This window comes from Physcomitrium patens, chromosome 5 (genome assembly GCF_059467195.1).
Source record: "Physcomitrium patens ecotype Gransden chromosome 5, ASM5946719v1, whole genome shotgun sequence".
In the NCBI taxonomy this organism is placed as follows: Eukaryota; Viridiplantae; Streptophyta; class Bryopsida; order Funariales; family Funariaceae; genus Physcomitrium; species Physcomitrium patens.
In genome coordinates, this window is record NC_143414.1 from 6,620,129 (window position 1) to 6,692,217 (window position 72,089).

A 72,089-nucleotide genomic window follows, 5' to 3' on the forward strand; every position below is an offset into this window, starting at 1 on the left:
GAAAGGTTGCACACAAAGAGAATATGGAGTAAGATGTCTCTCACTTCAAACATCCAATACTTATAGATTGTAGCTGTTGCCCTACAAGACAACTTCCACTCTTTGACATTTACACTTATGATACTAAGTCTTAGAATCTTTTGGCATCTAACATACCTCGAAGGTATCCTATGGTCTTTGGATCCTTTAGCATCTTACTAACCACAAAGGTATCATATGTCAAACATTAATTACTCTTACTTAGTCTTTGGATATTTTCTAGTTCATACTTTAACCTCTTGAGTTTGACTCTTGGTCCTTGACCTCATCCTATATCCATAGAATATCCTTTCCATACACCAAGAATCAATTCTTTAATCATTAACAACTTACCTAAGGTAATATCTTTTATTATATAACTTATTCTATTTTTATTTACTTACTTCAATACTTTCACTTTAGTACTGGTCAAAGGACTTTCAATTCTAAAGCCTTTGTCAATATGTGATGTCTATCCTTTACTAATACATTTGGCAAGAAATGAAGAAGCATATCTTTTGTTGCACAATACTTCATATCAATTTCTCTCATTTCAATCTTCTCTCGTATAAAGTGACATTGAATGTCAATGTGCTTGATTCTTGAATGATACTTTGAATTCTTTGTAAAAGTAAGACATCCTTAATTATCACACTTCATTGGAATTTCTTCCATTTACACTACTCCAATGTCCTCCAAAAGTTGTTAGCCATATTGCTTCTATTACACTATGGCTTGCTCCCTTGTACTCTGCTTCCATTGTTAACCTTAAAATTGTTGGTTGTTTTTTGTAATTCCATGAAATTGCTCCCACTCCAACAAAGAATACATATTCTATTGTTAACCTTCTATCATTTGTATTTTCAGCCCAATATGCATTATAATAACCATGCATAATAATGTTATCACTTATAAGACATAATTTGAAGTTCAAAGTACCTTTTAAATATCTCATGATTTCTTTGATGGTTGTCCAATATATTGATTCAGCCTTTGAAATGTATTGGCTCACAACACTCACTGCATATGTAAGATCCACCTTTATACTAACTATTGCATACATTAATGACTCTTTTGCTGCTTTGTATGGAACACCTTACATTTGTCTTTCAACTTAAGCAAATTCTTCTTCTGTGAGCTTCATCAACTTCAAATTAGTCTCCAAAGATGTTTCAATAGGCTTACACTCTTCAATGTTGAATTGTTTCAACACCTCTTCAATGTACTTACTTTGGCTAATTATAATAGTCTTCTTAGCATGATCTTTCACAAATTCCAATCCTAAACAATAATGAAGCTCTCTCAAATCACTCATCTCATACTCTTTTTCTAACTTTGTATTCAATCAATCCATCATCTTCATAGTATTGGTTGAGATAATGAAATCATCAACAGAGAGGATGACAATCAATATGAACTCATTTGATTGTATCACATATAAAGAATGATTAGCTTTACTCCTTTTAAATCCTTCATTTACAAAGAATGTATCAATATGTTGGTACCATGCCCTTGGAGATTGCTTGAGTCTATACAAGGATTTCTTCAACTTACAAACAAGGTCTTATTTGCCATCTTCAACAAATCCTTGAAGTTGATCCATGTAGATGTTTTCTTCTAACTTTTCATTCAAGAAATCCATCTTTACATCTATTTGATGTATCTCCAAGTCTATTGCTGCCCCAATTGCCACAATGGTTCTAATGGTGGTGAATTTGGCCACAAGAGCAAATGTCTCATTGAAATCAATTTTAGTAACTTATAAATATCTTTTGGCAACCAACCTAGCCTTGTATCTTACAACATTATCCATTGCATCCTTTTTGGTTCTAAATACTCACTTACAACCAATTGAAGATTGATTTGGTAGAAGTTGAATTAATTTCCATGTTCCATTTTTCATGAGTGATTTGTACTCTTTTTCTATGGCATTTTCCAACTTCGTAGCATCCATGGATTTCATTGCATCATACAAACTCAATGGATCAACAACGAATGCAACATTGGCATATTCTTCACTTACTTGAGGAAAGATGTGGTTCTTTTACTATACACTAAGTTGTTTTCAATCTCTTTAAGTATATCTCATTTTACTTCATAAAGATTCACCTTCATACACTCCTATAGCTCTTACAATCTTCTTTTCTTAAAACTTATCTCTTCACACTTAAATATTAGTACTCTTTATTACCATCATCATCTTCAACATCTTGATTTGTCTTCATTGCTAGTTTTAGCAATTGTAGGCACCTCATGATCTACTTTCTTTGATTCTTCATCTTAATTTGAAATTCTACCATCTTCACGACCATCATCTTCTTCTTCTTTTTCTTCTTCTTTTATTATTGGATTTAAAGATGAGTCTACAAATACATCATTATTCCTACTTGGACATATCTCCAAGTGCTCATAAGCACTCTTGTGTTTCAAAAACTCTACATCACGACTTTTAATGATTTTCTTGGTTTCTAAACACATGAACCTATATGCTTTGGTTCCTTCACAATACTCAACAAATACACATTTTGTTCTTTTTATATTAAGTTTGGATCTCATGCAATCTGGTTTCTTTGCATAAGCAATGCATCCAAAGATCCTCATCTATGAAATATAAGGTTTTTTGTCACATCAAGCTTCTTGTGGAGTCATTGATGTGAATGCACTTATTGGACATCTATTCCTTGTATACATTGTATTGGCCATAGCTTCTATCCAATATTCATGCCTAAGATTTTGTGCATGAAGCATACTTCTTGACATCTCCATAATGGTACGATTTTCTCTTTCAGCAACTTCATTTTATTGTAGGATGTAAGGAATAGAGGTTTGTCTTATAATACCTTGATTTTTTAAAAATTCATCAAAATAATTTGACATGTACTCACTTCCATTATTAGTATATAATATTTTCATCTTGTACTCACATTGCTTCTCTACAAGTGCCTTGAATTCTTTAAATCTTGAGAAACACTCACTCTTCACTTTAATGATGTATATCTACACCTTTTTTAAAAAATCATCAATAAATGTGATAAAGTACCTTGTTCTTCCAATTGATGGTGTGTTCATTGGTCCACAAATATTAGAATGAACCATCTCCAATAATTTTCTTGCATATATTGTAATTCTACTTGAAAATGAAGCCTTTTGTTATTTACCTTGGATACAACTTTTACAAGCAAATATCATAGCATTGTCACTGAATTGACCATGATCTAAGCTACTTACCAAAGATTGGAGCTCTTTCATGCTTTTAGCATTCAAATGACTAAATCATTGATGTCAAATGCCAAATTTATCATAATTTTGTGAAAAATCAGCATATGTTGTCACTTCAACTCCATTCACCTTTATACAATTGATGAAGTAGAGGTTGCCATCTCTAAGGCCTTTGGCAATATATTGTCCATTCAATGTCTTCATAAAATATTCATCTATATCAAATTGAACTTTATAACCATGTGATATGAGTTTGCTCACCAAAAAAAGGTTCTTCTTCATCTTTGCCACATGTAAGATTTCTTTCAATTTGATCCTCTTGATTTAGTCCTTTACTACAATCTCTACCACAATGAAGCCAATTCCAATAGCTTGTACTATGCCATTATCTCCTAACTATATTTTTATTGCTGAAATTGCTTCATAAGTGTCAAATGAACTCTTATATGGTATCATGTGCTTAGTAGCATCCGAATCTATAATCCATTTAGACATAGTAGCTGTAGAAGCTCTTTCACTTACTATGAAAGTATAATCATTTCTACCAAAACTATTATTAGTATTATTTCTATTTTTTCTAATTCTTCTCTTAGCCTTGTAGTAATTCTTAGAAAAATGATATGATTTTTATAAATATAGTAATTTTTTATATTATTTTTTAAATTATCATCTTAGTGTGTAAAGCTACTTTTGCCTTGTCTTGAAAATAGAGCCAAATCATCACTTTGAAGCTCATTTTCTTTCTTCTTGGTTACTTCATATGTAAGTCTTGATGTAACATAATTCATGGTAAGCTCTTTCATGTTGATAGACTCCAATACCATAATGAGGTAGTTATAGGATTCGAGAAGGTTCATGAGCAATGTCAACATAATTTCTCTATTATCAACTAGCGTGTCAACAACTACTAGTTGGTTTCCAAGTGCTTTTACCTTGTTGACATGAGTCATGAAGTCATTTCCTTCTTCCAGCTTTACTATTAAGAACTTCATCCTTGTCTATAGAATATTGGCAAGGTTTCTACTCTCATAGATATTGTAAAGAGTCTTCCATGCTTCCATTGTTCCATTGCAAGCAATTACATGTGAAAAGTTGGCATCATCAAAATTTATTACAATCATGCCAAAAATCTTCTTTTTATATCGTTTGTACTCTTTCTTTACCTTAACACCAGCATCATCACTAGGAGATTCTTCACTTTCATCAACAATGTTCCAAATATCCAATGAAGCCAATAAAAGCCCTATTTTCTTCTTCTAATAGTAGAAGTTGTCACCTCTAAACTTCTCAACCACTTTCAAATCCTCACCTTTACTTGAAGCCATGTCTAAAAAAGGGATGTATTAAAGAAAATTAAGAAAAGAAAAGATAGAACTTTAAAAATCAATAAGAAGATGTTGCTACCTTATAATCCCAAAATGCCCTCTTTGTAAGCAAATTAATCATTTCACTCTTTAGTCACTCTCAACTTCACTTATAAGACTTCTGACAAGACTTATACACTATCTTAACATCTCTTGGAAGCTTTGCCACTTTCTTATCACCTCTAATGTCTCATAATACCTCTTTTCACTATAAGAATATCTATTAAAAACTTAAGGACATGAAAGTTCAATGTTAGTATATCAATGACATAGGTCAGCAAAAAAACATACCACTATTGCTCTAAAACAACATTTTAAAATATATAACAATCTCCAAGACCATGAATGCACTTAACAACAAGTAAGAACATAACTACATCAACAACTAGATGCAAAAAGAGATTCAAAAGATACCAAATCCTAACATCAACAACAATCATAAGATTTACTCCTCATAAAAATAAAGACTTCAAAGAACTTCAAAACTCATAAGTAAAGGTGAGTGGGCTCATAACCTATTGAAAAAATAGAACTTTGAAGTCACAACACATAGCATTAGCAAGATTGCACACAAAGAGAATATGGAGTAAGATGTCTCTCACTTCCAACACCTAATACTTATAGGTTGTGGTTGCTACTCTACAAGACAACTTCCACTCTTTCACTTTTATACACATGCTCTTAGGTTATAGGATCCTTTGGCATCAAACATACCTTGAAGGTATCTTATGGTCCTTGGATCCTTTGGCATCTTATTAACTACAAGGATATCCTATACCAAACACTAATTACTCTTACTTAGTCTTTGGATATTTTTTAGTTCATACTTTATCCTCTTGAGTTTGATTCTTGGTCCTTGACCTCATTCTATATCTATAGGATGCCCTTTCCGTATATCAAGAATCAACCCTTTGACCATTAACAACTTATCTAAGGTGATACCTTTTACTATATAACTTATTCTACTTTTACTTACTTACTTCAACAAGTGGCACTTGAGCTTGGAATTCTTCACCTTGGCAAAACATTAAAACAAATAAGCTCCATTGTGTGGAATATAATTACCTCAGCATGGAAGGCCCTACTTCCTAACATTTTGTATGTGCCTCCCTCAAACTATGAAGAACGGATGAACTGTAACCTGTGGCTTCAGCTAGATAGCATAGGGATTGGGCTTGAATTTACAAAATCGAGAGTAACCGAGCTTTACAATAGAGGCCTTCAGAAATACAAAGATATTTGGCAAAATGGCACTTAGAAGAACTTCGAAGTAACACATCAACGAATTGGATTAACAACTAGAAGAAGAAAGCCCTTGGTCGGAACTAATTGATAAATGGAACCAAGAGTGGTGTCATTTTCTGGCAGGTCCAGCTATCCGACTAAAAGTAAATGAGTGTACAGGCTTCTTCTCTTTTGAAGAGGTGTAGCCCACTGTAATATGGCAAACAAGCCATGCATTCCAGGTTGACTCGAACCGGAAAGAGTTCTAGTTTCCAGCACTAGTCAAACTGCACACGGTTAATACCAAACCAACAGCCTGGATATTCCAGAACCAAGGTCCAGGGGGGGAAAAACAAGAATCGTCATATTACCGTGGCATTCTTAAAAGGTTGTGGGTCATACCCCTGGGGAAAGAAGTGAACAAGACGCTTACACTGCTATACTACGGAAGAATTGATTCCCTAGTCTGGGACCCAGGTATATCCAGTGGCCAGGAGAGGTCCCATTTATGCAGTATTCAGCAAAAATTGGCAGGGCTCTGTTGCAAGAGCGGCATGTGGTGCAAGATGTCGTAACAAGGAAGTGGGGTGGTATACTCCTTGCCAACGTCAAGATGAAGTGGACAAATACTTGGAACTCAGAACGGGTAAGAAAAGAAGCGGGGCTTTTGTGGCTCTCGTGGCATAGAGCCGTAGCAGTCAACCCGTAGGGGGGCCGAGTGTGCAACAATATTGCTCAGTGTTGCCCAATATGCTTGACGGGTGCGAGGGAAACGGTCTTACACAAATTTTGGGAATGTGTGTCCGCGGTAAAAGCGTGGAGATGGGAAGTGTTTATCATAAAGCTTCTTACCCAACAAGCAGTAATACGAGGGGAGAGGAGATAAGTGAATAGTAACAGCACCGCTTTAGTTAGTGGCCATCTAAGGCAACAAAGGCAACAAATAAACATTAGAAACGAACACAGGCAAAACACACTCTCCGCACTTTGCCCCGTCGTGGAAGCATTGCATCTTTGCGTACCGGATCCCTCGCAGATTTAGAAAAGTGAGCTGAGTGTGGTTATTGCTGAGGGGAGTAGTCTCTTGGGTACTATGGTTAGAGAGAAATGACTCCGCGTTCAATGGCATCCGCTGGCCGTTAGAGAAATTATGTCCTAAAATGTGGCTTCACCTGATCAATTATGGAAGGAATACGTGGTCTAAAACCCAGCTGCGAATACAAAGTTCACCTGAAAGTGCAGGGGAACTGGCTCAGGAATTTCGCCATCATTGGTGTGCGAACAATACCTTGGTGTCTTGGCAACATCACAAGCCAGTTTGGAAACTCATCGGTACTAGTTTTAGCAGTGTCATTGATATTGAACCTTAACTCACCCCCTGGCCGGACCTGGCTGGGGTCTGTATTCTAACCTTCCTGCAGTAAAGTTATCTTTATTTGCGTCAAAAAAAATAATAATAATAATAAATAAAATAATTTGAAAAGTATCCAGATACAAAATTATGGAACACACACAGGTAACTAGCAATTGAAGGGTTCATTTTCACAGGGAAACCTATTCGCCAATGTCTGCAAATACCGATGCCGATGCCGGTTCATACCGCTAACTTTGTCATGTCAGCAACAGAATGCCGTGACCAGCACTGTAATGCCGATGTTTTGCTGGAAACGACAAACCGACAAATCTGTCTGGATCACAGACTGAGCTGAATCGCTATTAACTGCTCATTTTGGGTGGACCCATCTGACTAGAAAAAACTGTTCCGGGCTTCCTTGATTGCCGATCAGTTGTGTTGGTGATGTGATGCTCGCTCTTGGAATTTGAGGTTGTGAAACTCTAGGTCTTAGAGCCTCTTTAGCTGTCAGTGAGATTTGTGAACAACTACGAACTTTTTGTAGTCTGGAAGTGGTTGTCGGCAGGATGAGGTCTGTGTAGCTTGCTACGGCTTAAGATGTTTTGAACTTACTCGAAAGTAGGTTCCAGTAGGCTGGTATTATCGATAAAAGTAGTCAATTGCAGAGGCAGTTTGAGGTATAGTCTGAATGTATGAAGATTAGATTACTCCTTTTTCTTGATAAGACATAAGTGTATTAGAAGTTGCAGATTACCTTCTTCTAAACTAATATTGTTCCTAGTATTTTCTTTGTTCTCAAGTCCTCTCTTCTATTTGTCTTGAGTAATATTAGACATCTTCTCTTTTCTAAGTGTTATTATAGCAGAACTTGCTGAAATGAAGACTCCAATGGTACAAATGTAAGAACAATTGAGAGAGTTAATGCTTGTGATGCATCAACTCAATTTTCCACTACAAGGAGCAACAAGATTGGCAAGAAGTGAAGCTATAGAAATGATTGGAGTTGCTTCAATATCTGCACCAAATCATGTCCTTTCTCCTATAATAGAACATCCTTCCAATACTAGAGAACCAAAAATTGCCCTATTCGAGAAGTTTGATGGCACCAAATCAAAGTTTAGAAGATTTATCAATCAAATACAACTTGTGATTGAACTTCAATCCGAAAGCTATCCAACTCTAGGATTGTAAGTTAGATTCATTAATACACTTCTTTCAGATTCAGCATTATCATGGTTTTCAACTTTTCTTAAATTACAAGATCTAATATTAGATAAACTAGAGGCTTTTTTGGCAAAGTTTTGATCCATGTATAGAGAATATGATGTAATTTGTGTTGCAATCAACAAGATTCATATTTTAAGACAAGGTAATTGATCAATAACATTGTATGCTTCACAATTTCGACAACCTGCAACAGTTATCAAGTAGGATAATGCTACACTTGTTAGCCAATTCTTCTACAAATTACAACATAAAGTAAAAAAATTAATACTCAATTTATTTGATCCTCAAACAGTGAGTCAAGTAATTGACTTTGCTATGAAGTGTGAATATAGTCTTTTTGAATTTTGATTTGAGAACTGTACAAGTCGACCTCAACATTACTATAATTCAATGGCAACATCAACATCTCTTCAATACATATATTTGGAAGTAGATGATATGTAAATTGATATGGTACATTTCAAACCTCTTATTGACCAAGAAAAGACTTATCGTCATTAGGAAGGATTATGCTTATATTGTCGAGAACCTAAGCACACTACTCAACATTGCCTAAAGGAGTGATGCAACCATAAAATGAGGAATACAGCTATCAAAGAAGATAGTATGTTGAAGAATGAGTTTGTCCAGCTACAATAGGGATCATGTAGCTCGAACCTTGTATAATATCTACTGAAGGTTCTATTCTCTCCTTAGAACCCTCTCCTTGTTTTACAATAAATCTTATTTTAGGACCTAAACATTACAAAGCCTTTCCCTTGTTAGATTCAAGAGCCTCAGCATGTTTCTTAATGAAGAATTTGCTAAAAGATATAGCATATTTTTAGTAAAGAAAACTAAACCTGTTCATGTAGAAGTCATAGATGGTCATCTATTGTCTTCAAGAAATGTTACTCTTGAAATCTTTCCTATAGAAGTACCAATTAATTATCATAGTAGCTTTGTAATATTTAATATCATTAGATCTTTTTATAATCTAATCATTTTAAGTTTATCATGGCTAGAAAAATATAATCCTAAAATAGATTCGACTTCTTGTAGTCTTGACTTTTCTGAAAGTGTAGTTATTCAAGTGGAAAGTCATAAGTCTAGTACAATCAAACCTATATTTGTAGATACAAGAGCTTTCTTGCATGCTACAAAAGAGAGATCACCTTGTATCTTTTATGCCGCACTTGTTTCTACTATTAAAAAGACTTCAAGTAGCATTCCAAGCCAATATCAAGATTTTTAAGATGTATTTGAGAAAAAGAATGTGGATACTCTTCCAGAACATCGTTCCTATAATTGCTCAATTGACCTTCAAGAAGGAGCACAACCGCCATTTGGATCAATCTATAATTTATCACAAAATGAGTTGGCTGAACTCAAGGAATATATTGAAGAGAATTTGGCCAAAAACTTCATATACCATTCTAAAATCTCCAGCGGGAGTTCCAATTTTATTTGTGAAGAAAAAAGATAGATCATTGCAGATGTGTGTTGATTATTTAGGACTCAACAAAATCACCATAAAGAATAGGTACCTGCTACTTTTGATATCTAGACTCTTTGATCAGTTGAATGAAGCTAAGATCTATATAAAAATAGATCTATGAAGAGCATACAATTTGGTACGCATCAAAGAAATAGATGAATAGAAGACTACGTTTTGAACAAGGTATGGATACTTTAAATACAATGTCATGCCTTTTGGACTTATAAATGTATCAACAACATTCTAATATTTAATGAATGATGTCTTTTGGAAGTTTTTAGATGATTTTATTGTCTATTATCTGAACGACATCTTAATCTATTTTAAAAACACAAAAGAATATGAACTCCATGTTCATCATATGTTATAAAAACTAAGAGATGTTGGACTCTATGTTAAGATAGAAAAGTATGTATTTCACACTACTCAAGTCGACTTCTTGGGACACATCATTTCAAATGATGGACTTATGATGGATCCTAAAAAAATTTAAACTATTATCGCTTGGAAGATCCAAAAAATGATAAGAGATATCCAATGTTTTTTTAGATTTGCCAACTACTATCGGATCTTCATCAAAGACTTCTCTCAAGTTGTAACTCCACTTACATGTTTGACTTATAAAGACAAACTTCAATGGAATCAAGAAACGAGAACAAAATTTGAAGCTTTGAAAACAACCTTTGTTTCTGCACCAATCTTGTATCGTGTTGATTTTTTTAAACCATTTTTTATGGAAACAGATACATCAAACTTTGCTTTGGGTGCCATATTGTTATAAATGGGAACAGATGATAAACTTCACCCAATAGCTTTTCATTCCAAAAATATTTTTACAGCCGAGATCAACTACAAGATCTACGACAAAAAACTTTTTGTAATCCTGGATTTATTTCAAGAATAGCACCATTATTTAGAATGTGCTCCTAGTCCAATCATTATGTATACGGATCATAAGAACTTTGAATATTTTATATCAATACATATTTTGAATCGTCGCCAAGCCTATTGGAGTATGTCTTTATCAAGATTCAAATTCAAGATCACTTATTGATTAGAAAAATAACAAAATTTGTTAGATGCACTCTCTAGATGATCTTACCTTGAATCAAAGAAAAGAAATGCTACTTTTGATTAGCAACGAAAAATTCTCTTGAAGTTAAAGCATTTTCATCTTTGAGCAATGAAATCAATACTAATTATTGATTCAACTTTCATTAAGCAAGTTTAGTCAAGTATATCTTTTGTTCTTCTTATTCATCATATTAAGGAAAATCCTTCAAAGTCTCATTATACTTTCAAGTTTGAATTCAAGAATAATCCACTATATTTTGAGGGACGCCTATATATTCCAAAAGATGCAGTTCGATTATGTATTCTTCAAGCTCGTCATGACTTTCTAACAGCAAGACATTTTGTGTAAAATAAAACTTTGGAACTAATATCTATAGATTTTTGATGGCCCCATATGTAAAAAGTAGTCAAAGATTTTGTACAATCTTGTAATGTTTGCTCAAGATCAAAAACTCCTCATCATCAACCTTATGGACTTCTTCAACCATTATCTATTCTAGAACAACCATGGTCTTCTATTTTTATGGATTTCATCACAGATCCTCCAATCTTAGATGCCTATGACTCTATATTCGTGATAGTAGATCGTTTTACCAAGATGGCATATTTTATACTATATAAAAAATCTATCACTTGTGAAGAAATAGCTAAGCTTTCTTGATAATATCTATCACTATCATAGATTATCCAAGGATATTATATTAGATAGAGGAACTCAATTTGTATCAAAATTTTGGTGAACTCTTTTCAATCTTTGACATTCCATTTTCAAATTGATGGATAAATAGAGCGTATTAATTAAGTTTTGGAGCAATATTTAAGATGTACCATCAACTACCAACAAAATGATTAAACAAGTCTTTTGCCATACGTAGAGTTTACTTATAATAACACGGTACATTCTTCTACAAAACAAACACCTTTCTTTGCCAATTATGGTTATTATTCAGAACTTGATACTTTTGACTTTTTAAAAGCTGATAAACTTACAACAAATATTTTGGCAAATCATTTATTACAGCTACATGCAACAATGAAGGCGTAGTTAAAAGAAGTTCAAGAATAACTAAAGATTAATGTAGATGTCTATCAAAAAGAACAACCACTATTCGACACGAGTGATAAGATATGGTTACTTCATCATAATATCAAGACTACTTGTTCTTGTGATAAGTTGGACTATCAAAGGCTTAGACCATTTTCTATTTCTGCACAAATCAATCCAATTGCATATCGTTTATACCTACAGGAGTCAATAAAAATTCATCCAATATTCCACGTATCTCTTCTTAAATCATACAAGACAATAGACATATTAAGAAAAAAATAAACTCTACCTCTTCCTATAAAAGTAGACAATAATGAAGAGTTTGAAGTAGAAGCAGTCATAGATTCAAGGCGATGCCAAAATAAATTAGAATATCTTGTCCATTGGCATAGATAAGATATTAGTGAACGCACGTAGAAGCCAGTAAAGAATCTTGCAAATGTAACAAAGGCAATGGAGGGTTTTCATCGACAACATCCATCAAAATTAAGATGAAAACTTTTCTTATAAAAAAAAAAGATCTAAGCAAGTTAACATTCTAATTTCAATCCTTGTTTGTAGCTTCTTTGTAGTTGTAATGCTAAGGAGATGGAGAACCAACAACGAGTGGATTCGACTCAAGAACCTTTCTTTGCTGACTTATCGGATGAGATAATACGATTTTCACAATCTTCAAGATGATGCAATCAAGATGAAGATCCTTATGAACAATATATTCTTCCTCAAATAAATGGCGAGATACAACGCTGTCGTATTACGTGCTATCTTGCTTGAGAACGCACCAAGCATCAAGCTGTGGAAGATAAAATGATGTTTTGCAAGAATTTGAGTATTCTAGTGGGTTTCAACCATCTAAATACAAACTATTTCGGATTTCAATATAGAAACTTACTTCCAATACAAAGTACTTAGAAACACTATTTTTAATAACTTGGAGATATTGTAAGCACAAATTCTTCTATTATTTGTTAGTTTTATTTTATTTTATTTTTATTAGTATTATTATTATTATTTTATATATATATTTTTATTTTTTTATTTTTATTTTTTATTTTATTTATTTATTATTTTTTTAATTTTTTAATTTTTAATTTTTAAACCCTAACACTAGACAGCGAGCTTCGGCAAGCTGTAATTCTCAATCTGACCATTCAATTCTTGTAAAACTTCTACCGCTAGTGTCTTTGCAAATCTTCTAAATGCTCAAGAAGTTTCAATCCAATCTAACTTACAGATTGCAAGAAAACGTTGTAAATCCACACTAATGTCCCTTGACCGCCACCTAGAAAGTTGATGACGAACCTTGACTTGCAATTTTTCCTTCTCCAACTGTTAATTCTCATTCAAACCTTGTGTGCAGCTCCGCCTTTAAGTCATCGACTTACTACGTCAAAATTCACCTTATTCCAACCGATAGATCTCTACATATTATAAAAACCCTAAATGATCCCAATATGCCGACTTCTGATACCTCTTTATACAAATGATCAAATATCCTCTATCTGTACTGTTAGATTAATACAAATTTTTACAAGCACTTGACATACTCAATAATCTAGATACCATAAAATTTCAACTATAGATGTTTTTCTAATTTCACAAAATAGTCAAGAGTACTAGCCTTAACTTAATTGCAAAAAAAAAAAAAAAAAAAAAAAAAAAAAAAAAAAAAAAATCCAATTCACCAATACAAATACTCACTTTGAGCAACGATTGCAAAATCCTCCCAAATCCTATGAAACTAAGTCTTACACCTTTTGAGGGAGCTTGATGCTAGCTCTCCCACCCCAAAAATCTCGATCTCTGAATGCCTTCTTACTTTTTCTTTCTTTTCCTTTAACTCTGTGAGATCCTCTATTCTTTCGCCTTGGATTCGGAATTGGAACAGCAAACCGCACTTCTATAGAATTCCCGTCTCTAAGAGGATCTTTCCACGGAAACATCGTTTCTTTCCAAAGGATTTAGAGAATAGAACAGCTTGAAATGGAACCAAAGCCTTTGTATTCGGGACCTCATTGGATTACCCAATCGAATAAGGTCTCATACTCGATAAGAGGGCCTTAAGAAGACCTGGATTGTATGACCCGTAATTGGATCAAATTGGCCCTTCATATCAGGCTCATCCAAATGTTGAATTGGTCCTTTTTTCTTTCGTCGACTCCTATTAAGAATGGCTTGGACACATTCTACCCAATTTATTGGAGAATCTTGAGGATTTCGATTTATTCTCTCAATTTTTCCCTGGCTTTGGATTTGTTAATCTCAATTATTGATATTGAACAGAGCATTACATTGCTGATAAGTATGCCTCGACTGCTTGCTATTCCTACACACTGGCGTCTAATTGTCATTGGCTCTGGGATTGGGACATTCACTAGCATAATGATCAATCTGTCTGCAACGAAAACAATGAAGTGGTCTTCTTCGACCCCCATCAGGCATATTGACTATCTCTACTCGTATATACCTACAAGGCTTGTTCCATGTAGGGTAAGAAAATGATCCTGGTAGTCCCGTTGGTATGGAGGGTACTTGGTTTGATGTCGTCAGTGGAGCATACATTGTTATCCCGTTTGGTCCTACAACTACAATAGAGTGACATTAACTAGCCTCTGAATATTGGCATTGGAATTTACCATTGTTTTTAATATCCAAGATGATTAAATATAAATAAATCTTTTTTATTTCTATTTTCACCATATAGTCTTGTTGCAATATGACATCTACCCCCTCTAAACGTGTATATTCTCTGATATGCACCAAATAATCATGTTCTTGTTTGATTCATAATACGTTCTCCAAGTCTTCGTCCAAATCTTCTTCATCATTTTTGCTATCCATGTCAAATTCATCTTCTTGTTGAGGAATATCTATGTCTTCACCAAGGTCTTCTATATTCATTTATGTGTATCTTTGTTTAAATATTTTTACTCGCTTCCCTGTAATTCTTATTTTTAACTTTATTCCATCTAACTCCCGCAATGAGTAAGTTGCATTATCATGAATAGTTGTTACCACATACGGTCCAAACCATCGCTTAGAAAACTTTCTTAAAGTACCATATTGATTGTCCAAGCTACTATCATAGACCAAAATCCAATCACCTTCTTCAATGGCTTTAGGCCTCAATTGATGCTACTTATTAAATCGTACCTTGTTTTATAACCTTGATCTTTTTAACCTTTCTAATGTTATTTGTACATCTTCTGATCTTTGCTCTAATTGTTGAATTCTAAAAGCTAAAAGTTCTTTTCTTATCAATCCATCTTCTCATGGCAGCACACTCCAAATAGGTACCTATTCTTCAATTGGCATAATTGATTTTTGACCTGTCATAAGCTCAATAGGCATATATCCCGTTATTGAGCTATGAGTTGTTCGATCAGTCCATAATGCAAATGACAAAAGTCGTGGCCATTCTCTAACCTTTCCATTACAAGCTTTAACTAATGCTTTCACAATCAGTAGGTGACCACGCTCACTTTTTGTATTTCCTTCAAGATTATAAGTAGTAGTCAGTGATAGTTTAATTCCACATCTTTCAAAGAATTCACGAGCTTCTTGTGCATTTAATTCTCTATGATCTGCAATGATTTTTCCTATACATTTATAGCGGCAAATAACATCTTCAAGCAAAAATCTACAAATTCCTTTCGTAGTTTATATTCTCAATACTCTTCCTTCTACTTGATTTGATAAATCTTTTTAAGCTAAGACCAAATATCTCATTTGCCATAATCCGATTAGCATAATAACCAAATCAACAACTCATTTAAAATAAATAGCTAGAGGATATGTAAGATGAAGACTATCTCGATGTTATATATTAGAATACGTTTGAAAAATTTGACATGACCCTAAAAATAAGAGCACATCTTGATATATATTTTTCCACCAATATCGTTCCTTAAGTTTAGCAAAAGTAGCCCAAATTCTTCTATGTCCTACCCATAAACTATTATAAAACCTCTTTAATAATTTTTATTTCCCTTCCTTATTGCTTATCACTCTTTGTGGCATTCCAATTCCTTTCTTTGATCTCTTCCATAAAAATCCTTCTTGAAGCAAAAATCCATATGCCTTTTTTTCTTGTTTGTTTAAATTTTTTTGTAGACCAATTTTCTTGCTTATTTAAGGTTTCCAAGTAATGACCAATATCCAATAATTCTCCTTCATAAAATTCTTCAAGAAATAGCTTGTCTTCTTTGTTAAGATTTGATACTGAATAGAATTTCGACCCAACATCATCAATGTCATCAACCATTTTGTCTCTTCTTTCATATTCTGTTCTAGATAGCATGTCTGCTACTAAATTATCTTTTCTAATAACATGCTTAAATTCTAGATTTAATGACTTAATATAAGTAATCCATCTTAACATTGCAATATCCAATATTGAATAATTAGTAATCATTCCAAGTAATGGCAAGCAATCCGTTTCAATTACTACTGCTGTACCAATCAAATAATCCCTTTCAGCTTTCAAAGTAGAAACAACTCACCAAAGTTCTCTTTTGATTTGTGAATATGCACGTTGATGAGTACTTAAAACTTTAGCTCCAAATCGAAGTACAAATCTATTTCCACTTAAGTCATCTTGACCTATAGTCCATCCAATAGCAATAGGACTAGTATCCACAATAAGAATTACTTCTCTATTACAATCATAATCAATTTTTCTTAAAATTGGAGGTGTCACCAATAACACCTTTAGCTTCTGCTTTGCATTAGTATGCTTTCTTTTCCATTTAAATCGATAATCCTTACATAATAATTCATAGAATGGATCTGCTACATGAGCATAATGAGGAATCTATGTACGATAAAATACACAAGCTCTTAAAAACCTGCATACTTCTGTTAAAGAGTCACATGAATCCTTCATCCTTCCAATTGCATCAACTTTGCTTTGCATCAACTTTCTTCCATAAAATCCACACAAATGTCTAACAATAAGAACTTCTTGCACTCCAAATGTAGATTTTGCTCCTAAAAGTGTAAGATGAACATGTTCAAGTCGAATTAAAATCTTTTCACAATCTTACATTTGATCAACAATATATTTGCAACACCCGCTCTCATCTAAAGTTTCATCTTTTTCTCCTTTTTTACATCCTTTGATAAGAACATCATCTAAAAAGGACATAGTTTTTTTGAGGAATGAAGTCTCTTAATACCTTGTTCATCCTATTCATCATATGTGCAATTGAATTGGTAGCACCCTGAGGGAGAGTACATATTTTAAGTAATCCAAGTAGCGTTCTCATTGTTATTAGATCTCTACTGCCATGCACAAGTTGAAATTGATCATAACTTGAATATAAATCACTCATTGAATAAATTACCCTTCTCGCAAACACTTTTACAAACTCGTCTACTAAAGGTCCTATACCTGTATTTCTTATAGTTACTACATTCATTGGCTACATATCTTGAATAAAACATCACGATCCATTTTTCTTAGGTACCATAAACCAACGACTAGAATATGGAGCAAAAGAAGGCTCCAAAATTTTTATTTGCATCTTTTCTTTTAATAATTCTACCAATTTAGGTAAATGTACCCTCAGCACGAGAATTGGCCTTAAATTGTAAGGCACATGAGATATTGTAAAGATAACCATAGGAGCAATAATATTAGGATCTACACATCTTATTTCACGACACCCAAAGACAAATGATTTACTTCATTTCTCAAGAATTTTTTTAAAATATTCAATTTCAATTGGAAATAAAGAACCATCACATCCAATCTTCATTTCTTTAAAAGTCTCCTTTGTAAACTGATGTCCAATCTTCTTTGGATCTCTTAAACTTTCTTCTTTTGATGCTTCTTTTATTTATTTCTTAGAATCTTTTGATAAAGGTCCGACAATAGGTTTTACTTTTTTATCTACTATTTTATATTTTGTCTCTACAATAACTTCTAGTGCTTGAAAAGATTTAAGTATAGAATAAACCTCTCTCAAATGAATTTTCACAATCTTATCATTATCTCCTAATTCAATAGATACAATTAATTCTAAAGAATCCTCCAATCCATTTTCTATTAAAAAAAAAAAGAAGTTTAAAGACTACAAACACTTAGCATCAGCAAGTATTATACTCTAATAGAAGTGTGGAAGAAGATGATTCTTACTTCCAACACTCTTTACTTATAGGTGGTGGTTTGCTTACCAATGAGGCAACTTCTATACATTTGATATTACATCTATTTCTACCTCTTCTTAGTAAAGCCTCGACACCACCATAATAACTTACTTTACCTCTTTGCTCCCTTTTTACTATTAGCAACATACTATGCTTAAACTTTATATAGTTCTAACTAAGCAAGTACTTGCTGTTCTTCAACACTCCCACTTTGCTAATATTCATTAGGCTTTTATTCCTAATCTCTGAATCAAGTCATGATGTCTACTTTTTACTAATGCTTTTATAAGCACATCAGCAAGCATGTCATTTATAGTACAATACTTCATACCTATTATTTCATCTTCAATTTTCTCTCGTATGAAATGATGTTGAACATCAATGTGCTTGGTCCTTGAATGATGCTTTGGATTCTTTACAAATGCAAGACATCCTTGATTGTAACACATAATGGGAGTTGCTTCTAGTTGCACTAGACCAATATCTTCTAAGAGTTGCCTTATCTAACAGGCTTCTATTGCACAATGACTTGCTGCCATATATTATGCTTCCATTCTTGATCTTGCAATAGTAGGTTGTCTCTTGTAATTCCATGAAATGGCTCCCACTCCAATGAAGAATATATATCCCATTGTGGATCTTCTATCATTTACATCTCCAGCCCAATCCACATCACAATAACCTTGCAAGTCAATGTTCTTACCACCAAGGCATAATTTGAAGTCTTTTGTATGTTTTAAGTACCTCAAAATCCTCTTTACTATTTTCCAATGCATTGGTCCAGCCTTAGACATGTGTTGGCTTACAACACTCACTACATATGCAAGATCCACTCTTGTAGCCACGATTGCATACATGAGTGAGCCTACTGCTGCTTTGTATGGAATACTTTGCATGTCACCTTCAACTTGTGCAAACTCCTCATCCGTGAGCTTCATCAACTTCAAATTTACCTCCAAGGATATTCCAATGGGCTTGCACTCCTCCATGTTGAATTGTTTCAACCCATACAAGAATTTCTTCAATTTACAAACAAGATGTTCTTTGCCTTGTTGTACAAATCCTTGAGGTTGGTCCATATATATGTCTTCTTACAATTTTCCATTCAAAAAGGCCGTCTTCACATCCATTTGGTGTATTTCCAAATCCATTGCTGCCCCAATTGCTACAATGGTCCTTATGGTAGTGAATTTGGCAACGGGTGCATAAGTCTCATTGAAATCAATTCCAACAACTTGTGAGTATCTTTTGGCAATCAATCTTATTTTGTGCCTCACCACCACATCCATTGCATCTCTTTTAGTCCTAAACACCCATTTACAACCAACATTAAATCGATTTGGTGGAAGAGGTGCGAATTTCCATGTACCATTGTCCATAAGAGATTGGTACTCTTCTTCCATAGCCTTCTCTCACTTGATTGCATCTTCACACTTCATAGCATCACACAAAGACAATGGATCAGCAAGAAGAGCAACATTTATATTTTCTTCACTTACTTGAGGGAAGATGTGATCTTTCCACCATTCACCATGTTGCCTTCTTTCTATCAAAGGATATCTCCTTTTATTCATTGAAAAACATTCACCTTGTTCTTTTCCAACTCTTAAACCTTGTCATTTCTCACTCAATGGTTGGAAGTCTTCATCATTGTCATCATTTCAATCTTCAATATCTTCATTTCTTTCATTGCAGGTCCTATCAATTATAAGAGCCTTCATCTTTTCAACCTTCTTTGGCTTTTCATCTTCATCATCTTCATTGTCTTCATCTTCTTGTTTCTTTGCTGAATTCAAAGATGTATCTACAAACATACCATTACTCCCACTTAGACACATCTCCAAGTGCTCATAAGCACTCTTGTACTCTAAGAACACAACATCACAACTTTTGATGATCTTCTTGGTTTCCAAGCACATTAGCCTATATACCTTAGTACCTTCACAATAACCAAGAAAAACACACTTTTTACCTTTTGCATCAAGTTTGGATCTCATACAATCAGGTGTTTTTGCATATGCAATGCAACCAAAGATCCTCATATGGGAAATGCAAGGTTGTCTACCACTCCATGCTTCTTGTGGTGTCATTGATACAAGAGCACTTGTTGGACATCTATTTCTTGTATATACTGCATTCACCACAACTTCCGCCCAAAATTCATAGCCAAGATTTTGAGCATGTAACATACTCCTTGCCACCTCTACAATGGTTCGATTTTCCCTTTCAGCAACACTATTTTGTTATGGAGTGTACGGAGTTGTGGTTTATCTAGCAATTCCTTCATTCTTCAAATAAACATCAAATTGCTTAGACATGTACTCACCTCCATTGTCCGTACATAGCACCTTGATCTTACATTCACTTTGTTTTTCAACAAGTGCTTTAAAATCCTTAAACCTCCAAAAGCATTCACTCTTGGCTTTAAGAATATAGATCCAAATCTTTCTTGAATAATCATCAATGAAAGTGAGGAAATACCTTGATCTTCCAATACTTATATTTTTCATAGATCCACATACATCTGAATGGACAATCTCCAGCAACTTGGTAGCACGTGTTGCTACACTCCTTCGAAATGAGGCCCTTTGTTGTTTGCCTTGTATGCATCCTTCACATGCAAGTTGTTTTGTATTTTGGCTTGTATTTCCAAGATCTAAGCCACTTACTATGGTCTTGAGCTCTTTCATATTCTTCACATTCAAATGGCCAAGGCGACGATGCCATATATTCAACTTGTTTTCGTTTGATGTAAACTTAGTAAATACAGCTACTTCTACTCCATTCACCTTCTTACAAATGAGATAGTACAAATTTCCGTCTTTCAAGCCTTTGAAGACCTTGTCTCCACTCAATGATCTTACAAAACATCCATTCATATCAAATTGAACTTTAAAACCTTCCGTTACAAGTTTACTCACCGAAAGAAAGTTTTGCTTCATCTTAGGTATATGAAGGACGTTTTTTAGTCTGATCCGATTGGTTTGTCCATTCACAACCACTTCCACCATAATAGAGTCAATTCCAATGGCTTCACATGTACCACTATTTGTCAACAGCATGTTTGATGCTGGAATAGCTTCATAAGTATCAAATGAATACTTATAAGGTGTCATATGCTTTGAACAACCTGAATCCACAATCCATCTTAACATAGCAGCCATAGAGGTTCCATTTGTTGCCGTGAATGCATAATCTTATCCTCCAAACTCATCTTGTATACTATTTGCATTCTCCTTCTTCAACTTTTTGCCTTTGTAGCAATTTCGAGAGAAATGGCCTATTTTGCCACAAATGAAGCAAGATTTGATATTACCTCATTGATTTGGATAGTTGCCCTTGCCTTCATGTGAATACAATGCTGAAACTTCACTTTGGGGCTTCTTTTCTTTCTTCTTGGTTATTTCATGGATAAGTCTTACTATCACATAGTCCATTGTAAGTTCTTTTATCTTGATGGAGTCCAATGCCATAATAAGGTAGTTGTAGGATTCGAGAAGGCTCATTAGCAAGGTCATGACAATATCACTTTCTTCTAAAGACTTATCAATAGTTGCTAGTTGGTTTGCAAGAGCCTTTACCTTATTGACATGAGCCATGAGATCTTCACCTTCTTCCATCTTGTAAGTGAAGAACTTCTTTCTTGTATAAATGATGTTGGATAAGTTCTTGCACTCATAGATGTTGCAAAGAGTCTTCCATGCTTCCGCTGGTCCTTTGCAAGAGATAATGTGAGAGAAGTTGGCTTCATCTACATTTATTGCAATCAACCCAAAAGCCTTCTTTTCACGACATTTGAACTCCTTCTTCTCCTTCATATCAACATCTTTGCTTGGAGCCTCTTCATTTTCATCTATAATATTCTAAAGATCCAAAGATGCCAACAAAAGCTCCATTTTGACCTTCCAATGGTAGAAATTTTTACCTCTAAACTTTTCAATAACTCTCAAGCCTTCACCTTCACTTGAAGCCATGTCTTAGGCAGAGTTGTATCAATAAAGATTGTAAGAAGAAGTGCTAATGCTCTTAAAATTAGCAAGAAGGTTTAGCTACCTTAGAATCATAGAATCCTTCTTTGTGAACAAACTAGTATTTTTACTCTCAAAAACACTCTCAACTTCACTTCTAAGGCTTTTCACAAATCTGGTGACCTTTCCAAATCTAAATTGTCACTCTAATATCTCTCTTATATTCACAAGTCACCTCTATACACCAAAAGAGGCGTATAAAGCAAAATAAGTAACTTTATGTGATAAATCAACCATCAACACCAAAATGCTCTTAACCACAAGTAAGAATAAACCAAGATCTAGATCTAAATCTGAATCTAAAAATTAGGTACTTTTAATGCTTAACATCAACAACAACAACTTGATCTATTCCACACTTACAAAATAAAATACTTCAAAGACTTCAAAAGACACTCAAGCAAATGTGAGTGGGCCCATAACCTATTGAAGAAAAAAAAATTCTAAAGGCTACAAACACTTAGCATCAGCAAGTATTGTACTCAAATAGAAGTGTGGAGGAAGATAATTCTTACTTCCAACACTCTTTACTTATAGGTGGTGGTTTGCTTACCAACGAGGCAACTTCCATCCATTTGATATTACATCTGTTTCTACCTCTTCTTAATAAAGCCTCGGTACCACCATAATAACTTACTTTACCTCTTTGCTACTTTTTTACTATTAGCAACATACTATGCTTAAACTTTATGTAGTTGTAACTAAGCAAGTACTTGTTGTTCTTTAATATTTTCTTCATAAACACCTAAAATCTTCTCATCATCTTCTAATGTCTCTAACTTGTGTAATTCCCTTTCAATACTATATAATCTTTTCTTTTCTTTTCTTTTCTTTTAAAATCATCAACTTTTTTATACATAATATTTCTATTCTCAAAAATACCAATAAAACTCGTATCAAAGGCACCTTCATTTTGTGAGAGTACCTCCTCTTTTGTACCTCCATAATCTTGTTTTATAGTGGTACTTCTCCAAAATCCTTAAATCCTTCAACAACCCTTCGCAATGATTTCTCTCTGAACCTATCTCAATTCCGTTCATGATTAGGAGGTATTGTCAAAAATTATACAGCTTTCGTTCTATCTTCACTACGTACCTTTGCATAAGCAGAACCATCGTCAAGTACTTTTGTTTCCATCCATGTTGCCGTAATATAAGATTGTGCTAAAATCAATGGATAAGACGTTGTATCTTGAACAAAGAAATGTTATTGTATTGCAACATCTCTTATCCAAATTTTGACATTGGGACAAGCTCCATATAATTCGCCTTGTTTGTTATTAGCTGTTCGTATTGTCCATCCATATTCCAAATCAATTGGCTATTTTTACTATTTATAAAGATCCTTAGACATAAGATTTATTTTAGAACCATAGTCAACTAAAGCAACAATTGGTTCTTCTATATCTCCTACTTTCACCAATACTTTAGTAGTTGTTTTTGCACAATATTTTCGAGTATAATGGCTTGAAGCTTCCATTCCTTATTACTATAATCTTCAAAATGTACTCATTGATTATATCCATTTTTTTCATTTATTGATTGCTTATAACCATTATCAACCTCTTCTTCATCTTTATATAATCCTGCATCAATAGCATGACTCATTCCAGCTTCGGCCATTAATTACCTCTTTTGCTTAATGCTGTCCATGATAACATCATGAAACTCCTTCTTTGCAATTCCCAAAATCTCTTTTAATATGAATTCTACCTAAATATTTAATATGCACTCTTCCAGCACCTTTTTTAAATTTGTTGCCACTTCAATATTAAAAAATAGCTTATAAGCAATTGATTTACCCTTATCTTTTGACTTCTTTGTTTTTTCTTCTAGTGATGCTGAAGTATCCTTTATAGGCAATTCTTGAGAAACCTCTTCACTAGCCTCCTTTCCTCGAGTCTGTCTCTTAGAAGAATTTCCTTCTCTTGTATCATCAAAATTTCCTCGTCTCTTTTCTTCCATCAAAGCTTCATGTTGGCTCTTAGTAATATATGCATGAATTGAAAGAGACTCAACAGGATCTTCCCAACTTGTTGCACCTCATATTGTAGCTGCAGTCCTTAATAATGCTTCATGAGGCATTTTTCCCTTTTGCATTGTAGAAATGGTAGAAGCCCAAAATTCACTAGTTTTCATACTTCCACCAAAGTCATCATCTACTCTAGCACCATAACTTGCACTCTCTCGTGTTGTTATTTCATGTTCTTTTAAATAAACTTGAATCAATGCTCTCATACCTCCTTTGCCAAAATTGATTAAAATGAGATCCTCTATATCTTTTAATGCTATTTTTCTATCTTTCGAGTAAATAACTCCTTGCTACACCATATTATTAAATTCACTACAATCCTTTCTAATATGTGAAATGTCATCACACCAGATACATCTTTGTACATACCCTTGTTTGAAACATTCTTCAAATTATTTATAGAAGTATTTTCTTCGAGTCTTGTCAATTTGATTTGAAGATCTCGCATTCCATATATAATTTCTTCAATCCCCATGTCTCTTTTCTTTGATAAAGATGTTGAAGGATGAACAATAGGCATTGTTGGTCGTATTGTATGTACTGGAATTTTAGGTGCTTGTACTGCTTTTGGAATATTACTCCTATCCTTCTTCCTTTCTCTTTTTGCAAGCAAATCCATTGCATTTTCAATATTTTTCCACTTTGTTGTTAATCCTTCATCTTCTTCTTTGTCTTCAAGAAGCAACTCCAATTTCCCTTGTAATTTTCCATCAGTAGCTTGAAGAAATAATTCAACCTTGTTCGACTCTAATGTCAATTTTTCTACCTTCGATAATTGAGAATACTACCTCTCAAATTTTCTTAGTAGCTTTGTTGCTTACAAATTCTTATTAGGCCGCTCAATCCATTCTAGAAATAGCTTTTTAGTAACACGATCAATATCCTCTAAGAAATATTCATCTTTTAATGCATGCAAAAAAATCTCCCATGAATTTTCCTAATGCTCTATAATTGATGTAATATGTTCTCTTATTTCCGATATCGTGGCAAGTCCAAATAGTTCAACCATCTTCTTCTCAAAAATCCGATTTATATCCATTTCTCAAACATAACATCTTATATACTTTGAAATATCCCTTCCATCAAATTCATCAATTTTATTGACCACTGCTTGCAATGCTTTGGTTGCTAAAGCTTCTTTGCGATCATTACTTTGCTGTTGCTACATAAATAATGATAAGGCTTGAAACATATTAGCAATGAATAGATCCATGTACATACCCTATCCTTTAAAAAAAACTCCATCAGAAGCTCCACTTGAAGCTCCTTCCAAAGATCCTTTAAAATTTTTATTCTTATTCTCCATAAAATATAGACATCAGCTAGAATCTCTTCTAAGATTGGTTAAGTTAGACCAAAATTGAAAGAAGATATTTTTAAGAAGATAGAGTTGTTGATTGGAGGGATAATAGAAAGAGGTGAGCAATTGAGTTTATCTATTTATAAAATTTGGTCATGTAATTTCTTTGTATAATAATCTTGTAGGTATTTTTTTGAATTTTTCAACCTTTATATATGCTTTGACTAGAAAATTAGATTGTTTTGATAATATTACAATTGAGTGAATTTTTAGTATCGTCAATACAAATTAATAGGTAAATTAATTAGAGATATTATTTTTAATTTATTTACATAAGAAAAATATTTATTATAAGATTTATTTTAATTTTTTAACTATAATGAAGATTTAGAAGGCTTTATAAGTAAAAAGAGTCTTATTAAATGAAAAATCATAAAAAATTAAGTTTTAATACAGCTTAATGATATTATCTACATTGATTTAGTAATTTTTTTCTTTAATTAATAAAACCAGTATATTATACTTTTATATAATATTTAATAAAAACACATAAATAATATTTAATAGATAAAAGAAGCATACATTACAAAAATTATGAAGAAGTCATGGCTTATTAGTAATTTATATAGAAAATAGGATTTTTAGTTGAATAATATAAATCTTATTTCTATAAAAATTACCAAGATCTAAAAAAGTAGTTTTAATTGAATACTATCATTTTAGATTTTTAGGATTTTTATAAAATTGATTTTACTACTTTTAGAGGCCATTATAAAGAATTTGAGTAAGATTTGAAGGTCATATAAGCTTCTAAATCTGATTGGGTAATTTTTTATTACTATAATAAATTTAATATTTTAAAAAATATATTTTATTAAAAAATATGAGACTAACAAGCAACTAGTAGAAATATGAAATTAAGTGAATATGTCTTATATAGATTGTAGCACCTAAGAGGTAATTACAATGGTAAGACTAAGGCCTTGTGGCCCTCCTAGGACTTCCTATACACCACTTATGAATCTTTTTGAGGCTTGAATTCTTGACCATATAACCAAGTTATCCTTGAAGTAAATCTCATTTGCATAATTTTTTATGTTTTATTTCTTATCTTTAAATTATTAAAATAAACATATATTAACTTAGATATCAATATTTTATATCATTAAAAAGATAAAATAATTATATATTTTATTTTAATTTTCTTATCATTTATCTTATAAAAATTTAGCAAAAAAATTATATTTAGTTTTGAATTGTGATTTTTTTTTAAAAATCTTCTTTTAATTGTTCTTTATTTTTTTTTCTTATCTTTTTTTTCCTCAATTATGCTTCTTATTTCAAAATAATAATTACAAGAAACTTTTAATTGATCTTATGATCTGATTTGAGACGTGAGTTTCAACTTCATTTGCGTTAAATTTAATTTTACTTCATAAAAAATTAATTCAGAAAATTGAGTTCTTGAAATATTTATGCAACAAAAAAAATTCACTAAATAATAAAAAAACGTGATATAAATCTAACCTTTTAAATATCATAAATACCATGTATTTAAAATTTTCTTATATGTATATTATAAAATTTATTCTTTTTATTTTTTTTAGTAAATTTTTTCCTATGATAAGCTTCAAGTAGAATAAAAATTATCCTAATCAATTCGTTATATATAAATCAATTTAATACTACCTAATTCTAGTCTATCTACACATTTTGTAATATAAAAAATTTAAGTGAAATATATCTCTATTATTTTATTATAATTAACTTTTACATATTCATGTCAATTTTAAAATAGCCAATTCTAATTGGAAAAAACTTATTTTTGAAAGATATGCTAGTATTTATTGATTAATTATTATTAATAGAATAATTTATTTTTAAATTTTTATACTATAATAATTAAATTTTTATATTATAATAATTAAATTTTTATATTATAATAATTAAATTTTTATATTATAATAATTAAATTTTTATATTATAATAATTAAATTTTTATATTAATCATATATTACTTATTATTTTTTATATTCTTTCTAAATTAGTTAATCCTAATGCATATATATATATATATATATATATATATATATATTTTTTTTTTCTTGAAAAAATATAAAAATAAGTAAAATAGATCAAATAAATAATACTTGTTTTTTTAAAAAAAACATATTAAGCAACTTGATTAATTAGGTTTTAGATTCAAACCAATAGGGTCCAAATAATAAACAAATCTAGACCAATAGGATCCAAATAATACATAAACTTAAACCAATAAGATCCAAGCAATAGACATCTTAGATATGGATAAGATGTCACAATAGATCATATGTATCTAACCTTCTTAAAAAATAAAATTATTGAATAAAAAAAAATTATGTCAAATTAATAAAGTAGCTACCTAAGAAAAGAAAAAATTGGTGTAATTAATTAGAAGTAATACAAGTATACAAAAAATCTACAAAAAATCACACTCTTATCTTTAATAATTATTAAACTTATTCAAATCTTATGTTTGATTTGAGCTAATGTATCTTAGATTTAATTTAACAATGCTCTTTATTCTTATATTGGCAAAAGTAAGTTTTTTCTTATTGTGGCTTATAAATGAAGTTGATACAAAATTCTCTTGATTTTTTGTTCAATTTACTTGTTTGTTGAGTTTGTTTCAAGTTGTTTCAAATTCAACACAATTAGAAAAAAAATAGAGTTAATGATCAATTATGATTATTTTTTTTAAAAGATTTTTATTTACTAATATTAATTTATAAGATTTTAAATTGACTACAATCATTAACATATTTGTAAGTCTTTTTAAAGTTAAATGCTAATAAGATCAAAATTCTTAAAGGTTTTTCTTATTGAAGCTTGAATTGCCAAACTTCAAGTTGGCCAAATCTTGTAATTACCAAAGTCTTGATTCAAGATCACTAAATAAGATATCCAAGTTTTTATACTTATAAGTGCCAAAGTCCAAACTATACTTTTGCCAAGTCAAAATTTAGGTTTTAGACTTGGAAATATATATACATATATATATATATATATATACATCAAGTGCCAAATTCCAAATTATGAATTATCTATAAAGATGTCTAAACTCTAAACTATTTTTTTTTTCTTTAGTTTTAATTAATCATCATTTTCATAACTTTGGTGATCATTTTGGATGAAACTTCTTTTAAATAATTTAAAAATTGAAGTTAACAAAACATCAAAGAAGTTTCTATGTAGTTTTTTTTTTGCTAAGAATTATGTATACATACAAGTTTGAAAGCATCTTTAATATAACCTTTGTATTTCTTGAATTTCTATTTTAATTTCTTTGTAATTAATATAAGTTGTTTTAGTATCTCTTTACTTTACTATATATATATATATATATATGTATATAAGTTTTCTTTCCCTCTTCTTTAGTTATATACAGATGTATTTTATTCTTATAAGTTTGTTTAGATTCATATTTTTAGAATAAAGTTAAGGTTGGACATAATCATGTTCAACCACAAAAGTAAAATATATTCAAATAATTCACAATGCTGACCTTATAAAGTGCAAAGGACGAATTATTACTAGTAATATATCTTGGGACAAGGCAATTCACAATATCAACCTTATAAATTGCAAATAAATACATTGCAACTAACATCTAAGCAAGTTGTAACAACTAAAAATGTTGCTAGAACAACCACAAGAACATTTAGCAGCAACAAACAAAACCAAGCCTAACCAACACCATATATGGATATTGTCAAATGTAATGCCCCTATTCAGTAGCATATCCAAGGAAAAACAATCCAAAATAATTTGGGCTCTAGAAGAAAGGGGGCAACCCACCTCAACTATCCAGTTGGATAAGCAAGAAATCCTCTTTCGTTGGATGAGCATGACAACCGAGTCTGTAGGCAATTCAATGAAACTGGATCAAAGTGTGTCATGTTAGGCGTAAGGGTAAATTGTGGATTTATGCCTCACGGCAGTTCCTTGGATAGGGATCACTGCAGAGGGAATAGTTTCGGCAAACGCACACTGTGCTGTAGGTGACGTTTGTTACACGTTTGGAGTTATATTCAAAGAACCAACAAAGGGCTAACATTATGGCATGATTGACATGCAGAATCTGCCTAAATCCTTACGAAAGATAATATATGTTTTAGCAAGATGCTTAATAGTACAGAGAATTAATGAGAATCTGTGCGGATTGGTACCTGAGCAATCCCACACGACACAAACTAACTCTTGATGGTCCATCGCAGGCAGCAGAAGTGCTATGTTTAAGACCAATAACCTATTTCTCTGGATTGACAATTATAGACAACTTTCCTATTTCCAGACATTTTACACTGTACTGCACATTAACTTTGAGTATATGCAATCTGCTTCAAAAGAAGCTTTCTCCTCGCCAAGGTTCTTGTTCTCCACAGAGTGCATTACGAAGCTCCGACAGAGCACCTCCCCGTTAATAAGATCGAAAGAGACGAAAACACGAAGGAAAGAGAAGCGAAAGAAAACGATTATTGAAGAGCGGCAATACTTTGTATTATGTCTAGGATAGCTTCTGGGTCATCATTTCTGTATACGAGATTACGAAATTCCTTGGTGAACGCTACCTGCTTCAAATTTTGAGCAATGCATTCAATGCAAGCTTTTTTTACCCAAGTCGCATCATATAATCGTGCTTGATGTAAAATCTCTAGCACATTGGAAGGTTGAACTGCATTCGCAACTGCCGTTTCACAGACCCTCTTGAGGTCAGGAATGTCGTACTTGTGTGCAGCAGTTAACAGAGCCATGCCGTGCTCCTTCATGACTTTTGCGTCATGATCTCCTGCAGAAGCAGAGGACTTACGTTTTAGTAACTCAGAGGGCAAAGGAGTAGTGCTTGAGCATAAGGATTCATTGAAACCATTTAGGGCAGTAATTCTAGTGGTACTATTACATACTTCCCCACCTTACTAGTGACGTCACAATATCCATCAACTCGAAGATCACAATAGAAATTGTATGATAATGTAAACCAAATTCAATTAGATTGTCCGAGCGCAATTCTCCGTTTGTGAAGCGGCTAAACATGAATGAGATGTAAATTTTTACCCGTATAGAGGTAGAGCAGCAAAGCGCGCATGGCCGGAGTGGGCACGTCAGCGACGTGTATGCAGGCACAGGTCTTCTCCTTCAGTTCATGTTCAAACATTGCTCTAAAGACCGGCGATCTACTAGCCTGGTCACCAACAAATCCATTGTAAGGATATTAATACAACAAAGTGTGAACATAAAAGAGCTTCAATTAATTCTAATTACACTGTACTAAACAATTCCGCCTCGTGAAGGTAGATAATATGGTGTAAGAAAGCTGTAAGGTTACGGCAAAAAAACTACGTGTATATAAAATGGAATTTAAATTCTCACTATGAGACACAACCAAACAAACATATGTTTCATTTCAAAGCAAGTTGCCATAGCACAAAAACTTGACGGAGAGCGGAGGATAGATTCAGTACGTAACAGAGCCCATACTCTAAAAAGAAGAGCGACATTACATACATGCTGAGAGATTTCAATAGAAGAGAGAGCAAATCCACTGAACTCAATTAGTAACGTTGTTGCGTGATGTAATTTTATTGCTGTTAAATCAGCTTCAAGCATACACCCTTATCAACAACAATTACCAACATGCGATTTGAAAAGGAGCACATAACCTTAAAACTTAATCAAGTCGGAAAAAAACTTAACCCTCACCATAACCAGTGAAAAACAACGAGATGCGCTGCACCACGTCTGCAAGAACAACTGACAGGCAGGTCCAACCCTAAGCTTCAGAAGCAGCATAAAATATAGAGGCATGCGTGCAATACTTACAAGCACAGCGCGATGTGCAGGTGTCTTGTCAAATTCTCCCGTCTCGATCGTGACGTCGGCATGAATACCTTGCAACAACATATGCCTAAAAGACTGTAACGTCCCTTCCAAACGCTTCGTGGCTGCTCTCTCCTTCTGCAGATCGGCCTCCACTGCCAACAAATTACTCTCGAGATTCCGCCACCGCTGCTCATTTCGGAAGTCGCTCTCCGATCGCAAGTCGTAGCAAGTATGACAATAGGTCACAGTATTCTCAATAAGATTCCCGCACTGGAAACACATGCTCAAATCTGTCGCCAACGCGACTCCTGCTCCACCTCCTCCTCCACCACCATCTTCGTCTCCCGCTCCCCTGCCCCCATCCATCATCCTCCTATATTTAACTTTCCGCTTCCAATTCTCAAGCATTTCCGGCCGCTCCAACTTCACACGCATATACAACCAACAACATCTCTCGTTCGCAACTGCCCTGCAACTAGAACCCCGAACACAATGACGCGATGTCTGCCTTAAAGAAATTCCCCATGGTGTTCAGTTCAGAGCTTGCCCTGCACCATGCTGGGAATTCGCAACAAAGCGCGGCACAGCAGATAATCAGTGAGGCATCACACAGAGATTCATACCCTCCTCGGTAAAATGCGAGGGAGAGGCAGCGAAGCGCAGAGGCAAGTCTTGGTGTGAACGCTTTGCTCGCTTGTGGCAGACCTGCGCAATCGTCGACATGCCCCCGTTCTCATTTGGGAACCTGAGCACTGTGAACCACTCTGCTTCCACAGCGATACCTTTACTGTAGATGTAACCCACTAAATCCACCACTCAACATCTAAATCAGAGCAGGCACTGAGCATTTCCCATCCTGTCCAATTGTAGGCAAGTCCCTATCTTTGGGGCTAAAACTCTCGTTCGCCTTGCGGATTTTCGATCCAAAATTTAGAATTTTTTTATGTGTATTTCGGGTTGAAACTATATATATATATATATATATATATATGCACAAACACACACACAATCTCACGTACAGGTTTTGATTAGGAATAATGCCTATCTAAACATGATGCTCTATAAGTTTGGCTTCTTTTTTAGCCTGAAATTGGGTATGAAAACATAGAGCTGTGTGCATATCATTAGCTTTAAATTTCTTTCTAACATCACTATATATTTGCAAAAATATTCATATCTTCTTTATCTTTTGCGAATTTTCACAATACTAAATCAATCAATCAATCATTAAATTTTTAAATTTTTCTATGTCATGTTTTTTTAAACATGTTTTTCAATGAATTTGTTGATATGTTATTATTTGATGCAACCAGTTTTAATCAATTTAATGAGTGAAAAGCTGCAAGCTAACAACATTGAAAAAAGTCACATACATCATTCTGTAATACCTAATAGGAGCTATATATTTATGTAAATACTATTTTATAGCATTTCGATTATATACATTTGAGATCAAATTGATTAGCACTCTATCCCTTTTAATTTAAAGAGGCTTTTGATTTTTTTTCAAGTTTATAACTATCTAAGCTTATATCATATTTGAAATAATATAGCATATATTAAAAAAACGTCAAAATAATAGTTTTAACTTAATTTTGTATTTTATCCTAATTAGTTAAAATAAGATCAGAATCATATCTTATATATGTATGTATATATTTCTTTGGAAAATTTCCTTTTTGAAATTTTTATTTTTACATGGTTTTATACTATATAAAATGTAACAAAATATCAATACATGCATAATTTCTTGAATCATATCAATTATAAAAAAGTATTGATATTTCAAATTTTAAAATAGCTTATAAAATTTACTAGAATACTAGAATTGTATTAAAAAAAATAAAAAATAACTTGTCTAAATATTAACAACTAAAATTTTAAAAATAAAATATGCAAAAACATGTACTTACATCTATGAATTCCTTACATGTTTAAATTTTAATTTAAAATTTTAATTTTATGATATTAATTTTGTGAAAATAAATATGGACATAATTTGATTTTACTATTACATTGCTATAAATATGTTAAAAATGCTTTGTAAAAATCAAACTATGAAATTATTCTTATGATTCATTCTAAAAGTTAATGTCTTTGGATCTTGTGTCATATATTTCAAAAACTCTTATCATATCAATAATTACAGTATTAAAGTAGTTATACATTTTAGAAAAATTTAAATACATAAATTCAAAGAAAGGACACAAAAGTAGATTAGGAAAATAATTTTATCTATCAATAAATTCCTTTGGTCCAATGCTCTGTGTAGAAAACAATCCATTGTAAAATGCTGCAAACCATGCATAATAGCATGACTTGGACATGACTAATTGTTTGAATACAATATTCTTATGAAACACTAAAAGGCAATTAGCACTAAACCGACATGATGAGCCCTTGAACAAGCATTATGTAAGAAATGTGTGGATACCACAAGATTGAAATCCATTCATCCACCAATTTCCGTGCCAAAAAGCCCAGTAACAGCTCCTGTTCACACTGCACGACCTCATGGTCATTGATGATCAAAACCGTCAAAAGCCTGAAATGTACATCGGGACACATAGAGGATGAGTTTGACGAGAAGTTCGATTTCGTAGGAATGTTGATGAGTTGCGAGTTTGAAGATGGTGTAAAGAAATCGGTGTCGAGCGAGAGAGAGAGATTTTTGTTTTTGTTGCGATAGGAATTGTGTGAGGGGGAAAGGGTTGAGGAATTGAAGACGGTGAGGTATCGAATTTTGAGGAGTGTTTTGTTGTTACGAGAGAATCGTAATTGGATTGAGTTTTGAGGAGTGTCTATGTGGACGTAGATGAGCTTTGGCTGCACGGACTGAAGGATTAGCTCTCTCAGTCTTGGTTGGAGAGATGGTGATACAGTTGGAGATGGACATGGAGGAAGCGGAATGGAGCAAAAGGGTGAAGTTAGACGTTACTGGATAGGTAGAAACTTTAGGTGTTTGCCTATTGTTCCATAATCCTCAAAACCTGGCTCTGAGGACGGCATCAGAGCAGGTGACGCTGCCAGCAACAGCTGACAACGCTATGTCAAACTTGCTCATTGTTAGGAGTTCAGTATGTGGCGTCCAATGCAGTGGAGTGATAGATGCAAGCGAGTTTCAGGATCGGCGCGTCATTTCGATCAATTGATGCTATTTCGCAGAACTATCAATCCAGTGTTGTGGAGAAGTTGCTCCATGCGTCTGTCTTTAGAACTCTAGAAATCTGCGAATCGCTCTTACTCGATCTCATTACTGAATAGGCACGACGAAGATGCCACGAGGTTAATTGAGGGATACAAAACACAGGAGGTCATCCATTGGAGCCAGACTAGTCGAGTTTTCAGAATCAATGATTGACTGCTTTTCTTGGAGCATGTTGATATGTGCAATGCACATTGTGATTCATCTCGGCTCCATTAGAGTTAATTAATGATTAGATATAGGTATGTTGCCTCGTCTTTAGAGAATCTTACTTGTGCATCATGGTGAAAGTCTAAGGAATGTTGATGCACGTGCTTATACACGAATCCCTGACTAGAAAACATGACGGAGAATTGCTGAAAGCAACCAGTAAATTATGGGAGAGATATTCGCGAACTTATCAAGGGTAATCAAACTGATGATTGGAAAGTTTACATCAATGGTTCACTGTACAAGCGGACGTTGCAGACCTGGCGTGGAATTGGGATAGCCTGTGAGCGAGAACGCCCTGCTATCACACAGTTTCCTAAACTATTGTCACTGGGAAGTTCTGTTTCATGGTGACAGTTCTTTCTTGTGCAATCGTGTGTGTGTGTGTGTGTATCTATACCTATACGCACGTACATATATTGGTTTGATGGCCCTGGACTATGTGAGAATCTGAAGATGGCTACTATTCTGTTCTGTGTGTTTTGGAACAATGTGCTGGTTTTAGAGAAACTTTGAGAGCAGATATTGATTTAGGCCGCTTTCAGTGGCTAGAGTCTTGGTCCAAGCTCATAAATCTGGTTCAAGTCCAGCCTGGTCTCACTCTTCGAGTATTTTTAATGCGTAGGTGCAAGGGGCCGTACAGAAATTTGAGAACCTCTACAATTTGGAAATACATTGATGCTGATTTCGAAGGTGAGACCTGGAGGAAGATGAGTGTTTTATTGTAAACAAGGTCGTTTTTCTTTACATTAGGCGGCTCCAGTGCGAGACATAGCTTTATCTTCTTTCTGGTATCTTACTGCCAAAGCGACCTAGTGAATGAAGGTCGTGTCACACACCAAGATGCCAGCTTGAAAATCAGACTAGAAAGATTCTTCACCTGTCAATGTCTTGGATGCTGCTTTTACATAACAAGAATTTCTAGAAATTAGCCAACATAGTTTTTATCATTGTTTATTTTTCCAGGGTTCTAATTTTTTTGTATTGACAATAGTTAAGGTGTTATTCATAGCCGCTGGATTGATCAACGTGAGATTCGTGAATCCAGGTACTGGTTGACAATGCATCACACAGAAGATGAGTTTAAAGCTTTTGGCTCGTCTGATGACGTGTTTGAGGACCAAAAATGTTAAGTTATCTTTAGTGAGAAGATATCGAGATTTCTTGCCATAAAATATGTGTTTGTTATGCGGGGTACCTCAGAAAAGTTCCTATAACTTCTCATGCTCTCTTTAAGCAGGGATTTGTTCTACTCCTGATCACAATGAAGATTTAAACTAGACAGTTTCCTTACATACTCAATTTGTAAGCTGTTGATTTAGACGCTGCTCTCGCGTCCATCGACGCTGCAATTGTCACTTCAAATGCTAGTTTTTGCAGTTTTGATGCTCCTCTTAGAACATTCTTTTTGATGGTTGCAGGAAAGTAGCTCAGGTGGTCAAACGAAACGGAAAAATCCTGTTGACAGCAATAATGCAAGTATTCCGACACCTGACTTGGGCGTTGTGCATTTCAGCCCATCAAACGGGTAGGACCGACATCTTATTCTAAAGAAGATCAATGAAATCGACGGTTGACTAATCCGATTCCAAGCTTTTGGCTTGAGAGTGAACATATCTTATAATTTGTTAAGTTGAGTAAAAGTTAGTCTGTAACCAAATGTCGGGCAGAAGGCAACTGATTGATTAGGTGGGATACTAGGTGCTATTTCTTTCTTTGAAACTCTTTCCTTGTTTCATCCCCTTCGTTGTTCATCCTTCAAGAGCAATATTAGTGTCACTGGAAAAGCCTCCTCTATACAGTACTGTGTTTCTCTTGCAGACCTAAAGTGTTAGTTAGACATACCGTCACTTTATCCAGTCTAGCCAAGAGTAGCACGTCCGATTTATTGTGCTTTCCCTGGAATCTGTTCCAGCATGAAGAGTCAGTTAAGACAACATCAGGATTTCAAAGCAGAGTGCAACTGCTGAAAAACGATATAGGATCGTATTGGCTAGCGAGAATTTGTGGATTGTGGCGAGCAGATTGCTAAACGTCCTTCTCTTCGTGCAGTTTTTTGTTGGGTGTTGGTATCTTAGATGGGAAGTTGGGGACACTGAGCTTGGTGTGCTTGTGCAACCTGTTGACGCTTGCAGTGGGACCTCCATCTGGCGAAATGGGGAGGTGATGAATCGGACCACGTGATGTTGGGGTCTGTGTTGGCCTTTGTTTATTTTAGTATGATGTTGATACACTGCACTGTGTGGGTGTTGATTAAGCTCTAGGACTTCAAGCTAGATGTATATTAGAGACATCTAGTCTTTAATGCCCACACTGTGTGGGTGTTGATTAAGCTCTAGGACTTCAAGCTAGATGTATATTAGAGACATCTAGTCTTTAATGCCCACACTGTGCGATGCTGAACTCATGTTTTGTCATAGAGCAAAATATCTGACATATCCACCCGAAGGCTAAGCTTCAGTGTCATCTATGCTGAACTTGTGGTCATCAAAGTCTTCCACTCATAGCGATTTGGAAGGTACTACATCATTATTGGGTACTACTAGAGCACTTTCGGAATATCACCAGGTTGATAATCAGCTTGAGGAAAGGCCTTTTTCTCAATCTTTTTGTTTTAGAGCTTCAAAGTTTTGAATATTTTAGTGTGCTCAGGGTATCTAGTTGCCAAAGACTTCGTCGTTTCACAAAAGGAGGAGGAGGAATGAGAACAGAGAGCAGACTAGAAGAGTTCTCTTCACGAAGTATGATGATTTCTGGTCCGTTAGCATGTTAGACTGGATGTGTGAACGGGGTTTTGTCGAAGTCGAATGTAGGCATGAAATGCATGGCGAACGTGCATAGATTAATCACGTCTCAAGTCTAAGGCTTATCTCAGCTTCGCAAGTGCAAGCACTCAACAAAGTTTCGAATTTACCTTACAACAAAATTGTTTGAATCAGTAGGGAACTTGATTGACCCTGACTCTGCTCTCGTTACGTACTTTCTGCTGTTCACAGTATTGGCATTCCAAACTAACAATAAAAGCTGGTCTTCATGACGTACCCCACATTCTTTTACTAGCTGTTCCACACGCGTCATCTCGCCGTGAAGGGGAAATCGACAGGCAAGAGCAGCATCGAAGTATCATGCCAAAGCAAGTCTAACATCCTCAAATAGAACAAAATTGATGGCGAATCTGGTGGATGGACCAAAGACTTGTCAGAATTAAAGTCTGAGTAGGGCAACTTTGCTGTGCAAGCTTTCAAACGGCTTTCACGACAGACGAGGGATTAGTAAGAGAAAAGAGGCTTAGGTAGTGGGATTAGTGGATAAATTAGCGGCTAAGGGTACAGATTGAATCACTGGGCTGGTCACGTATCCAAAGGGATTTCGTAGTAGTTTCTTCTGAAAACCGTGGAGTAATCCGGTTGCGCCATGTCCACGATGCTTCATGAATTGCACCTCAGCTCAATTCTAGGGTTGCATGCGTGGTTTCGCTATAATTCCTTCTCCACAATTGGGTAAGATTTGGTTGCTTGTTGGGTCCCTCTTTAGTCTTCGAGGGCCGCCGTCGTCGCGTTGTAGTAACTGCAACTATTTTCTTTTTTCTTTTTTCTTCTCTTTTCTTCTTTTTCTTGCGTCTGCGCTGTGTTCTCGGGTTTCGAGACTTTGATTCCAAGTTGTGTGTTCATCACAATAGCTGAAATTGGGCTACGGTGTGGTCGCGTAGATTGTGATGTCGACGGCAATTTTACGAGCAGCGAGTGCGGAGAGTAGGTGGGCATCTGCTTGATTTTCCAAATTGAGGTCACTTTGTTTGCTGGTTGTCGCTCTTTCTGTAGAATCATTGAGATGTGTGGTTTTCTTTCTTATTGAGAGCCTTTTGAGGCGTAGTTCATAAGTTGGTTCCTGAACTGTTATGACCGGCCTGGATGAGGGTTGACGAACACAATGTTTATGTCTCAACTATGAAGTTCCTCTTCCAATTTCGGTACGTGACAGTTTGGTTGAGTTGGGTCACACCGAATTGCTCAATTTTGTGACTTCTCGTAGAGTTCTGGAGACTTGAGTCTCGAGTGTCGACCATCCTGGTTCTAGTTTTTGTGAATTGTTACAAGTTAGTCCTTTCTGGAAGGACCTTGCAGAATACGAATAGTTTGTGTTTTCTTTGTTAACCTTCTGAATTCCTTCCAGGTTCGTTATATACTAGCCTCTTGTTGCAACGGAATTTGTTTGATTGATGGAGTGAGTTTGATAGTTTACAATTTCGGTGTGTATTCTCGCCGTTGACCTTTTTCTTGGACTGCCCTGCCATCTCGTTAGGCTCTCTTCGCATGATTCTGCACTCTATCTTTCATTAATCCCAGCTTAGTATGTTTTTCTTTGGATAATTATTGGAGCGTTCAGTTCTCCAAAGAAATTGTTTTGGATTTCAATTTATTACCTGTGAATCAGGGGGCAGCACTTTGCTTCGCCATGATCACATTCTTTACAGCACCTTCGTGGGAAGTCAGATTATTGTAGGAAGGGTTTTGAATAAGTGTATCATACGTGAAAAGTTACTAAAGTTTTGTATGCTCGCTTGATTACAGAGGATATGCTTGATGGAAAAAAACATGAAAGTGGAATAGGATGTTTTTTCAGCATGAAGTAGGTGACTTTACCTGACGGAAAAAGGGTGAAACACACGGTGCTCAATACAGGACATTCGGAGATTTTCAAACATTTCAATGGGGTAGACTACAGTGGAGCTTTTTAACCTAGTGTTTGATATTAAGTATTCTTCGTATGGTTCATAAACATAAGGGTTTTATATGAAAATAGCGGAATGCCAGTGAGAGCACCGATAGTTGTTGCCATCTTTCCTTCTGGAATTTGTCTCGGTGATAACTGATAAACAAGATATGAAGCTGCGATAAACGTGGTAAGAAACCTATTGGGAGGATGCCCTCCGCTGAAATGTTGGCTGTAGCAAGGATGTCCATTTCTAATTAAGAACAGTAATATCTTGTGACCATAGCATATTTAGCCGAGTTACTCATGAACGCTACGGAAAAATATCCATGCATTAGACTTTGTCCTGCCTTTGGTACATGCGTTCGTGTTGTTTTCGATAAACGTTAACGTTCAGCAGACTTTTTACTTTGAATCAATCGGGAAGAAGAGGTCCCTCTGATTCTCTTGTCCACTTTTGAACATTGTTTGCAGGTACATGGATTTCTGTAGGATGATTAGGGCATTTTCGAAGATTCTGAGCAGAGTATCTGCGAATACCACCATTGTACTACGAGTGAAATAATGGGGTGATTGGCCTTCTGGCAGTGTCTGTAACATGGGAGCAATGGCGAGCTTTGACGTGCTACCTGATTCCATAGCTTGTTTGATATTATCGAAACTTGAGAATGCGCAAATGGTTGCTCAATGTGCTATAGTGTGCCACCGATGGAAAATGCTAGCAAGGCTAGTGGATACTCTAACTTTTGAGTCATTCAAACTCTTGGAAAAGAAAGTGAGTTTCTCGTGCAGAAGCTGTTAGTAGGCTACTTCCTTGTTTTTTGTACTAGTATATACCTCCACTTAACATGTGTTCAATTTATTCTAAATTGCAAACATCGAGTTCCTTGTTCTGATTAAATCATCTGTCTCTAACGTTTGTGTTGCCTCGAATACTCTCATCTGAACAGTTGGATAAAACCAGAAATGCTACATGCCTGGAAAAAATTGTAACGCAAATGTTACTAATGACCCATGGCATTCGAGTTCTTAAGATCTCTTACCACCCAGTCGTGTGGCCTTGGATACCTAACGATTATTTTTCAGAGGACAAGGTACACTACTAATGTTTTTGACTGCCACACTTGTTCTGAAAATGTATGAGTTAATACTCACGCTAAGCTTACATGAAGTTCATCTTTTTTTAATAATGAAGAATCTGCTGGTGACCTGGATGTCACAGGTTTGTCAGTGGCTGCAGCATGTAAATACTTCCTTGGAGCGACTTACACTTGTTGATCCAAACCGTGTCAAGCCACAACCTATGAAGCTACTCCATCTCACAGAATGTAAAAAGTTGCAGTGGTTAAACCTCTGTTACGGTTTCATCCCTGAGATGCCTATCTTGCCGGGAAGGTTTGAACAGTTGGTAACCCTTCATCTTGACTTGATTTTCATCTGTGATAGTGCCCTTCAGAAACTTGTGGAGCTCGCACCAATGCTCGAGGATTTAAAATTAAACTCCTGCAAGGGTCTGCGAACACCTCATTTGACAGCCTTTAAGCTAAAATGCTTGGAGTTTGCAAATGACATGGATGTGGCTACAACACCAATCACTGTTGTCGCTGTCAATGCACCGAACCTGGTTACCGTGTCTCTGTGCCATGTGGAGGAACTAGTGATAGATGGCTTCACATTACAAAATCTTGATCTGATTTGGCATGTCCGACCTACCATTAGGGAACTTCCTGTGTTAGAAAATCTGCACATAAGCGGAGAGGCATGGGCGTTGGATTCTGTGACCCATTTGATTCGACTGGGGACGAATTTGCGCTCTCTCCATATTGATGCTTATTTTGAGCGCAAGTACCCTATCCAGTTGCAATCACTACTCCGTCACTTGCAGGAGCTCGTATCCATACACATTGGCGCTGATTTTTTTGAGGTTTTCTCTGAACTCTGTACTTGTGCACTCGCTGTGGTTATTTTTTATTTCGTTTCGACCTTGTAATGTGCAAAATGGTTTGAGGAACCTAGACATGGAATGATAGGCATAGAGCACAATTAACCAGCATTATATATCCATCGAGGAATAAGGAGTAGTATACTCGGATGTTCTAGATACCTGAGTGCTGCAGATTTGCTTCGTACTTTTCTAATCCTGAGTATGTTTGATTGTTTACTTGTTATACAGTGTCTACAAACCGCAGGGGGCGCCGGGGCAGCTTTTATGCGGATGCATGCAATGACCCTCCCAAGACTGGAAAACATCGTGGTCGTGATTGGTTGTGGGAACAACGATTGTATCTCCGTGATAGCCACCCTCCTCAAATGTGCACCAGCCTTGCAGACTCTGAGAATCGATGCCGGACAATTACGGAAAAGCATGGACAACGTAATGTTTTTCACGAATCTGCTGGGATTACAGAGGAACTATCCCCAGGTCAAAGTTTCACTCGTATGTCCTCAAACCCTTGTCTAAATCTTACTGTACAATATGTAATTAACCCTTAACCCATCACCTGCCTAGGTTCATCACACTCCTTCGGTCAGTGCTAAACCTCTCTGAAGCTTTTGTGGCATAGCGCTCAAGTGTAATTAATGTGTACGCTTATTGTCTGAAGTTTTGTCAGGTTCAACCAATATTGTAATATTTTGTAGTCAAAAGGTTGCCAGATTACATTCAATAATGTAATATATCTAAGGCATCACACAGAGCAGCTAAGTTGGTCTCCCCTTAATGAGCAAATCGTGACGTTGGACCCTTCAGCAGCAGTATGTTTGTTTATGCAAATTGTTCCATGGTTTTAACGCTGGGGGACTTGCAATCGATATGTGAGAAGTAGAAGCCTGCATGCGCTGCCGTATACCAAGTCTGGGTAACCATGTATGTTCTCAACGTCCACCAAAACAGAATGTTTTCTAAAGATCAATTGTCTTATCAATTCCTACAGTCACTTGCAGTATTAGATATTTGGCACTTGTCCATCCGATAAACCTGGGAGATTGTTCTGAAAAGCACTAACACACATCTCGTTCACATCATCTGTGGAACGACAACCCATTATCGTGACATACTTCTTCTGTTGTATCTGACGTTGTAAATTACAATGAAATATTCGTCAGGCTGCTAAAATTTGTTTTGGATTCAGTGCATCTACTATTAGAATGTCACATTAGATCACTGCGAGTAGAGAATACTGTCGAATCGTGATCGAATAGGGAGATTGCTAAGATTGAAAGTACACCTAGTCAACTATATCAAATTGCGGGTTAAAAAAAAGGTTACAAGCTCAGCATCAACAACAAGATCCTTGATCATATGTAGCGTATAGAGAATAATAGATGGAACATCGCACCTTCCTGTGACTAAAAAACCATAAGGAACCACACAAAACTACTATTTCCACCACTCTGCATAATACCTTTAAGTGGGAATCAAAACGATCACTGACAGGCATCATTCGTGAAATCTCTCGTCATAGTCGTCTTAAGCACATCTGGATAAGATGATAAAGGGCGAAACCCGAGGTGTCCCCACCACATGGTATGACTATGCCAAATTAAGCTTTGGAGCGAAGTGACTTATGCTTCTTGAGGTCGATCTAGTGTTCCTGACTGACGAGTAATAGGCTCTAGTGACTCCAAAGGATTTCCTCCAGGTTGTGGCCCCACCGCTGTTGATGATGTATCCATGAACAAAAGGCGTCCTGAATGACAACAACGCAAAAAGTAACTTGTCAGAGAAAAAAGTAAGACATAAGAACAAATTACGTTAACATCGTAAAAGAAACGTATGGCTTAACAAGCCTTAAGCAACCCATGCGAGTTTTTTGCAGTTGCTCAAATTCCCATCCTTAACAATATAATATTAACAAATAACACGAGGAACTAAACACAAATATATAACATGGATGTACCATTTTGGCGTACTGCAATCTCTCGAATACGCTTCACTTTCTGCGTATTGGGGTCGTTGTAAATTCTCGTCTCAATGTTGCCTTCCACATACACCTGTGACCTAATAAGATCAAAAAATCGATATCAAAATCCACTTTCTTTTAGTTGCTATGAACACTTGATAAGGCCAGAACAAGAAACGCGGTTCCAACACTGGTACTAACTCATTTATCTCAAAACGAGTCTCATGAACCAACAGGGAACTTGGAAGCAACGTACCCCTGTTTCATAGAACGCAGGATGAGATGCCCTATATGTTCCTGATAAACAGCCACTCTATGCCACTGCATATTGCTCCGCTCTGCAAACTCTTCAAGAGTCTCCCCATCAAACATTCTACGATTGAGGTGCATTCCTCCAGTACCTACAGAGAAAATGGTGACTGCTCGTCCACTCTTCAGGACTTTTTGACTGGGAGCTTGACCAACCTCTCCCAAGAGTATGGCCTATGTTTAGTGACAAAACAAAACGCATAGTTAACGTAGATACCCATGAACTTAAAGATTTATCACAAAATTTCAGATCATGAAAAGCTGTCTTAAAGATATTTTTAGAAACTCTCGGTATGCTACTGAAAATCTTAAGAAGTGCCATCTCTTTCGAGACTTTTACAGAAAATACTCAATTAAGCATACAGATCCCGCTTCCAAAAGCATTCGATCTGGTGGTTACAATACCTTGTAGACACCACGAGGCTGGTAGGTGCGGCCAGATGAATAATTGTCATAGTGTTGACTTGCTGGTTGATTGCATTGATCTCCACCACCAGGAGAGACGGAGGACATTGGTGAAAAAGTTTCAGGAGTAGTATCTGATGAACTGTGATTTAACTCTAAGCCTTGTGTGTTCAGCTCTGACACGGAATCTTGAGAAGAATCATTAAAACCTTGCGTGCTACAATATTTGGTTTTAATAGAGGTAGCCTCCAATGTCCTTAACCTCCCTGCAGGCAGAAATCGACGAACTAAACCATGAGATATACCAGAGTTAAGCAACCTTGAAAGCTACCATGTTGAAAGCATCGGTATTCATCAGAGCATCAAACAAAAAATGTAGCAGTGTTTAAATATTAATACTCGATTAGCATGGAGCTCTTTGCTCTCAACTACAAAATATCAAGCTATATCACCAAATCAAGATCGTCATTCCGAAAATTATGATTCAATCAATCGATAGACACGAAATCACCTTAACATATGATTTCCTGAACAAAAAAAGAAAAAAAAGGAAAAAAGAAAAGAAAAAGCGTAAGTTAAATAAACAATTCTAATCAGACCAAAAAGTCTATGAGATCGTTAGCCATACAACTTACTCCTTGACCAACAAATCCTAACATATTTCGCGGATCAAAGACCACTCCTAGAGCTTCTGCGGTACAGAATAGCGAAAACAAGCACAAAAATGTACCCACAATCCTCCGCTAACGACTCTCAAAGAACTGCAATAGAAAAATTCTCTTACAATTGCGCATCTATGCCACTTCCTACATCGAATTCTACCAACCCCTTCAATGTTGAATGTTACAGGGCAGCCCATGCTTTAACGGCACACGAGCGCATGCTTTACAGAACATAGAGCATGCACAATGAAAGAGAATCTTAGAAACAATTGCTCGTCGAACCCACGGATCCGAGATGCATCAGTTCCATAACTAAAATGCGAATGAGAAATTTTTACTTAGTCCAATAACTAAAACCATCCTCGAACGCCCTCAATTTCTCGCATGCATAATGATCAAGGTGACAATACAAACTGAAAATAAAAAGAGGCCGCATGCACCTACTTGTGCATCTCCCGATCTTCAAATAATGAAATAATCACAACATTCAAAATCACAACAGAGTGGACACCAGTAATTATCAAATCCAATAATGCCACACCAACAACTACACTGAAAGCAGGTTTAGAACGAAGGACTTCACATGCACGTAGACAGCATTCAGACACATCAGTGAAGCATAATCAAAATGCGAAGGATTCAAATCAACCCTCAGACGCGACGCACCTCCTGCACCAAACGAGAAAAGCTTCCTCGCTACCGCACGCGACAGCTGAGAAGCCATATCTCCCGAAACCTCAACGCAGCCCCTCTTCCTCCACAACGAAAATTTTCTAACCGGCGACTCAACACAGGAGAAAAACAAGCGAAGGACCCACTCCTCGACTTCCTTCTCACCCAATGTGCATCGCTCTTGCACAAACCACAGTCTCTTTGACAGAGACCAACAAGAGGGAAGAAGGCTGCATGCTATGACGATTCACTGGCCGCCTCTACGAATGTGCGAAGGCAGAGAGAGCGAAGCAAGAGTGACGAGGAACCAGGCGACATCTCCTTGGGTCAATCCAGCAACTCATAGATTCACTGCTGCGTTGGAGTACAAGGGGATGCTGAGCAACGACCCGAGGACAGCGGGGTCTCTCAAAGGGTAAACGTATTAGGGTTTAGGGTTTATGTAGACACAAGTTCTCTGGAACTTGCAACAGGGCGCAGCAGAGTCATGCCCCAGCGTTTCTCGGTATTCGGCACCGCTTTCCTCTCCTGCTTCGCTGCACTCCTTCGGAGCCTGTCCGCGCAGTCACTGCGATGCCGATTGCGCCATGACCATGAGCCTAAAGCTTTCCGACCTGGGACTACCGTCTTTCGTACGACGGATGTTCTTTAAAAGTTTTCATGATCCTAGAATTCAGATTTTCTCGTTCTAAATTTGGATTGATCATGATATTTGTTACAACATTTGTAATTGTGTAAACACCTATGAATCAAATTAAGAACTTGTAAATATCAAGTATAACCTTACTAATAGAAACTTTCCGACGTCAGCACTTCGGCGATGAAGCATTGCTGCTTCTGAAACAGACCTCCGTTCTCCACTCGGTGTTGAAACCCTAATTCATTCGTTTGGCCATCATGCAAGAGAGCTTCAAAAATGCTTATTGCTTGAGGTTATCAATGCTGAGTTTTTAGTAGAGGAATTAGAGTAAAAATAATTATTAGGAGAAAAATGTTGTGAGAAAGGAGAAGTCAATGGAAAAGCATGAATGTGAAATTCATTGCAATAAATAGTAGATGTATTTCATTGTAGAAGAAATCATTTCAAGGTGTGCTCTACCTTTTTTCTTTGACATTATGTAGTTAAAAAAGATTTGTAACAAAAGTTGTTCAATGAATTCATGTGTCACTACAAGTTTTGTTTACAACAATCATGATCAATTGTGGTATTGATTGTTATAAATTTTTGTAGTTGTGTTTCATGTGTGACTATGCTTCTTGTAATTGTTTTGACTAATAAATTATATAATGCTAAGATTGAGGTACTAAAGTTCTTGCACTTTGTATCAAGTTGGACATTGTAACTTGTATTGCATATATGTAAGGCAATGATTCTTTATTAAGATGTGTATTTTTGCTATTAAGGTTTGCCCAAGGTTAATTTGTAAATAAGCCTTAATTAAATTAAATATCATTTTGTATTATAAAATAATCTTTTGATAAAATAATCACATTTCAATTTTATCAATCTATTGTTTATAATGCACATGGATGCTTTTTGTATTTTACATCAATAATGAAATGACTCTAAGAGTTGATAAATTTGTATCTACATTATATTATTAACATACAAAAATTCACTGTTATAATATATACATAGTATGTACAATGTACAAAGATGATTTGATTTTTAGGACCATATTGTAATGAATATGAGAATAAATAGATTATTATTCATGATTTTTTTCTATATAAAATAGTTCTAATACTTTAATATTTGCAACTCACCTTAATCATATTTATATTACAACAATAATATGCAAAATTGTAAAAGACATATATAGTTATCTAAATTAAAAGAGTTAAATAGAAGTAAGTAGAAGTAAGAAAATTTGATGATATCTTATTAAAATGCTTCTTAGAAGCTTCTTAGATTCAAATTTGGTTTTATATGTATTTGTAGGTGATTAGTAGGTTGAAAACTTAGCCAATAAGTTGACTACATGTCATACATGTAGGAAACTTGTTTTGTAAGTTAGACAAGTGTTGAAGGTCTTATAAAACATTGCCACGTAGCTCCTACTTAGATAATATATATGGAGGTAAGAGTGAGGTCTTCTTTATTCTTATCAATGCCTTTCTTATTTTTAGTCTTATTTAAAAAAATTCTATTCTTCTTGTCTTTAGCAATAGCCACTCTATTTTTAATATCATACTATCTTTAGACACAAATCTACTCTTTTTTAATAATACAAGAATATATGAATGTTTTTATTGTTTTTGATCCATGTCCTTGACAATTTGATAAGATTACTAATTCTCTATTCTTGTTTTGTTTTAGAAGTAAATGGATTACCTCACTTCTTTTGTTGTGCTTTAAAGGTTGTGAACTACTTACTTTCAAACTAACATTTTTTTTTTAATATTAATTCTTTAAAAAAAAAAATTATCTTTCTTTGTAGAAATTTTTATTTGATATTAGAAATTTGTTGATTACCCTCCTCTACTTTGACTTGTAAATTTGTTATGGTTATTTGTTATAAAAATAAAAGAAAAAAAATTATAAATTCTATATTTTGTAGAAATGATAATAGATTTATAACTATTGTAGATATTCACGAGCTTGTTAATACTTCCAAGATAGAAATCTTACATATTTTTAGCTTTAATCATAGAAATAATATTCTTATAATTATGAAAAAAATCAAAAATAACGTCCAATGTCTACACGAAGAAGTTACGTGATTGGAAGAAGAAATTAAATCAACTTTACAATTAAATCCAAAAAGTCTTGCTACTATAAGTATAAAGAAGACAGAGATTAGTATGGTTGAGAAGTTTGTGTCTAAGACATGAATTTCAAAAAAACTAAAAGATTAATATATTCTTGTGCCATTCAAAAAGACTAGAAATTCACTCAAAGTTAGTGTAATACTAAATTAGAATGACTATTGTCAAAAACAAGAAAATTAAAAAAATCTTAAAATAAGACTAAAAACTAAAAAGATATTGATAAGAATAAAGAAGGCTTTATTCTTGCCTCTATATATACTATCTAATTAGAAGCTACATGGTAACTTACTATAGAATCTCCAACACATGTCAAACTTATAAGACAAGTTTTTTTTATGTATGCCACATAGTTAACTTGTTCTACAAGCTATTAACATATGTGATACATGACTAATTTGTTGGCCAAATTTCTAGCCTACCAAGTAACTATAAAAATTTATAAAATCAAATAAGCATCTATAAAGCTTCTTAAAAGATTTGCCACCAAAGAGTATAAAATCTATTAATATTTATCTTCTACCTAATACTTCTCATTTAGGTAAATATGTATATTTGTGACATCCCCCTCTCCTTCTAGAGACGAGTTCCATGAGGAACAATGACCATATGTTGAAGAAGTTTAAGATGTGGTATTGTTTGATAACATGAGTATATGGTGAAAAATAAAATGTGGATGTTATTATAAAAGAATCTAATAAAAAGATATAGTAGAAGAATAAGGATAAATGATAAAAAAGCAATAAAAAGTTGAAAGTTGCATATATGATTTTCTTATTTCATTTACTTTGATTTGAGGCTTTTATAAGTTTACAAATTTTAGGATTTTATGAGTTTTAAAGCTTGTTTATGGATAAAATTTTGGTAGTTTATTGTTGTGCTTGTAATAAATGTATACAAGAAATTTGAAGTTAATCAAGCAGTTAGATTGAAGCATATAAGGGTTTTTGTGGATTATGGTCTTAAACTTTGAAATGTAAGATTTGTGAATGATTTCAAGATTCTAGCAATATTTTCTAATTGGATTGAAGCAAAATTTGGTGAAAGAAATTAATACTTGAATATTTATACATAATCCAATATTTGGAGTAATTGAATAATTCAATAAGAAAAAGTTGGTGTTGAAAGATCAAAATTTTAATTGGAGAAGTAGAGCTACCAACAATAGAGAGGTTTTAGGAGATTTTTTTGTAATTGATAAATCTGATTCTTTTCAAATATTTTGTATTTATTAATTGCTTATTGATTGAAGTCTAAATAAAATTTTAAACAAGATATATGGTTCAATTAATATTTATTAAGGTTTCAAACAGTTAAAATAATTAATTAAAATTTACTTGGAATTTTTTTGGATTTATTTTGGATTTGATTAGAATTTAGGGCTTCATTAGAATTTGATTTAGGATTAAAATTTAAGATTTGATTAAGAATTATTTAGGATAGATTTAAGATATAAGATTTGATTAGGATTTAATAGGATTTAAAATTTTTTTAGGATTTGATTAAGATTTGTTTAAGATTTGATTATGATATGTCTAAAATTTGATTAGGATTTGATTAGTATATGATTAGAATTTGCCTAATATTTAATTATAATTTTACAAAAATTTGATCTAAGATTAGAATTTAGGACTTAATTAGGATTTTGTTAGGATTTGATTTAAGATTTGATTAAGATATGATTAAGATTTAGAATTTATCCAGGATTTGATTTAAGGTTTAGTTGAGGTTTAAGTTTTGTCTAAGATTTGGTTAGGATTTAAGGTTTAACTAGGATTTGATTAGGATTTGACCAAAATTTTATTAGAATTTGGTGTAGGATTAAGATTTAAGATTTGATTAGGATTTTATTAAGCTTTGAATAGGATTTATTTAAAATTTCATTAAAATTTATTAAAAATTACATTAAAATTTTATTAAAGTTCAATTAGAATTTTTATTTTTGATATTTTTTAAAAGTTTTTTTGATATTTTTTTTATAAATTCTTAAAATATTTTTTGGATTTAATTAAAGATTGAATAAAATTATTATAATTTAATTAGAATTTGTTTAAGATTCTATTAGAGTTGTTGGAATCATCTTGTTTCAAGTTTCATTTTTCCATCTACAATTAGGTGTCTAATCATTCTCAAGCAAAATTCATATCATACAAAATTGAAAAATTGTGTTTGTTACATACTTTGAACTTTGTTTTCTTTGAAGATGGTTGATAGGTTCTTTCAACCATCAATAGTATCCTGTATCAAAGCAAGAAAATTATCCTAATATTTGATCATTATTAAGGCCTTTGTAACTTCTTTCAAATAAAATAATTGAAACAATGTCAAAGGTGGTTTATACCTCTAATAATGTTAATAAGCATTAAGAGTCTCTTTCAAGGTTGTGATATCAAATACGTTATATTTTTTCATCTATTTGAGAAAAAACATGTTTTTTTTGAGAATCTTCATCTCTATTGCATCATGTTTAAGGTTTTGACAATTGTAATATCTTATCTAATAAATTAGCAAACAATAACTTTTGGATTTAATTTGTTAGTTTTTCGTTTTATATCTCTTTAGTGCTACAAATATACATAAATTACAAACAAAGATAGAATGTAGAATGTAATCTTTCTTAATAGCATTTCTTTTCTAACAAAGATTTGTTATTCTTCATTTTGATTTTGATCAATTTCATTTATTAAAAGCATCAACCTTCTTTCCTACTTTTACAAGATTTTTGGTTGGTTCCCATGTGCATTCACTAATATCATATCCTTGACAATGAACAAGATATTCTAACCTATTTTGGTGTCACCTTAAAGCTAAGACTTCTTTGATGTCATACTTTTAATTATTATTGACTTTTATAAGAGAAAATGGTATTTATTACCTTTCTAATATGTCTATTATCTTGTATGGCTAAAAAAGAGATATATGGAATACAAGATGGATCTTTATAGATTTTCATAAATGTAATCAATATGCAATTAGATTAATTTTTTATAAATAAAAAATGGCCTAAGTCTATGATAATCCAATTTATTATAAAAACAAATAATCTTGATATTACAATGGAACAACAATAGCTTATTGCCAACATGGAATTGAAGTTGTTTCTAAGGATAGGCATTTATATTGATCTTTTTGTTCTTGAGCTTCTTTTAGTTGTACCTTCATTGTTGCATGTAGCTTTGATAAACAATTTTTCAAATTTCTTACTATGGAATTATCAACTTTTAAAAATTTAAAAATATCCAGTCGTAAATGATAATCATAATTGATAAAAAAAGATATTTTTTAAATAAAATAATATATCATATTATTATAAGCATACTCTATCAATGATAAAAGTATTTTTCAATCATCTTGTTGGTAGTCGATAGTATATCTCAAATATTGCTCTAAAACTTGATTCACCTACTTTGTTTGGCTAGCAATTTGATAATAAAAAGTTGAAGATTATTTTATATCTATCCGTAGAATTTTAAAAAGAATTTTCTAAAATCTTAATACAAATTGAATCTCACTATTTGAAACAATATTCTTTAGTAATTCATAGTAGTAATAAATATTGTCAAAGAAAAGCTTAGTTGTTTCTTCACTTGTAATAGATTTTGTATATGATATAAAATATTCTATTTTGGTAAATTGATCTACTATCAAAAATATAGTCATAAAAATATGAAACTATAAGATCTATAATAGAGACTTTAGGAACAAAAAACTATGATTGTTTTGGAATATATAATGGCTAAAGAAATCCATAAGCATGATAATAAGGTGTTTTTAATCTTAAAAAAATATCATATGATTATATAAAGTCTTTAACAACCTTCCATATTTGAGACTGCCAAAAATCTTTGGATATTGCTCTAAAATCTTGTTGTATCCAAAATATTTGAATGTTGAAAAGTCATGACAAATTTGAATAATATGTAATTAAATTTCATCTTTTAGAACATATAAGAAATATTTAAAATAGAAAAGATTATGTTTAAATTTAAAATTAGAAGTATTATGAAACTTAGAAGAATTATTCTTGATATCATGATTAAAAAGATTAAAGGATATTCTTCATTGAACTTGTTTGAGAAATATCAATTTTATTGCTTAAATTTAAAAATTCTCTAACTTAAAAAAATATATATTCTTTATTTTTGAAAAGCTATATCTCCTTTTTAATACAAAATAAAAACCTCTAGAAAGAGAATCTAATAAACCTTCTTATTTTTTTAGTCAATAAATAAACTTAAAATCAAATCTAGATAAAAATATATTCTAATGGATTTAAAAAAAATTTAAAATATGTATTAACATAAAATACTTGAGACTCTTATAATCTATATATATAGTAATTAGATTGGAAGCACGTCTTAGATAATGATGTCATTTTAAAAATAAATCCATGATTGCAAGAAGTTTTTTATTACAGATCTCATAGTCAATCTCAACTACTTAAATTTTTTTGGAATAGAAAGCTATTGGATGGAGTTTGTCATTTTTTCTCATTTGTGACAATATTGCTCATAAAAAAAAATCCAATGCATTTTTTTCTATGAAAAATGTCCTAAAAAAATCAATTTGATAAAAGATTATTATAAAAATAAAAATTATATTCAAAACTTCAAAAGATGATTAAGTTTCTTTGCTCCACTTAATTTTGTCTTTATATATCAAACATATAAAAAGAGCTATAACTTGAAAAAAGTTCTTGATAAAGATTCAATAGTAATTAAAAAAATTCAAAAATACTAGATATCTCTTATTATTTTTGGGACCTTTTAATCCATGATAATTTAAACTTTCTTAGGATATATTATAAGGCCTTTATTAAAAATGATGTATTCTAAGAAATCAACTTAAGTAGAATAAAATATATATTTTTTTATTTTGGCATATAGGCTTATATCTCTAAGTTTTTTTAACACACTACAAACATAAAATTTTCACAAATTTATATTTATTATAATTATTATCTAGATAATATAAATAAGTAGAAGTAGATAAAAATAGATTAATTTTATAATACTTTCTAGAAAAGCTTCATGGAAGCTTTTTAGACGTTTTTTTTTGACTTTACATATGTTTGTAGTTGATTAGTAGTTTAGAAACTTGATCAACAAGCTAACCACATGTCACATGTATTGGTAGCTTATGGAACAAGCTAACTATGTGGCACCTATATAGAAAACTTGCTTTGCAAGTTAAGATATGTTGTCATATTGTGACACAATTATATGATGAAAATATGACTAAAAATATTTTTTAAATTAATAATCTATTATATTAGTTCAATAAAAATTCAAAATATTTTAATAAGGATTTTATAAAAGTTTCTTAACCTATTTTCTTATCTTAATAGTAAGTAGATAAAAGTTAATTAATGATTTATCTTCTAGGATATAGAAACTCTTTTATTGCCTTAGAAAGGCCATAAATTGTTAAAATCAAGGTAGAAGAGATAAATAGTTAGTATGGTTGATACTAAGGTCAAATTGAAGGTAGGATTGGGCTAAAAAATCCTTAGGATAGATTAGATTGATACTCAAGGGTCGATTGTTGGTGAGACATGGTCAAAATCAGATCTTTGGTCACTAAAATGACCGCCTAAGACAAATTAGGGATTCATTTGAAGATTTGAGATTAGAATTTGAGAGCTAGATTAAAGCCCTTTCTAAAGGCATAAGGATTATTTTTTAAGGATTTTTGAGAACTAGGCAATTATTATTCAAAGTCAAGGTTTGTATTGGTGATTTGGATTTTATATAATATATTTAAGGCTAGTAATTTATAGCTAGCTTGTGCAATTGGTGTAACATCTATGATTCAAAATTTAATAATATTTAGATTATTGGATGTGCTAAGAGTATAAAAAAGTTTGTGATAATCTAACGGTGTAGTTTAGAGATATCTGGGTTTTAGTACAAGAGGATTTTGAAAGTTGGCAGTTTGAGATTGGGTAGGATTTCTATGATATTTGGAGTTCTACTAGTCGGATCAAGGTGAAATTTAGCATACTGTTGAAGGACTTGAAGATCAAGTTGCATATCATTTTTGAATCAAAGTTGATGGTTGAAGAAGGAGAAATTACTGTTAGGACTTTTGCTTCACTTTTCAAGTCGACAACCAAGTAACGTTAGTAAATTTTTTGGAGGTTTTCTCACAATCTATAAATTGGATTGTTTGTGAAATATAACATTACCTTCTACAATTATGTGCAAGACAACACGTATTACGACAATGTATCATACAAAGTCAATATATTTTTGGAGGTCCTATAAAATATTGCTACAAAGATCCTATATATAGGAGACAAGAGTGAAGTCTTCTTCACTCTTATCAATTCTTTTTTTGTTTTTAGTGTAGATTTAAGAGTCTCTAATTTCTTTGTCTATTGATAATAGCCATTTTAGTTATAGAAATATATATATATATATATATATATATATATATATATATATATATTTCTATTTTTTACTTTATTTTTTATATGGATTTCATAAGTTTATGCATCTTCTTTTAGTTTATGTCCTTGACAGAAGTTTGTATTTTTTTGAATTCTTAGAGTAAATTAGAATTTTATTTAAATAATAAATGATGAAATTATCAAAAAAATTCTAAAAACATCATTCAATAGATATTGAAAAGTAATTAATGTATTTAAGAGTCTAAAATACATGATATTATATTTAAATTATCCATACCTAATTCAAAATGCAGTCTTCTATTTATTTTTTACTTTAATGCATACCAAATTGTATGCTCATCATAGATCTTTTTTAATTGAATTGCTCAAAAAATTGTGAAATCAAAATTAATAGATATCTATTCTTAATGGTGATCTTGTTGAACCATTGATAGTTCATATATATTCATGATGAACCATTTTTTTTACTTCTCGAATAAGATAGGAGTACCTAACAAAGATTTTAAATGACATAAGAAGTTCTTAGCCATATTTTTGTCAATGTATTATTTAAGTGCTCCAAAATTGTTATGCAATAAGCTTTAGATTTATCAAAATGGTGGTTGAGTTTCTTCTTGATGATCAATTAAATAATTTTATGAATGATGTTTTAAAAACATATCTGCATTTTTCTATTCAAAAACATTTTGATAATCTTAATACTTATTTAGAATGCTGATTATAGTCTTTTTACTATTAAAAATGAGTATGGCATATATGACAAAAGGTAATCCTTCTTTTGCAGCATACTTAGAAGCTCTTGTACTTATTAATAAGATTTTAGTTGCATTAGATTTATGGATTTTTATTTGACTAAGAGAATCTTAGATTAAAATATAAAAAAAATCAAGGTTATAAGAAATCTAATCTATTTGAGGGTTATAATTTTTTAGCAACAATAATCCTAAAATGACTAAATTGGAGGGAGATTTAATCACATTATATATTATTAAGCTATTATGACCAATAGTTGTTACATCTATATGAACAATTTTATAAATGATATGTCTAAAAGATAGCAAATAACCATCTATTACTTCTACATTTATGGATTTGATTTTTTTGACTTAGAATATATATATATATATATATATATATATATATATATATATAATCTTTGTTTATAAATCAAACTAAGACTTTTGTAATCTAACAAGGCATAGACTTTGTGATTTTTTAGTTTTAAATAAACTTCTACTATAAAGCAAGGTGACAAATCTAAAGAAAGAATAATACCTTTAATAGGTGTTATATTAGATTTTAAGTGCATGATATCTATTCTAGCTGGAATAATTGGATTTTCAACACATTATCTTTTTTAGCAACCATAATCTTTATTTTATAATTCTGTTGTTTTTTTAGACATTATTGAATAGTGTGTTTAGATTCTCCTCAATACAAGCACAAATCTTCTTAATAGCATGGAATATTTTTTATTTAATAAGAAACTTGAAATGTAACATGTCAATTAACATATGTTTTAACTTTGAAGAATAAGCTTATGTGAATTTAGAAGCAATTGCCACAACTTAACTTATGTCTCTCAAATCAAATCTTCATTCTTGCTATATTTCAAAAAATCAATTGTTGTATGGAATGGCTTGAGCAATAAAGTATTTTAATGAGTTTTTTCTTAGCATTGTGAATAATAAATCCTTAATATTATCTTTTAATTCATATCAACATTCATTGATAATAGCTTTTTCATTCCAATCTATGTTGTAAGTAAGTTTTTAAAATTCAATTGCATATATAGTAGCTAAACATGATTCTTATTGTAAAGATACAAGTTTTGTTTCTATTATCTTTTTTGATCATTTTTTTTAATGTGGTCGTAAATATTTTAATAAATAAATTTAAATTATAGAATAATTGTGAATCCTTTTATATTAAAGGTACAAATAAAGAAAGATTTTTTTAAAATATAAATGTAATTATTAATCTAACTTGAATAAATCTATTAGAATATTGAAAAAGATGCAACTTTAGATTAACATGGACATACATATTTACTCTAATATTTACCTATATGATTAAGTAGACGTAGGTAAAAATATATTTATTTCATAATATTTTCTATTTTGACTTTATATATATTTATAGTTAATTGGTAGCATAAAAATTTGATCAATAAGTCAACTATATATTGATAGCTTGTGAAATAAGCTAACTATGTGGCATATATTTAGAAAACTCAATCTATAAGTCATCCATGTGATGATATCTTGAAAACAAGCTAATTATGTAGTATACATAAAGAAAACTTACCTTGCAAGTAAAAATATGAGTCTTTCAAACTCAGCATATTTTAGAGGTCTCACAAGACATTGCCAAGTAGCTCCTAGTTGAGAGTATATATGGAGTTAATAATGAAGTCCTCTTCACTTTTATCAATACCTTTCTAGTCTTTAATCTTATTTAAAGACTTTGTAGTCTTCTTATCTTTGGCAATAGCTATTCTAGTTCAATATATTACTATCTTTGAGTAATTTTTTAGTCTTTTCAAGTGACACAAGGATATATTGCCATTTTAATTTTTTTAAATTCATATCCTTGAAAGTTTGACAAGAATGCTAACTTATTAGTTTGGTCTTATTTTAGAAGAAAGTAGATTATTCTACTTCTATTATTATATTTTGATTGAAGAATATCTACTTTTAAATAAATTATTTAATTTTTTAATACAAATTTTTTTTTGAAAAGAGAGTAGATTATCTTTCTTTGTAGAAATTTTCATTTGATATTAAAGGTTGTAAATTATCTTTTTTTAATTTAACTTATAGATTTGTTAAGTTATTTAAAATAGAAAGAAAAATCATAAATGCTATGCTTGGTAGAAGTGAAAATAGATTTGTAACTATTATTGATCTTTACGAACTTGTCAACACTTTTAGAGTAGAAATTTCATGCATCATGAGCACCAATCATAGAAACTCTAATCCTTTATCTTTTGAAGAAGTTTAAAATCTATAACAAAAAGTTTTGTAATTGAAGGAAGCAAGTAGATTGATTGTACAACCAAATCAAAGAGTTTTTTTTTATAATTACGATGGTTACAATAATTAATATGTCTAATAAGTTTAATGGAAAAAGATCAAAATTTTAAAGATTTTTACAATAAATCAAATTCTATCTAAGACTACATTCCTTCTAATACTCTGATGGATTTATTTGAGTTGGATTTAAAGATGCAATTTTATTTAAAAGTTCTCTCTTTTGATTTTAACTATTAATAGAAAATATTCACAACTCCCTTATGATTTGAATTCATTCTTAGAAGTGTTTAAAGTTACATTCCAAGATAGTGATTAAAAAAGAGTAATAGCAATTAAGCTCTTATCTTTACAAGAAGAATCATGATCAACTATCATATATGTTGCTAAATTCCAAAACCTTACTAATAATGTAGATTAAAATGACAAAGCCTTTATCAATCAATTTTAATATGAGTTGAAGGATAATATCAAAGATTTATTATTAATAATAACAAAAGTAAAATCTTTGAAATAATTTATTACTCAAGCTATTGCATGGAATAATTGATTATTTGAAAGGTGTTAAGAATAAAGACTTGCTTGAAGATGATTAAGCCAATTAATGACAATAGCTTCCAAGTTTTTAGAATTTTTTTTTATTAAGACTAGAATCCATGTAAATTAATAAGATATGTTTTAAATCCCTTACTAAGTAAAAAAAAACTCAATGTCATGAAGAGAATTTATGCTTATATTGTAGAAAAGTCGAGCATACTACTCAACATTATTTAAAGAAGTAACACAATCACAAAATAAAAAGCACAATTGCCAAAAAAAAAAATGTATTAGAAAATAAGTTTTTTTAATTACAATAGAGATTGTGCAGCTAGAATCATGTACAATATCTAGTAAAGATCCTATTTTTTTCTTAGATCCCTCATCTTATTTTATAATAGATATTTTTTTAGGACCTAAAAATCACAAAGTCTTTGCATTATTAGATTCAGGGGCCTCAGTCTATTTTATAGATAAAGACTTTATTAAGAAATAAGAAATATCTTTAATCAACAAAACTAAATCTGTACATATAAAAGTCATATATGGTTATTTTTTTGTCTTCTTGAGATGTTATTCATGAGAATACTTTTTTAGATGTAACAATTAAAGATCATAATAATATAATAATATTTAATATAATAAGATTTCTTTTTAATTTAATTATTTGAGAGATATTATAGTTAAAAAAATATAATCTTTAAATATCTTAGATTTTTCATAACCTTAACTTTTCTTACAATTTAATCCAAAATCTCGATAGTAAAGTAAAAATAGATAAGCTTAGTACATTCAAACTCTTACCTGTAGGTGCAAGAGCTTTTATGTATGCAACAAAAGAAAGTTTATCTTTTGCTATATATGCTACATCTATTTTTTATGGTAGAAAGACATCAAGTGATATTTTTAGCTAGTTCCAAGTTTTCTAGGATGTTTTTGAAAAACAAAATACAGATATTCTTTCAGAGCATCAATCCTATGATTATACAATTGATCTATAAGAAAGAGCTTAACCACCATTTAGATTTATCTATATCTTATTTTAAAATAAGTTAGTTGTACTAAAAGAAATATTGACAAGAACTTGATTGAGAACTTCATATGCCATTCAAAATCTCCAACATGAGCTCTAATTTTATTTGTGAAAAAAAAAGATGGGTCTTCGCAGATGTGCATAGACTATTGAAGACTTAACAAGATCACCATCAAGAATAGGATTCCTTATCTTTGATTTCAGGACTTCTTGAATAATTCAATTAAAAAAAGATCTACAATGAGTATACAATCTTGTCCACATTAAAGAAAGAGATGAGTAGAAGACTACTTTCTAAACTAGGTATGGATATTTTGAATATAATATCATGCTTTTTGGACTCACAAATACATTAATTGCTTTTCAATATCTCATGAATGATATCTTTTGTGAATTTCTTGATGATTTTATTATCTATTATTTAAACGACATTCTAATCTAATCTAAGAATAGAATAAAATATGAACTTCATATTTGCCATGTATTACAAAAATTTAGAGATGCAAGATTATATACAAAGCTAAAAAAATGTGTATTTCAAAATACTTAAGTTGATTTCTTAGTATATGTTATTTCCAACAAAGGATTAAAGATGGATCTTAAAAAGGTTCAAACTATCATGGATTAGAAGGTCCCAAAAATAATCAAAGATATACAATATTTTTTAGAATTTTCCAATTATTATTAAATCTTCATCAAGAACTTTTTTTTAAGTTGTGGCTCTTCTTACATGTCTGACATGTAAAGACAAACTTGAGTGGAGCAAAAAATCTAGTAAATACACTACAAAAGATATATGAATTTCGTCAATGCTGTCTTCAAAAACTTAAATCTATTTTAAGATGACTTTTCTATGAAGCTACTCCTAAGATGTTGTATATAATAAAGAAATTGAATATAAAATTAATGCTCCTTTTAGAATTCAAAATTAGAAGGGAGTATGATGTTACAAACATTCAACAAAAAGATTTTAGGAATATTCTTTAAATATTTTAATAAATTTTAAAAGATTCAAAAAGATTTTAAAATTTTTTTTAGAATATTTTAAAAAGATTTTTGAATATTATGAAAGATTCTTAGAATATTTTAATACATTTTAGAAATATTTAAAAAAATAAAAAAATATTCAAGAAGCTTTTTAGGATTGTTCCATCTTCAAGCAATATAAGAACTTTTTCAAGAAGCTTCTTAAGATTACTTCATCTTCAAGTAATATGAAAACTTTTTAAAGAGCTTCTTAAGATTGCTTCATCTTTAAGCAACATAAAAACTCTTTCATAAGCTTACTAATACTTAATATATATTAGAGTCAAAATTGAAGATATCCTTAGTCTTGACAATACATCACTTGAAGCTTTAACTCACCTCTCTTGGTACTGTAGTTTACCTCTCTTAATATTAATCTTGTACTCATCTAATTTAAACAATTTCTTATTAGCTTTCTTGTTAAAATTCTTTTTTTTGATTTCTTGTCTAATCTCTTATATAATATGTCTATGATATATACTACATTGTTAATTTGTACTACAAGCTTTTTAAATATGCGACACATAGCTAATTTTTGGACTAAGTTTGTAACCTATCAATCAATTATAAATATGTATAAAGTCAAATAAACAACTATAAATCTTTTAAGAAGCTTCACTACAAGATAATATTAAATCTATTTATATTTATTTTTTACTTGATACTTTCTATCTAGGTAAGTATATATATTTGTTATATCTTCATCACTATTCTTTTTGTTTATAGTTTCTACTTCTTTTGTTTTTAGTCCTTATTCTATCTATTCTCATGCCTCATTCTTTTCATATTTATTCTTTTTTCTTTTTATTTTTAATTTTTTTCTTATTTCTTCTATTTTTAGCCTCTTTCTTCTAATTTCTTACTCTTAGCCTTCTTTCTCCTTTCTTTTCCCTCTCTTTCTAGTGATTAAACTAGGACAAATTAAATCTACAATAAATTTTTTGAATCCATTTATATCTTTTATATATTCATTTATATCATTATAAACCTCCAAAATATGAAGCATCTTCAATACATAATCTATTTAATCAAGATGGATAGATTATATACTTATAAAAGCTTTTAGTAGTAAGGCATTGCGACATTATTTCTTTTGATAATTCTAATTAGACTAAAAAAATAAATAAAAATTATACATTAGTAGATAATGCAAAGTTTACAATCTACCTTGTTTGTAAGATTAATTTTAACTAAGGTAAGACAACATTGGAATTTATAATAGGTTGATGATAGAAGAACAGAGAAGTTAAGTGAATATTTATTACATTTGAGTAGGAAAGAGCATTTTTTTTTTCATATATGTTGTTGATATTATGTACTATTATTATTGAATTGACCAATTATATGGATGGATGTGGTCTCTTATAATATAAAGTGACAATTTTTTGCTTTTATTCAAGAAGAATAGAAGTATAGATATGCTTTTGTAATTCAGCTTGTTAATGTTATTTTGAATTATCTTTGATAAACTATAGGGGCTTACAATTATTGTTTTCTCAATTTTTTTGACTTGTTTTTAAAAAGTTTTGCTTGAATGATTTCTATAATATTATTATTTCTTTATTATTGAATTCAAGAATTGATATTTAATAACCTACTTCATATTCAAACATGTTTTCTATATGATTTACTAGCAACATATGTGAGAAGGCGTTTTAATATGATTTCTACTATTTTTAATTTTTAAGTATTACTTACAAGAAAAAAAAGAGGAAAAATAAAATACAAATACATATCTTTGTTGATTAAGAATTTTCTAATCAATTAAGATATAATAAAATACTTAAGTAGTAATTAAAGAATTTCTTTTAATACATACAAAAGTATTGACTTCTTTAAAATAAATTAGAAGGCAAATCTTATAAAAACTACATATAGAAATTGAGGTTGCAAATTTGAAACCCAAAGTCTTATTATCAATAGTGATGCTCATTTTTTTATTTTATTTTATTTTATTTTTTTATTTCTTAGTTTTGACTTGACATTGTCTTCAAACAAAGTGTGGATACAAATGCTTGTAATATTTATAAAAAAAATAAAATATTTTCTAGAAACATCAACTTGAAGCTGTAATCCTTCTAAAACTAATGAATTGCTATATACAATCTAATACTATACTTTTAAATATACCGCAAAGATACAACAAATCTTCAAAATAAAGCATGAAAATCCATTTTGTTACTTAAGTTATAAACATCTGTTAGAAGTTGTAAAATCAAAATTTAATATTGCTCAAAATAAATTTGTAGTAGAAAAAATAATATAAGAAGAATAAAAGGGCAATAATTTGTAATGAATCATGCCTTTTTCAATGCCACATATGATAAGATATATTTTTTATTAATAAGAGTAGAAAAATATTCAAAATGTTAAAAAAAATTCACATCTTCTCATTAAGTTATCATTTATTATCATTTATTCTTTAATCAATTATTCCACATTATACATCCTACTAGCAAAGAACTTTGCACAAAAAATAATTCTAGTTTTGCATGCATTTTCTAGTTGGATTCTTGACAAGACAACGTAAAACCTAGATAACCAATAAATTCTCATGCTCTTGATGGTTACATATTATAGGAACAAAAGTTCAGAGCAAAGAAATATAGAAACAAAGGTTGGAAGTGGGAGGTTAAGAATAGAAGAATCAGTAAGTAGAGGTTAGAAATGAGTAGGGTTAAGATGAAGAGTAGGAAAAGAAGAAATAAGGGATGGAAATGAGGGAGGTAGAGATCAAGATCATGACTATAATGATAGTTTTTAGAGATGATCTATTTTATTGATAATAGTTACAATAAGGTGGATAAATTTAGTAAAAAAATAGACCTATTTAATATTTTTTAAAAAATAATAGAATTACAAAAATACATAATCAATTAAAAGATATAGATCAAAAGATTTTTAAAATTAAAAGATTATGTAAAGAAATATAAAATAGGAATATGAAAATAAAACTAATTCAAGGATTTTTACTAAAAGTCATTTAATTTTTCTTATTTTAATTAATTTTTAAAAGTTAGTAAATTTAAAAATCTTATATTTAAATAAATTTTTAATTAAAAATAAATATAAAATCCATCTATTAATTTAAATAAATTAGATATTTATATATTAAAATATTTTATCTATTTATATTTTATTGTATTTAGAAATAAATTTTTATTGCATTGAAATATAAAAATTTGAAAAAATTATATATTTTATAAATTATTGATATATGATATTAAGAAAAATATATAAATTTTTTCAATTAAAATATTATAAATAGTCATAATATTAATCAAAAATTTAAATACATATATATTTTTCTCCAAATACCTAGATCAATACCAATTTAGAAGGATTTATCAAAAATTACAATGTGTATGCAAAAAAATGAAAATTTGTAGAAAAAAATTAAAGTATTTAAATATCTTATAACTAAAACATGATAGTTTTATATTAAAAAAATTAATTATTAATTTTAAAATTTAGAATTAATAAAATTTTATTTAATAGAATATTTAGATTTAATATCATTAAAAAATAAATTAAAAAATTATACATCTTTGATTCTTTTTAATTTAGAAAGATGATTAAGATTAATGTCATTGCCTAATATATTTTTAAATCTTTCATCTTCTACTTATTTGAAGATAGATTCATGTTTTAAGTTGATATGATTTTCAAATGAATTTAAAAAAAATTACATCTTAGATTAATATTAAAAAAAAATATTTTTTAAATTTGAGATTATTTCCAAATAAATTAAAAAATTATATATCTTTTAATCTTCTTTACATATATTGATATTAAAGCTTGACTTCTTTGCAAAATAAATTAAAAAATTTTACATACTTAATTTCTTTTATATAAAAAGTGCTTATAAGTGATATCATCGTTAAAATTAATAAAAAAATATTATAACATTGATTCATCTTAGTGTGGATTTATGCTTCAATTTGACATCTTTGCCAAATAAATCAAAAAGTTTTATATCTTTGACTTATTTTAGTAAAATATACTACTTTACCTTCTATTATAAACATATTATTAAACATCTTGATGCAATTAATTACTAAAATAAAAGTAATTAAATAAGAATAAATAAAAGTAGAAATTTGATAATATTTTGTAAAAAAACTTCTTAGATTACAAATGTAGATTTGACTTAATAAATGACTTAAATGTAGATTAGAACCTTTAAAAATGTAGATTTGACTTAATAAGTTTTTGTAGGTGATTAATAAAGTAAATTCTTGGCCAACAAGTTTGCTATATATTTTACATCTTGATAACTTCTTTTATAAGTTGGCCACATGCTGAAATATTAACTTCTTGTGGTACAAATTGAATTTGTGATGTATATATTGAAACCTTGCTTTACAAGTTAAGTATATATATTTTAAAAGCTAGATTTGTTAGATAACTTATAGAACATTGTCATATTATATGAAGTCTTTCTTGAAAATGCACTGAGCACTTGGCTTTAGAAGGTAGAAGGGAAATTGCAACAACAAGTTCCTACTAACTCTATTAGAATTCTAAATAAATTCCAATTAAACCTTAATAATCCTAATCAAGCTTTAATCAAATCCAAATGAAATCTTAAAGAAATTATAAATGAAACATAAAGAAATCCTAAAAAACTTCTAAAGAAATTGTAAAAAAATCATATAGAAATAATAAATAGACTTTAAAGAAATTCTAAAGAAATTAAAAAGAAATCCAAAAAAAATCCTAAAAAAATCTTAAATAAATCCTAATAAAATCCTATTTTAGTCCTAATTAAAATCCTAATAGAACTTAACTAAATCTTAGGTCAAATCCTAACTAAATCCTAAATCCTAAATCCTAAACCAACTCTAAACCCTAAATCAAATCCTAGATAAATTAACCTAATCTTAGAGCTTCAATATCTATTGATTATACCATTGATCTTACTTAAGATTTTATAAATCTCTCAAAAATTAAGTTGGCAACAAGCACCCAAAATTTTAAGGAGATCAAACTTATCAAATAGAAGATCAATCCTAAATTCTACTCGGATATTGGGAGTCCTCCTACTCCAATGTAAATGTTGAACTTCTAGTATCAATATCTCATTTTTAAACCATACAATTCATAAACTATTGGAAATTAATTGTAGTCTCTATACAAAAAAATTCACTTCAATCCAATTGACAGATTGCTTAAGATCTTAAAAATATTCACTAATACTTAAATTCTAATTTTTGAGACCTCAATCTGCAACAACCTTCATATACTTCAATCTAACTATTTAATTGACTTCAAAATTTTTATACATATTTTCAACTAGCACATCAATATTCTAAAAAAAATTTACTTATACACATACCACAAAATTCAAGAAATCATCAATTTTATAAATATAAATTTATTTTTTAAAATCTAATCCAAATAAGAATATTAATAATTTTGAAAGTTTTCCAAAAATTAAATATTAACTTAATTGACATAAAACCAATTCTCAAAAATCTCTTTACAAGTTTGCTCTCAAATGACATTCTTTGATCTATCAAAGAATCCTAGAGTCGCCATAAATGGATGGTTTTGTACTTAGGTTGACAACTAGTCTTCTCTAGGTATCAATATTTAGTACTTTGAAGTAATTTTTGCTTGAACTTATTGATAATTTTCTTCTAAATATATCTATATCAATTACTTATCTTTTTTACTATGATTTAAGGCATTTATGTCTCTACAAAGTAAATAGAAGCCTCTTCTCTAAAAGACAGCATTAAGACTAAACCTTTTATTATCTTTCTATCATTTATTCTTATTTTTTTGTTATATGTTTCTACTAGACTCTTCTATAATAATATCCATGTTTTTATTTTTTACTATATAATTATGTTACTACATAACAATATTATCACTTAATCCTTTGGTTGGATAGAACATATAAAAGAAAGTTTGAGATCTTTGTCATTCTTATCAATATCTTTCTTGTTTTTAGCCTTATTTCAAGAATCTTTAGTCTTTATGTCTTTGGCAATAGTTATTCTTATTTAAATATTATAACTATCTTTGAATGAATATATATTTTTTTTAGTGACATAAAAATATATAGATTCTTTGGTTGCTTTGTAATTTATATCTTTAGCATATATATATATATATATATATATATATATGATATTTTGAATAAAAATCTAAAATAAAATAATTTATTAATATTTACTTAAAATTAGCAGTTATAGCTAAAATATTTAATAATACTAATTTCAATAAATTTTATTATAAAAAAATATAACAAGGTATAGAAAAGATAATAATATAGATAGTTAGAACCATGGAAGTTTCTAGAATTTGGGTTGGATTAGTGGACGACATAAGATCTATCCTAGAATCTTTCAAAAAGGATTTTGGGCAATTATTTAGGTGGGATCTAAGAACATTCTAGAAAGTCTAGGATGGTAGGATAAGGTATAAATAGGACTAGCTAGGAACTTTTGGGGCATTTGGTCAAGTATGGCTTCAAATCCTTTCTCTTAATAAAGTTTGGTTTTGCATCATTTTATTCAGTTCACTTTTGTTTTGTTTTTGTTTGCTTAGTTTGTCTTTCATGTCTTATTTTGTTTAATTCTGTTTAGTTCAGTTCTATTTTGATCTGTTCTATTTCATTTTATGATGAGGTTTTATATTGCTGTGGAATAGAAGGATCTTGGATTATTTTAAGATAATGTAGTCATGTTTCATTGGTATTAAAGTGAGTGTTAGACTGTTTACTTTTGATAGCATATCAATAGTTATTATATGGTCCAAGGTCAATTTTTGTGGTCATACTGGGTATTGTGTTGAGGCTATTACAAGCTACCCTTAATAAGTCAATTGAGAGGTGAAAAGATATTATAATAGTGGAATCCAACAAAGAACTTATAGTATGGGAGATATGACTGAGCAATCTTAGATAGAGACTCAAATACAATACTTCTTAAGTTAGATAGCTACTTTGTAAGAACAAATAGAAGCCACAAGGATAAGAGAGTCAACATCTGCTATGTTAAAATTGAGTAAGCTTAGTACATATTTTAGAACTTCAAGACAAGAAGATGTATGTCAATGGCTCTTCAACATGCAACAATACCTCCAATTATTTGAGGCAAATACTGCTAAAGAAATTATATATGCAGTCAATTATTTGAAGGATGTAGCAGCCATTTGGTAGAGACATCAAGTTCAAAGCTATGGAGCTCAAGGTGGATTTTGTGATTAGGAGGAATTTGAGATCAAGTTTAGGAATCAATTTCAACCCATCAATGCAAAAAAGATAGCTCATGATCAGTTAGCAAATCTTACACAAGCTAGGTTGGTGTAAGATTATGTCTCCCAATTCAAGTCCCTATATCTCCAAATTCATAATGTTTCAGAGACAAAGATCATAGATCAATTCCTACGAGGTTTAAAATCTAGAATCTAGTGAGAGGTGGAGCTAAGGGATCCACAAATATTTGAAGAGGTGATTTGGATTGTAGAGAAAATCAATGCTATAGATTTCAAAAATTATAGAACTTGACCTATAGTACAAAGTCTTATGCTACTATCTAAAATTATGGCACAACAACCAACGCCAATAGAGATTAATGCCTTAAAAGAATTATTGATATCACAAAGATGATAAATATTTGAACAAAAAGAATTATCTTTCTATTATTGAGAATTAGGCTATTAGATCAGAGATTGTCTAAAATACCAAAGTACAAGTATTAGCAAGATAATATGAATTTATAGTCATGAAACTCACCAAGTCGATAAAGAGTCAGATTAGAAAAACGAGACTCCCTAGGCAAGGCATTAGACGTCAATAGTGGCTGTAGCTATTATCTTTCAAAGACAAATGGTATAGCCTTGAACAACTATAAAAAGAGTTAATTAGTGCATCTAACAAGACTACTAAGAGGAAAACCATGTCAAGTATTTATAGATTGTGGCTCTATAAAAAATTGCATCTCAATTGAAATTGCAGATGTAAAACAGCCACTTTAAATCCTTTTTTTAATATACATGTGAGCAATTTTCTTCATTTCTCACAAAATTTAAGCTTAAATACTACGAAATTAGTATATTTAGCTTTTTTACACAAAATTTTATATTCTCCCAAAATTATGAGTCAAAAATTTGTCCAAAAACTCAAGTTATGAATCCAATCATTACTATAAATAAAATCAATCACTTACTACCTTTGATTTGGAAGTGCCGCCTTCAACTTCTTATAACTCCTTTATATGAACTTCAAAAGCAACAAATCTTTTATAAAATATGTAGGCCTTAAAATTTCCATTCTAGTCGCACCTTCTAATCTTCAAAAGCTGCTATACAACTCCTCATATCTTCAAAAGAGTAATAATATGTCTTAAATTTATACCTTAATTTCAAACAGCTATATCTTCTTCATCCTAACTCTAAATCCTCTAATTTTTGTACACAAATTGTAGTCCAAATCCTAAATTTTACAACCTAGGCTTTTAATTTCTAAATTTTTTCTTTGAAGTTACCAAAATCCTTGTTAAGGTCGGAGGCAACCTCCTCAAAGCCCATTGAACATGGTATTCAACCAATAGAGATGAAGTTCTCTATTCCTTGCCTTCATTTAACCATGCCTTGATTTCATCCCTTTTAATTAGCCTCCTACTAGTTTATATTTTCATCCTTAGGCTTTTACATTCTTTCAAAGCTTCATACTAAACATTTAGGTCCTATATTTTTTTAATGACAAAATCAAAAAAAAAAATAAATAAATAAATAAAGTTTCTTATACCAACTCCTTTTCATTTAATCTACTAACCACTCTAACACATATTTAAATTTATTAACATATAATATATTTTAACTAATTTTTACATACTATAAGCATTTATAATATGACATCCACTCCTTCTAAACCTGCACATCCTCCAATATGTGTCAATCTTACCATCTTTGTTCTCTTCATTTTTATCTCTTTTTGTATCTTCTTCTTAATGTAGATATAATATTTCAAAATCTGAAAGATTACTTGAAAAAAATTTGCCATCTCTTCTTTAAAATGCCTTAATCTACTTTCCAGCTATAGGTATCTTCAACATCGCACCATCAAACTTATAAAATATATATGTTTCATTGCATTGCATTGTTGCAACTATATATGATTCAAACTATCTTCAAGTAAATTTCTTCTATATATTATATTGATGGTTTAAAATACTATTAAAAACTTCTATTCACATATCTTCCATATTATTTGAAACTCACAATATTCATTTTTGGCTAATATTAATGGTTCATTTTTCCATGTCAAAAAGCCTCCTAGACATGATTTTTTTCTCAGAGCCATAAACAATCAAAGTTAAAATCATGTCTTCAAGTTCTCCAAGCTTCACCTTTGTCCAAAATAAATGATAATAATCCACCTTCCCTTCTTTACAACACTCAGAGTTATACTTATGAGCATAAATAAGTACCTTTGTATCTTTGTGAATCATCTTTTTATTTATTATTTTTCCTAATATGTATTCTTGAATTTAGATGGTCTAGGCTTCTTTTTTTAAGCCTTGTATTCTTCTATATTCAAATTCACTTTGATTTTGGATACATGTCATATCCATAATAACTTATGAATTATTCATATTCATTTCAACAAACATTTATAAAACCTCATTTTTTATTTTTCCATTAAAAAATTCTTCTATTTTTTCAACTTTTTCTTCTTGAGCCTCACTAGAGCCAATTTCTTACTCTTTTTAGCAGCCATCATTAATCATAGGATTACATTTAAGAACAAATACTTGGCCAATCTCTTCCTCTTTATTCACAGTTATCCAAATATCTAATACTTCTGTTATAATAGCTTCAGCTTTGGCTTTGTTGACATCATCCTTCTCCTTCACTTTGTCTTTCTTCCACCATTCCTTTCGTATTGATATATCTCCAGGATGAGTAAAAGAAGACACCTTCTTTAGCTTTTGTCTTTCATAAGCTTCTATGTTACTTGGAGACCTCTTCTTACTTCCAAGTTCAGTAGCATCTTCTTCATGAATAGCTCTACCCTTTTCTTCCTCAACCATAGCATCATGCAAATCATCATGTTTATCTTCATATAAAAATACTTTAATGCTAATAATATCAACTAGATCATGCTATCTAGTCATTTTTTTGATAGCTTTAGCTTCTCTGATTATAGCTTCTATAGTTGATAAGGAATTAGCTGTAACTATTTTTTGCTCAACTACAATAGAATAAGACTCAATTTCTTTTCTTTATATGGCATTTCTATTTAATGTTTATTCTTCCATCAATTTTTTCATGCCACCCTTATCAAAATTAGTCTTCAAAGGCTCATCTTATCTTGTGAGTCTTATTCTACCCTCTTTAAAATATACAATACCATCCTTGATTGCAGTCTTATAGGTGTCACACTCACTACGCTTAGATCTAACTAAAGACGCAGAATAAAAAGAAGCTAAGTAACGAGATACTTATTTCAAGATGATTAGCAATCAGCTAAAAGTGGACAATTTTTATAGACATATATTTATTGTAATTATTATCTAGATGATATAAATAGCTAGAAGTAGATAAACGTAGATTGATTTCATAATATCTTTTAGTTAAGCTTCCTAGAAGCTTCATAGACATTGCTTTGACTTTACATGTGTTTTTACTTGATTGATAGATTAGAAATTTGGTCAACAAGTTAACCATGTGCCATACATATTAGTAGCAAGCAGAACAAGCTAATTATGTGGTATCTATATAAAAAATTTGCCTTATAAGTTAAGATACATATTATGCAAAGTCAACACATTTTTGGAGGTCCTATAGAATGTCACCACATAGCTCCTAGGTAGATAGCATATATAGAGATAAGAGTGAAGCCTTCTTCAATCTTATCAACTCCTTTCATGCTTATAGTTTAGTTTCAAGGATCTCTAGTTTTTTTGTCTTTTGGCAATAGACATTCCAGTTCTTTTTTTAATATACATATTTATTTATTTTTATTTTTTCATCTTTCTTTGAAAAAATTTTCACTTATTTATTTATTTTTATCAAGTTCTTATTCTAAACAGATTGACAAGAGTGCACTTATAATATCAGAGCTTTGTCTAATCTTAATTAAGAATAGATTACCCCTTTCTTTTGATAAGACATAAGCATATTAGAATTTACAAATTGCCCTCTTCTAAACTAATATTGTTCTTAGTATTTTCTTTGTTTTCAAGTCCTCTCTTCTATTTGTCTTAAGCAATAATAGACATCTTCTCTTTCTAAGTGTTATCATGGCAGAACTTGCTGAAATAAAGAGTACAATGGCACAAATGTAAGAGTAATTGAGGGAGTTAATGCTTGCAATGCATCAACTCCAGTTACCACCACAAGAAGCAATAAGATTGGCAGGAAGTGAAGATATATAAATGATTGGAGCTGCTTCAACATCTTTACCAAATCATGTCCCTTTTCCTATGGTGGAACATCCTTCCAGTGTTAGAGAACCAAAACTTATCCTATCCAAGAAGTTTGATGGCACCAGATCAAAGTTTAGAGGATTTATCAATCAAGTACAACTTGTGATTGAACTTCAACTCCAAAGCTATTCAACTCCATGATTACAAGTTAGATTCATTAGTACACTTCTTTCAGATTCAACATTATCATGGTTTTCATCTTTTCTTGAATGATAAGATCCAATACTAAATAATTTGGAGGCTTTTTTGGCAGAGTTTTGATCCATGTATGGAGAACATGATGTAATATGTTTTGCAACCAACAAGATTCATATTTTGCGACAAGGCAATCGATCAGTAATGTTATATACTTCACAGTTTTGACAACTTATAACTGATATCAAGT

General features: G+C 31.4%; 3 protein-coding genes and 1 long non-coding RNA gene across 29 annotated transcripts; 2 read left to right on the forward strand and 2 right to left on the reverse strand.

Annotated features, from left to right (window-relative positions):
• Nucleotides 1–29,059: 29,059 nt before the first annotated feature.
• On the reverse strand, nt 29,060–32,157 carry LOC112282082 (BTB/POZ domain-containing protein At1g55760). Of its 2 annotated transcripts, XM_024519273.3 has the most exons (4): nt 31,374–32,157; nt 30,609–30,735; nt 30,125–30,342; nt 29,060–29,413 (listed from the first exon to the last, which is right to left on the reverse strand). In XM_024519273.3, exons 1-4 carry the CDS (start codon nt 31,806–31,808, stop codon nt 29,357–29,359), a joined length of 837 nt encoding a protein of 278 aa, XP_024375041.1. In that variant the 5' UTR covers nt 31,809–32,157; the 3' UTR covers nt 29,060–29,356. The 2 variants fall into 2 exon arrangements, with proteins under 2 accessions (XP_024375041.1, XP_024375040.1); XM_024519272.3 differs by lacking the exon at nt 29,060–29,413 and having other exon boundaries at nt 29,636–30,342.
• A 1,767-nt stretch (nt 32,158–33,924) lies between these two features.
• Nucleotides 33,925–37,236, forward strand: LOC149989248 (uncharacterized). Of its 10 annotated transcripts, none has more exons than XR_016502893.1 (4): nt 33,925–35,230; nt 35,414–35,481; nt 36,210–36,316; nt 36,841–37,236. It is a non-coding gene; the product is annotated as an uncharacterized LOC149989248 (long non-coding RNA). The 10 variants fall into 10 exon arrangements; XR_016502894.1 differs by having other exon boundaries at nt 33,925–35,138; XR_016502895.1 differs by having other exon boundaries at nt 33,925–35,071.
• Nucleotides 37,237–37,383: 147 nt separating this feature from the next.
• On the forward strand, nt 37,384–42,249 carry LOC112282138 (F-box/LRR-repeat protein At4g14103). 16 transcript variants are annotated; one of them, XM_090250356.1, is made up of 7 exons: nt 37,384–38,288; nt 38,498–38,544; nt 39,360–39,691; nt 39,976–40,276; nt 40,452–40,595; nt 40,724–41,425; nt 41,675–42,249. In XM_090250356.1, exons 4-7 carry the CDS (start codon nt 40,100–40,102, stop codon nt 41,960–41,962), a joined length of 1,311 nt encoding a protein of 436 aa, XP_090106482.1. In that variant the 5' UTR covers nt 37,384–38,288; nt 38,498–38,544; nt 39,360–39,691; nt 39,976–40,099; the 3' UTR covers nt 41,963–42,249. The 16 variants fall into 16 exon arrangements, with proteins under 16 accessions (XP_090106482.1, XP_090106486.1, XP_024375191.1 ...); XM_090250360.1 differs by having other exon boundaries at nt 40,090–40,276; XM_024519423.3 differs by having other exon boundaries at nt 39,360–39,502.
• Nucleotides 42,250–42,711: 462 nt separating this feature from the next.
• Nucleotides 42,712–45,854, reverse strand: LOC112282139 (uncharacterized). Its single transcript, XM_024519426.3, has 5 exons — nt 45,446–45,854; nt 44,118–44,383; nt 43,660–43,886; nt 43,401–43,501; nt 42,712–43,190 (listed from the first exon to the last, which is right to left on the reverse strand). Exons 1-5 carry the CDS (start codon nt 45,501–45,503, stop codon nt 43,066–43,068), a joined length of 777 nt encoding a protein of 258 aa, XP_024375194.1. The 5' UTR covers nt 45,504–45,854; the 3' UTR covers nt 42,712–43,065.
• Nucleotides 45,855–72,089: the final 26,235 nt, after the last annotated feature.

Excerpts from the sequence above, each read along its gene's own strand:
- LOC112282082 (XM_024519272.3), bottom strand. The coding sequence starts at position 31,808 with ATGCGTGTGAAGTTGGAGCGGCCGGAAATGCTTGAGAATTGGAAGCGG. Across the intron at positions 30,736-31,373 it reads CTGCACATCGCGCTGTGCTT|GCTAGTAGATCGCCGGTCTT; the intron begins GTAAGTATTGCA and ends GTTGGTGACCAG. Across the intron at positions 30,343-30,608 it reads GCTGCTCTACCTCTATACGG|GAGATCATGACGCAAAAGTC; the intron begins GTAAAAATTTAC and ends CTGCTTCTGCAG.
- LOC112282138 (XM_073534065.2), top strand. The coding sequence starts at position 38,203 with ATGTCCACGATGCTTCATGAATTGCACCTCAGCTCAATTCTAGGGTTG. Across the intron at positions 38,289-40,089 it reads AATTCCTTCTCCACAATTGG|TGTCTGTAACATGGGAGCAA; the intron begins GTAAGATTTGGT and ends GCCTTCTGGCAG. Across the intron at positions 40,596-40,723 it reads ATTATTTTTCAGAGGACAAG|GTTTGTCAGTGGCTGCAGCA; the intron begins GTACACTACTAA and ends TGGATGTCACAG.
- LOC112282139 (XM_024519426.3), bottom strand. The coding sequence starts at position 45,503 with ATGGCTTCTCAGCTGTCGCGTGCGGTAGCGAGGAAGCTTTTCTCGTTT. Across the intron at positions 44,384-45,445 it reads TTTCTCGTTTGGTGCAGGAG|GGAGGTTAAGGACATTGGAG; the intron begins GTGCGTCGCGTC and ends TTCTGCCTGCAG. Across the intron at positions 43,887-44,117 it reads AGCCTCGTGGTGTCTACAAG|GCCATACTCTTGGGAGAGGT; the intron begins GTATTGTAACCA and ends CACTAAACATAG.